The sequence below is a fragment of the Larus michahellis genome, chromosome 1, assembly GCF_964199755.1.
Source record: "Larus michahellis chromosome 1, bLarMic1.1, whole genome shotgun sequence".
NCBI lineage: Eukaryota > Metazoa > Chordata > Aves > Charadriiformes > Laridae > Larus > Larus michahellis.
The window spans coordinates 82,607,965-82,676,755 of NC_133896.1; the positions used below are offsets into that span (position 1 = coordinate 82,607,965).

Consider the following 68,791-nt stretch of genomic DNA (forward strand, 5'->3'; position numbering starts at 1 on the left):
ATGCCTTTTGCTCCTCAGTACAGTAAAGAGCAAGTCTTCCTAAACTCTCTGTCACTGCTTATGTAGAGTCAGCTCTGTTGGTAACCTGTTCTGTCTCAGACTCTCTCTCCTAGGCCAACAGCCTCTGTGACCAAATGCTTCTTGAGAGCCAGGCAGTACATCTTCATAGGTGGCAAGATCATCCAAATGGCTGTGAAGTGGATGGCTGGGAAGCAGCAGGACAAGCTGCTGTGCAGAAGCCGGGCAGCTCTTCCCCACGCTGCAGTGTTGCAGCCAGGAGGCCTGCCCTTGCTCACTAGTCTTTCTCCATGGCTGGTGTAAACTTTGGCGGAGGCCTGTGTTTGCTTATGTATCCATACTAAGAGAGAGAGAGTAATAAGTAGCAACGTGGTTTACCTCTTGATGAGTATTTCTCTGAACACCCTAATCCTGCTGTTCCATGTGACAAGCAGGGTATGAGAAGTGAGTGTATTCGCTCCTCTTCAGAAGCAAGTTCTGGAACCCTTTGGAAGAAAGACCTATAGAATCATTTAGGTTGGAAAAGACCCTTAAGATCATAGAGTCCAACTGTAAACCTAACACTGCCAAGTCTACTGCTAAACCATGTCCCTAAGCACCATGTCTTTTAAATACATCCAGGGATGGTGGCTCAGCCACTTCCCTGGACAGCCTGTTCCAGCACCTTGTCAATGAAGAATTTTTTCCTAATATACAATCTAAACCTTCCCTGGTGCACCCATGCTGTGGATGGGAACTCTGTGAGCCATGGCTTCACAGCAAGGGGAAGCTCAGCAGAAGACTGATGATGAACTCTTTAGGACTTTGTTATCTCTCCCACATCTCTACTTCTGGCTCTTCTAGAAGGAGAAGACAAGTGATCTGGAACCAACAGGCTCCAAGCAGCTGCCGGTTAGAGTGCCTGCAAACACAAGAACTGGGAGATCCCCTGCTTGGCTGCAGTACTGCCGTGTTACCCTCTGGATTCCTGGCTGGTGGAACCACAGCATGAGATAGACATTGCCTAGCTTTCTGCACGTATAGCCAGAATAATGTATGTTATGGTGTAAATCATCTCATTGCTTCCTATGGAATACAAATGTGCTTAATTGCTGTAGTGGTGCCCTACAGCTGTTTAAACAGCTGGGTGAGTACTCCACTTAGCTCAGCCCCATAACACTGTGTGGTGTAACACACCCTCAGACTGGGTACAGAGACAGACCTTTAGTGTCCCTGAAGTCTTCCTGGTATTTAGCAGATAGGCCCCTTGATAGCGACCACACCTTCCTTCAAATTATGCAGCATTTGAAGGAAAACTTTTATTGGGTCTGGGCGCGGGATGCAATAGCTGGTGTCTCTGCTGTAGGGAGCAAACATTTTCACTTTCTCTATGTGCAGTAACACAAGATATACCCACAGCAGAACTGTGGGGTGGGGGAATAATAAGCTCAGAGAGGAGAAAAGAGCTTTGTTACACAGAGACTGTCCCCCTCCGACTAAGCATGCCAGTATCCAGGAAGGGAACTACCCTGCCTGGCGAGCCATTTCCCTCCAAGTGCCCTGGGGCTATGGGTCTGGTCATCTGTGAGCTGGCCAGTGCTTACTGTGTCCTATCCTTTACAGCTTGGCAAAGGAAGGCTACCCAAATACAATAGCAGAGGAAAAAGAGGGAATATCTGTTTTACAATGAAGCTTCTTCCACACGCCTTTGTTCAGTAACTGTGGGCAGGTCTCTATCACTTGCTGCATGGTTCATCTCCAGTTGTATGCTCAGTCCCACGTTAAATGGAAAAGGCACAGTCACAAGATTTTTAGGAAATATCCTGACTTTGAGCGTAGCCTCCTGCCCACATCTAGCAGTGTTCAAGGTATTCCACAAAGATCAGCTATTCCAAGCTACTGCAATGTCTCAGGTCAGTTTACTAGAACTATTTCCATACAAAATGAGTTTTGTTTGGTCCTGTCACCATGGAGGAGCTCCTTGGGTGCAAAGTTAATTGAGAAAGTAAGTGGCTTTGCCAAAATTAAGAATCTCACATAACATCTGACAAATAGGTCCACAAATATATTACATGTAGTTGAAGCTTCACCACAGTTATTCTGGTGGAACTTGCTTTATCCAGGATCTCAAATTCTACCACTAGGTTCTGGTTTGGGTTTTGATTCTTTGTTAACAGTAGAGGTGATCCCTAAGCCACAGCATTCGGGTCTGGAAGTCTTTAGTAGTTTCTAAATCTTGAACCAGTTTACTGACTGGTAAAAGCTTTTCAACTTCCATAAGTGCTTATATACTTGATGGCTAGGTTTGAATTTACAAGTCAGGATGCTGTGAATCAGAGAGTTCATTGTGCCTGGAGTGGTGGTGAGACCTTCTCAGTTCAGTGGGGTGAGTGGGAGAGACCAGGTAAGAACCAGAGCTTTGGTATTGGGCCAAGAAGGTTCAGAAGACAATATGCTCTTTCAGTGGGTTGTGTGGATTTTTGGGGTGTTAGAAGTAAGCTGTGCTAGGTATTTGTGCCCTTTCATGAAAGGTATGTAAAGCTTCGGATTCACACCTGTTCTTTGGAGACAGATCCGGGGCTCACTCATGGTTTGTGAGCCTTCTTGTGAAGGTTTCCAAACTCCCTTGGGCATAGTTCCATAATTTTCCAAAGCTCATTCCAATTAACAAATTTCAAACCTACCATCCTAAAGGCTTACATGAGATTTCTGGGCAAAGATTTCAGAAGATTTGCAGTTCTTTAAATGATCGTGGTGTAGGAGCCAATCATTGAGAGATGTATAGAAGAGTTTACATTATGTTGCCTTCAGGCTTTCTGACCCAGTCAGTTCCTGCTCCTTCTGCTGTGTTTGTCCAGGTGTGTTCTCAGTTCCTTGCTTGGCTTTGAGGCAGTGGACAAATTCCGCTGTCAAGGCAACAGAAAGCGGGTGCGGTGCTCTACCTTGGCGTTATAGGGAGATTCTGTCGAGGAATTCCATTATGTTGTGTATGCTGGTCAGGTTGCAGAAACATGGCCTCAGTTTTTTTACCAACCCTGTATGGGCTGTGAGATATCCTTAATGCAAAAGTATAGTTCCCTATCAGAACACAACAATATCAAATCCTGTTGTCTTTGAAGATGCTACACAGGAGGTATAGATTACGTGTATGTGTGCGTAAGAGGCGAGCTGGAAATTAGGAGCGTGAAGTTTGTGGTTGAAAAGGAAAGAAGGCAACAATGGAGGAGGCCCTAGGCCTGTTTCAAGCTCGTGACAAGTGTCTAGAGGAGAATGAAGAATGATTCAGTTCCTTCGATGAATTATTCTGCACTACAGGCTTTCTAACAGATGCGATTCTTTAAAGAAAATGATGACTTCTCTCTGCAGTCAAAGTGCTCTGCAGGAATCAGTGTTTCCCCAATACTCCTCTCACAGAGAATCTTGGTACTATTGCCTTTTTGTTTTCTTCAAAGATATTAAAATGCTGGAGTGATTTCCAAGGTACCATTGCTCCTCGTCCTCTGAACCATGGAAAATGTCTTCCGTGATCACAGGTGTGACCTTTACTAAGTCTCCTCTTCTTCGTTTTCATTTTTGATTCAAGTTATCTGTGGAGAACAGGTATCCATCTGGTTTTGCATTGTCTGTATGTATTACGTTTTGCTCCAGTTGAATGGTGTGTTTTCGGGAGGGGTAGAGCCCTTCCTCCCCATGGGTCTCCTGGCTCAGCTTTTCTATCACAAGGGCCTTCTCTGAGTCAGTTTAGCGAAAGAAACTGCAAAACTAGAAACGGCGCACATCCTTGCTGTGTTCTCTCTATTTCAGCACCTTTGTTCAGGTCTATGACACCTGTGCACCTGTCAGTCACTGCTTTCAATGCAGGTCCTTCAAACATATGTTCCTGTGACCAAGAGCCAGGTTTGCCAAAGTCAAGCAAGGAACAGAGAACACACCTGGGCAAACACAGTAGGAGGAGCACGGTGGGACAGGGTCAGAGAGCTCTCCCCAGCGCTGGCCCCAGTGGTTGCAGCTCCTGTCAGAAGTCTGACAGCAGCTGGACCTCTCTGGCTACAGTTTATTGATTTATGACAGATCTGGCTGGTGCTTTCTGTAGGAAAATCTCTGGTTTTAGGTAAAAATTTATAAGTTTGCCCACCATTTTCAGTAACAAGACCTTCCTTCACAAAGAGACAAGAAGGGGGGAGCATGTGTCCATCAGTATTAAAAGTGTCCAGTTTTCCTTGCCTAGGAGCCTAGCACTGATTTAGACCAACTCAAAGCTGATTTCTGGAAACAGCTGGGATATCTGGCCTCTGGCCAGTTATCTCAATCAGTTGAGCAGTGAAATATTCACTTAAGACAAAGGCAATGCTAGTGCTAACAGCTGCCGTACATAGTGTAAAGCTCCCATGACGAATGGTTGTTCAAGTGCGGCCCGGTAATAGAGGTAAAACGGAGATCGGTCTTCCCAACCCTAGATGGAAAAAGAGTACGGAGAGCCTTGGGAACAGGGATCCCAAGTCAGCTGGAAATTTCTAGGCGTCCTGGAACCTGGTTTTATCAGACAGAAAGATCCCAACTGCCTGCTTGAGTAACACCGTGTTGGGACCCAGATATGGAAAGCTTAGGCTGCGTCAGCACTGTTAAAGAGTGCTGGGAAATATTTCTGGACACAGAACCATAGCGGTTTGTATTATTAGGACAGTCTCTGGTACATTTCAGCCTGGGCTAACTAATGCTGTCTCACACAAGTCTCAGATGTAGTTTGAGTTTAATGCAATCCATGTATCGCTCATGACAGGCAGTTTACGTGATAACCACGCTTTTCTGGAGGCCAGGCTGATTAAACAGCACAATTGTCCACCCTTCTGTACAGGTTGTCATCAGTGCTAGAAGAGGTCCCACACGTTTAATTTGTGAGTTTTAACCTGAGCCTCAGGTTCAAAAACAGAGCAAAAAGGCTGTCTGTGTCTGAAAAGTCTACAGTAGATACATGAACAATGAGGAACAGGAATTAGTTCCTGAGACCCCCTTCTTGCAAATGGTGCTATTGCTAAAGGGTGTTGCAGTGAGCTGGTGGAGACTTCTGTGGGCCATTATTTCCATATATTTCCGTTTCCCTCATTGTATACGGGGAAGGAAAAGGCAAAGTCATTAGCTCATTAGTGGTTGCTGGTGGTGGTAGTGTTGCTACAGTGCTTCCTTGTGCACATGCCAGGATTTGCTCCCATTCTCAAGCCAGACAGCCTAAGAAGATCCACATCCCCATAATCTGATGGGGATACTGAGCCTCTGTCCCGAATGACAACACTGCCTGCTGTGTGCTGGGGTGAGCTCTTGCTGCTGGCTGCACAGCAGCAATCCATTTCCAGCTGAAACAAAGAGACGCAAGTGACAAGTGATCAGGACCTGGCCTGGGTCACTGATCAGCAAAGTTCTCTCTGTTGTTGTTTTTTTTTGTTTGTTTGGTTTTTTTTCCCCCCTCCATGAAAAGTCCATCTGGTCAGATATCTCCATGGCAGCAGGAGGGGATGTTCTGAACTGGTGGATGGCAGCCAAAGCAGCTGCTATTGGCTAAGGAGCACTCGGCACCATAGGCCCATCCCTACTGCTGCATGCGTATAATCTTAGTAGAGAGGAAGAGGTGGGGAGAGGCTGGCTCCTCCCTGCATACCACCTCTTCATTTAGGCGGTGCTAGAAAGAAATTACCCCTCCAAAAACAGCCTCAGTGATTTCAGAGGAAGAGGGCCATTGGAGATTGGGCAGCAAGAGCCCCCAAGATGAGGATAGCTGTCCTCCTGAGCCTTCTGTTCCACATTGCAGCTGCTTTTCACCAACTGTGAGTGATGCTGAACTTCTTTTAGGTCTCTTTCATGAAGGCATCAGTCTGGGTAGATGGACGACATTCCATGCCATCAGCTCTCCTGCTTCCTGCTGTATCAGACCACCCCAGAGGGTAGCCGAGTCATTTACGTGGCCTACCACGCATTAGATCAACTCCTGTGAGTTAAAATACAAGCTACACTTTTGGTGGGCTTCCAAGTCAGATCTTCGGCCCAAGGATGTTTGCTTCTCCAGTTGCCATGCCAGATCAAATCACTGGTGTCTAGACTGCAAGGTTATGAGGCCACTTCTGAAGATTGCAAGGGATGGGTTTGGGGAGTTCAGAAGACAACCGGAGTAAAGGGTTTGAAATAGATTATAGGGCTGTACTTAAGATAATCAAGCAGAATCCATTTCTCAGGTTATCAGTGAAGCAATCACTTTGCTGGGTTCGCTGTTGCTTTTGAATATTGGCTGCAGCCATGGCACATTGTTGAGGAATTCTCCAGTAGTGGGCCACTGCAGGGAAGCGCTTTTGCATTTCTGAGCCCTCAACCTGATGCCACCTCTGATGTCTTCTTTCCCCTACCCCAGACATTACCTGGTGGTTATCCCTGCAGATCTCCGCTACCCATCCACCCAAGTTGCCTGCCTCCATATCACCTGTTATGAAACAAAACTCCAAGTGAATCTGGTCCTAGAGCGCTCTGCAGGACGTGAGCTTTTAGTGCAAGAAACCATCCAGAAGGAGAAGACTTTCATGTGCACTAAGTTCTGGGTGAGCCACACTAGGCAAATGCTATCACTGATTTTTCCTTCAGGAACTGTAAATCCCTTGTGTTACTCCCTAACCAGGGATGACACGGTCAGGGTCTACTTTGCCTTGGAGTGTGCCTGCTAGGAAGAGGAGTGGGTGGTGCCTAGGGATATGTAGCCCAGCGCAGTATCTGTTGATCAGAACTGAATTCCCTTTCTGAATCTAATTTTTAAATTGAACTTACATTTGTTATAATCTACCACACTTCTGGATACGTAAGAATAACCCACCTGTTTCCTTCTCTTCCATCCCAGACCAGGTGAAGCAGCTTTAGCTCTTCTCTGAAGGACTTCTGCAGCTCCATAGCTAAAGCTTGGGGAAATGGTTGTTTGCATGACATAATGCAGTTTCTGTAGGACCCAAAGTCAGGCAGCAGCTCAGCTCTTAGGAGCTACCGGAGAGCAGTTGGATGGAAATGGATGTGCTTGTTATTTTAAAACAGCATCTTAGAGCTGATTCATTGTTGGTGAGAATTTAACAAAGATGTAGGATAAGGCAGACATACCTAAACGGTATCCCTTCTATTATGCAGTATATTCTTTGCTGAGGCTGCTGGGGTCTTTGGCTCCTGGAGCTGGGAAGACCATTTGGTTGTCTTTTCTAATCTGGCTTTCTTGCTTGTATATGCTGGGTAGTTCTGAAGACCTAGCATTTGGGGGTCTGCTACAGCTCAGGCTCTCTCCTTTGAGTCTGTGCTACCATCTCCCACCTTTCTGGCATCTGCCCATCTTCCTGACTAAGTCAGAAGACCCAGAGGTGTCAGGCACCTGCTTGTCACCAGAGGCAAAATTCCTTAGCCAGCGTGTAAAAGGACAGATTCCGTGACATGCAGGGCCTCCTACTGTCATGTAGGACTGAGTGAGATCTGGATGTGATCTGTATCCAAATATTGGAGGGGATGTCCTGGGACAGGTGGAGGTGAACTGGTTAGTTCTTCCACTTTACTTTCAATTCCTGCTCAGGGCCCCCAAGAAGATTACCTGGGGTCTGCATGCTCTCCCCTCTGTCTGTACAGGTTGCATCTCCAGCTGATGGCACAGAGGAGATCGCCACTGTCAAACTGATCATCACGGGCGAAGGGGCCAGTATCGAGGAGGAGAAAAAGGTCCTGATCCGCAAAGCCAGCAGTGGCACCTTCATCCAAACAGACAAGCCCTCCTATCAACCAGGGCAGACAGGTGAGAGATGCAAATGGGACCAACCATGGCCTGTATTCACTCTGCCGGTAACACCATATAGAAAGGCTGTGATTGACTGAAATTTGCAGACAGCCCTAGCAGAAGGCTTTGAGATGATGTCTCTTGCTGATGAGATATTTTCGGTGGCTGTAATGTCCAGCTTGTGGTGACTGAAGTTGCAGGAGGCAACTTCAGTCATTGTCCATGGTATGTTATATGTGGGAATGCCCGTGTCAGATGTTGTCACAAATATGTATAGAATGGAGACAGGAGCTGGAGAAACACATAGAGTAGGGGTCTGTAGGGAAGAACTGAGATCTGATAAATATATTCCCCGATTTCCTTGCCTTCAGTGAAATTCCGTGTTGTGACTCTGGACGAGGACTTCATTGCACTCAACGATTCGGTAAGCCATCCCTCGAGGGCTGTGGAAAAAGCTGCCCTGTTCCATGCATGGATCCTACTTCCTTTCTACCTTGCTCATCTGCTAAAGCGGAAACTTTTCCACATTTGTCCCTGGGCCAGGCCTGAGGAGTGTCCAGAGGAGAATAGTAACTCAAGTAAAAGCTGGTAACTCAGGAAAATGGCAGAGGTTTACATGTCTCTTGCTCGTCTCGGTAAAATGGTCATGCAAGCACAGGCATAGGACATACTGATTCCTGATGTGATGGTGTCACGTGGGGAGTGAATAGTTTGAAAGTTGGGTTTTTCTGGACGTGTGGTGGGGAGGGTGGCTCAGTCTGGCTCCTACAAGTCAGAACATGGAAAATTCTGATTAGACATTAGGAAAAAATTTTTTGTTGCAACAATGATCAGATACTGAAACAGGTGCCCCAGAGAAGGCATTTTCATCCTTGGAGATGTTCAAAACTCATCTGGAGAAGGCTATGAGCAATCTGCTCTAAGAGGACATGCTTCAGCAGGGTGTTGGACTCTTGACCTCCAGAGGTTCCTTCCAAATTATGTGATCTTGTACCTCTATAACCCCCTTAAGACTACAGCTGAGCCACAGCTAGGTCTGTTTTGGTAGTGTTTTCCTGATGGAATACTCTGCTGGGAAGTCATTTGCTGGGTGACCTCCTGATTGGCTTTTGCTTTCCTTTTCTCCAGACCTTACTGTAATGGACCCACCCAGTATTTCTCCTTTTTGTTGACGTTTGTTTTACTTTATATTGTTGTCAGTGCTCTAAATTTCCAAGTCGTTAGTTGCATATCCTTAAGAGGAGGCTCTGCATCTGAAGTACCTCGTGTGTGTTGCTGGCATGTGTTTCTGTCTTCTAATGTTTTTGCCTTTTTCCCCCCCAGATTTCCCTGTTTCTCCAGGTGAGTGATGCTGAAATCTAGTGTTACAGTAATCTTGGTAGCAGCCATTTCACTGGGCTATTCATATGCAGTTCCTGATAGATTTTACAGACCTGTGAGTGGAATGGTAGAACTTCAAGATTTCTTAAGCTAACATACTCCCTATGGCTTCTGTTTTTTGCTCTTGAGGTTATGCTCCCAGTTACTTCAGGATAAATTTGAGTTGTTCTAGAGTTGCAAGAGTATAGACAGATCGATGTGGACCTTTGTAAAAAAGATTAGAACTGTGAAGGTGCTTTCCTTGAGATCAGAATTGAGAGATGTGTAGAAGGAGACTCAGGTGCTGTGAGCATTACATTGTCTTCAAAATTTCTTAACTAGCCTATACCAAATTTCATTCCTTAGATATAGAACCTGGTAGTTTGCAGCACTGAAATCCTGAAGCTTGATCTCTGTGGAGTGTGGATCAGTGAGGTGCTGGAACAACTGTTTCTTCCTCTCTTGTGGGTGTAGGATCCTAAGAACAACCGGATAGAGCAGTGGCTGAATGTGGTCCCCCAAGACGGCATTGCAGATCTGTCTTTCCAGCTAAGTGATGAGCCTCTGCTGGGGACATATGTCATCAATGTAACCAATGCAAACGCATATGGCAGCTTCTCCGTTGAGGAGTATGGTATGCACATGTGGGGGATATGTCTGAGCTGCAGAGAGGACCTCACACTCTTGATCAGGAAGCTGGGTGTTTATTCCATGATAACCATCCTGGGAGCAAATGGGAAAAGTAATAGCATGTCATAGAAAAGAGTCTGAGCTGAGGCTCAGAAGAGAGACCAATTTGGGACCTTGCATCAGTGTGTGGGAGGAAATGTTGTGCATGGCCCCAGATCTTTGACACAGCTGATTCCTGCAGATCTCTGCATCAGCCAAAACAAGGCCATTTAGGATGGGCTTCTCCAGAGAGTATGAAGTCCAGTGCCATCCCACTTCTCTTTCATCCCCTAATTAACTGTGTTGGGAGTCTAGTCTTCTCTCAGTTTCAATAGCTGTCAGAAGTGCAAGGACATGGACGTGTTTGGGTTTTAGTTTGGGAAGGAGCAATCAACCAGGGACTACAGACAAATCTGTTAAAGAAACAATGGAAATCTTCCCTTTCCCCTTCTTACCACCTTTCTTCTTCATTTCCTGGCATTTCCTTATTCCACCATAGTCTATCTTCATGTTGATTGTCTGGAAAGGCTGTCCCTGGCCAGTGTTGCTTATGGTTATCTGTTTTTTACCTTCCAGTGCCACCAAAATTTGCAGTGATCTTTGAGGCGCCAAATCAGATTTATGCGCTAGATAAAACCTTCCCGCTCCGGGTATGTGGCAGGTGAGGATTCTTCTTGGAGGGATGGCCTTGTGTTAAATTCTGGCCTGTTGAGCATAAGATGGCTAGGTAACCATGAGGAGCTCGGGGGAAATTTGTTACCCTTCAGTTACGGGAGGCCAGAATCTTCCATGGCAGTTGTTTGCACCCTGATGCAACACAAAAAATTCCTGTTAACTTTTCTTCTGGTACTCTAATGACCTTTTTCTGAAAGCACACCACAAGTCTCTACACACAAAATCTGGGGGAACAACCTACCCTTTGGCAAGCAGCCATTTGTGGGGCAGTACATAACAGATATTTGGTGTTCATCTCCCCGCGGAACAAACTTGTGGCAAACGAAGGGAAGCTTTTCCAGGTTATGCTCTGGAGGAAAGAGGCAAAAAGGAATTGCCCCAGCTACAGTCCAAGGACGACACTGGGGTTAACAGTCTCATGTAAAGGTGCTTTCTTAATGAAAAGCACTTTCTTAATCACCCATGCTTCTGCTCATAAGATGATGCATGCCGTCAGCATATCCTGGGGTTATTGCAGGTGATGCTGATATAAAGTGCAGAGCTCTATGCTGAGTCAGCACCTACAACATTCTGGTTTTCCAGAATAGATTAGTTTAGCACTAATTATATCACAGAGCCCTTGGCCTCCCATCACTGCAGTGCCCTAGCCTGACCCTGCTTACTGGCTCAGGACTCCTGGGCCTGCTGTGTGGCTGACGCTCTTGTGCTATACCGTGAATATCCATGAATAAGTGGTCTCTGGGGCGATGCAAAGCAAGCCCTGTGTTCCCTCCCTGTGTGTGACTCTCTCTTCCTTTCCCTGCTTCCCCAAACAGATACACCTATGGGAAAGGTGTCCAGGGGATGGTTCACGTGGGCCTTTGTCAGAAGATAGCCTCCTTCCTGCCCAATGCTTTAAAACCTCATCTCTGTCTGGAGTTCAACAACCAGGTGAGATGCCTATCAGGAGCTGGGCCATATTCAGAGACAGTTGTGCTTAGCCCCAGGGTAAGGCAAGGCTGCTGGAGGCTTTAGCCAAAACAACAGTGACGTTGCTCGGGGGTTTTGGCTGCTTGGCCAGTCGTCTATTGGTGCTGCCTCTTCGTAACTGTGCCTGGTGACTGGGTGTACATCATGTGCCTGCTCCAAATCCCGGACTGCTATGTCAAAAGGCAGGCTGCCTGAAAGCAGGGATTTTGAACTGCTGTTTCTGCCCCATTTGTGTAATTTCTAACCTAAGTGCCTTGCTCAGACCTTGTTTCCTCTCTTTGTACTTTCAGACAGATGAGATGGGTTGCTTCTTCACAAATGTGAGTCTGTCTTCCTTCAGTCGAGACTTTCGGTACTATCAGGACAGCATAGTTGCAGAGGCCTTGCTGGTGGAGGATGGTACAGGTAACTCTGGAAACATCTCTGGTGGCTGGGAAGAAGCATGTGGATATGCACTATTCATACCAAGAACACTGGAGACTTTCAGGCTAGGAAGGGCTCTGAGCTTTCTGAGCCTGCTGGGGCCTGCCATCTAACCTCACAGATACAGAGAGAGACACCAATTCCTTGTGGCATGACACACTCACTCGGAGTGCCTGTGGTCTCAGATGGTGAAGGTTAGGGACCTCTCTAAGGGCTGGAAGATACCCAGAGCCCTGGGAAAATCATCTCTCTGGTATAAAATGTGTGAGCAGCTGAACACCTTCCTTGCTCCCTCCCTTATGTTTCTGTCTTGCTGCTTTCATTCAGGGATACAGGTCAATGCTTCCCACAAATTACTCATCTCCAAGATTGTCGGGATGGCCTTGTTTGATGACGTGAATTCTTACTACCACACTGGAGAGATGTACAGGGGGAAGGTAATTCCCAGTTACAGTCCTTTGGAGGGGAGAGCGCGAGCAATGCCTTCACAGCAACTGTTACCTAGTGTCTCTTCCGCCTCACCTCCAGCCAGGGGCTTGGGAGGGCATGAATGACTCCCAGAGACAAAACTCTTGAATTGTCAAAAGTGAGAATAACACCCAAGACTGCCATTTGCCAAATAAGCCTTGAGTAGCAGCAGCTATGGGGATCCATATGTGGGGTGCAAACTCAAACACTTGGCATTTCAGCAGCCAGGAGGCCTTCAGCTGTAAAGGAGTAGAGAGCATGGGGGCGAACAAACACGGTAGTGCAAGTGACAACAGGAGTTCACCAGTAGCAGTTTTGATAATATTTTTTGTGACTGGAAGGGTGACCTTGCTGTCTTTGGAAATGCTGATCCTGACTTGGAGAAGCGGGAGATTCTGTCCGCTGATTAGACCCTTCTGCGCTTCTCTTGCTCACCACAATGTTCTCAGATTAAAGTCATCGACTACCAAGGCAAGGCACTGAAGCACAAAGAAGTCATCCTCGTGCTAAGCTGTGGTGAGCAGCAATTTAAGCAGAAGTACATCACTGGGGACTCTGGGACAGCTTCATTTAGCCTGAACACAACTGCTTGGAACAGCACCTTGGCCTCGCTAGAGGTAAGTGAGGAAGGGTCTGTCTTGTTGGCAGGGGTACGCGTGCATCTCAGAGCTATTTACTTCCCACAGACATCTCCCCTCTTCCTTCTTGAAGGACAGTAATTCAAACCCCAAACACCTCACCGTATTCTGGATGTTGACTCCCTCTGAGAGCTTACTCTCCGGATCCCGGTTGCGTTCTCCATGAACTCTCCACACAGAAACCTGTGCTATGGTATTGCTCAGACCCCATCTGAGCTTCTTACCAAGCTGCAGCTAGGGTGATTTGCAGCTGACTTGCTTAACTAGAGAAATTAACTGCAGTGGGTTTTTTTGTCTCACCAGGCAAGTGTCCTGCATCAAAATTTGGATGAAGAGCCTGGGACAGTTGATTTGAGTTACCAGCGAGCCTCTCATTCCATACGTCCATTCTACAGCACCAGCAGGAGTTTTCTCTCTATTGTCCGCGTGCTGGAAATGATGGCCTGTGGTAAAAAGCAGGCTGTCCAGGTGGACTTCAGAATTTACCAGGAGGACCTGGAACATGGGCCCAAACGCGTCATTTTCTCCTACTTTGTGAGTTTCTGGGGAAGTGCTACTGGGTGATGGCTCAAGGTACAAGTTCAGCATCTCCTGCAGATCAAACACCAGAAGGCTGGTATTTGATAGATTTGGCTCAGCCCAGGACAGGTAGCTCATCCAGCCATCGTGGGGCTGGATCCTGGTTTTGATTCTGGGGCTACAGTAATAGCAAGAAAGGCAGCACCTTTCTTTTGGGCTTTGCACAGATGCAGGGCAGGTATTGGCCTTACCTGTCCTCCCCAAGTGTCTTGATCCCCTGAGCTCTCCCTGCTACCTGAGAGTGAGTAAAGCTCATATCCCTCCTCCCACCCCCATTTAATCTCCAATTTCAGGGTTACTTTGATCTGCACAGTGCTCTCAAGGACTATGTGACTGGCATTCCCTTCCCTTTCTGTATTCTTCCCTAGGTCACAGGGAAAAGAGGGATAGTCCATGCAGGTCAGAAGACTGTTTGGGTTGGGCTGCCAAGAAGTAAGTGTACTTCCCTGTTTCATGGATAGCAAGCAAGTGGTCTGTGGCTTCCCATCTTATTTGGATATGTGGCGTACGCCTCTTTGCAATTTTCCACTTTTCTGTTGCATCAGAGCAGCGTGCCTTTCCAGTTTTCATGTTTCCTTTATCCTCCTGCTTGGTACTGAGAGAACAATACTCAGCATTTCCCAGCCCATAGGCTCATCCTCCACTTTCTTCATTTTGAAACAAGTCTTCTTTTGCTGCCCTTGCAAGCGGCATGAAGCTATAGCCTTACCCTCTATCAAAACTCTCCTACTTCAGTTCGCGATAGTGTCTACAAATAATCTTTGAGTAGTTAGGATGCCACAGCTTATAATTTGATGGGTGTTGACTCACTGTTGTCTACTTCTCCATATCTTTTTTTTTTTTTTTTAAACCTAAATTATAGGTACTTTGGGACAAAGGTCACCTCTTTGTTGGGAATGGGATGGGAGATGTTTGGTGATGGGAGGTTTGAAAGATGTCTGAAACTCTCACTCTGTGTAGCTAAGCTTGAACTCCAAAGAGCTGTTTCATCTCCTTGAGGCAATGAACAGAACCAGGAAGAGTCTTTTGCTGGTCTCGAATACCAGATCCAGAGATGTGCTGATGCTTTCAGTAGCCTCCAGAAATCTCCTTGGTCCTGAAAGACTCGAGGAAAGGAACGGAGCAGGCACATGCAGCATGGCAAAAGCTGATCAGAGTCCATTTCTGATAGCAAATCTACTTTCTCTTCTTCCCTCTCTCCTCCATCTAGTGATGAAAGGCGGCTTCTCCATCCCTCTTAACTTCAGTTCAATCTATGCCCCAGCTCCAAGACTTGTTGTTTATGTTATCTTCCCTAACGGAAAAATCATCGCCGATTCTGCCATCTTCAGTGTCTCCATGTGCTTCAGAAATAAGGTGGGATTTGTGCCTGAGGCCATGACTAAATGTGTGAGAGTGTATGCATCTGCTGCAATGAAAGACTGAGGAATACATAATATGCGTAGCCACGTATGGCTGATGCTGTGTGGGATGCTGTCGTGTGAACTGCAGTATATGAATGGTGAAGTGTGGTGTGGTGTGGGGAGCAAGTATGTGCTGAGCATTGTTGGGGCTGCTGCAATGTTTGGGAAAGGCAGAAAATGGGTATCTATCTCCATAGGCTTTTATAGCAACTGCAACCCTGTAGGATCACAGCCCAGCACAGGTCATTAGTGCGATTCCCAAGAGAGCGCAAGGCTGCTCTGCTGCTGCAGCAGACACTTCGACTTGTTAGTATGTAGTGTTGAGAAGACACCTTAAAGTGGCTGATGGAAATAGTGGATTTTACTGGCCATCGAGAAAAGGCTAAGCTCTTGTGATCATTGTGACATTCATGGGAATCTGCTTTTTTGGCTGCGTCTTGCACTCCAAGAGATGAACTTTTGAGGACTGGCATTACCCCTGCTCCACAGCTTTTTATCTGCCACAGACAGTCAGATTAGAGCAGGAACAGGAAACTGAGACCAACCACACAAAGAGCCTGGAAATAAGGACTAGGCTTATTTTTGGTCTGGGGCTCCAAAAGGAGCTGAAAGACAGCTCAGGGAGGCGTGTGATCATGGCTGGCTGGTTTGCTGGCTTAAGACAGTGCTGTGTTCTGACTCAGGAACGTCTCCAGCTGTGCACACTGATGGCTTCCCCTTTGTCATGTTTCCCATTGGAACCTCAACGTGATGTTTTTTTAAATACCTTCTGGGGGGTCTTTGGGAGATTCCACAGGTTTCCATCCAAGGCAAGTCCTTGGAAACTCTCTTCATGTAGGTCCCTTCCCTGTTCAGGAAATGACGGGGTGGCCTGCAGCAGAAATGTCACTCACCTATTGCTTGCATTCTTCCTATTCAGGTCGAGCTGGGCTTCTCAACGCCCAAGACCCTTCCTGATTCAGAGGTTGGTCTCCACCTGCTGGCATCTCCTGGGTCCACGTGTGCTGTCTGGACTGTGGATCAGAGCGACCTTTTGCTCAAGTCAGGAAAACAGCTTAGCAGCTCCTTGGTGAGTGAGCCTGCTCTGACTTCTTCCATTCCCTTGTACTGACAGGAAGAGGGAGGGAAGGAGACAGTCAGACCATTGCATCTGTGCAGAGCTAGTCTTCCAGGAAACTCAAAGCACTGCCCAGAGGGATCAGCAGCGCTCTCAGTGTGGCACAAGTAAGGGTTAAGGGGCATGCGTTAAGGAAGAGGTTGAACTTCACTCAGTGCGCTGGTGGTAAATCAGGTGCTGTTGTTCTGTCTTCGTGTTCAGCAGCTCGTGTTGGCTCCATCAGAGGAGAGCCAGGGAACAGTGACAGTGAGCCTGGGCTTTCTGGCATGCATTCATGCATGGTAGCCAGAAGCAATTGAAACAGGCCTTGGACGTAAGACAGGAAGGGAACGCCAAGTTTTATTTCTGCTGATTTTTTTTTTTATTTTTTTTGCTTTTTCTTGCTTTCCCAGATCTATGGGCTGTTCCCATCTGTTGATAACTCCAGGTATCCTCGCCAAGTGTCTGAAGATGATCATTCATGCGGGTTCCCAAATTCTGATGAGCCTGATGTGTTTACAGCATTCAGGGTAAAAATGGTTGATTTGGTGGGTTGGGATAATTCATGAATTGAGGGAAGTGTGGCCCCCTGACTTTACCAATATCCTAGGGAGGCCACTACAGACAGTACAGGGAACAGGTCCAGTTTAGGCCCTTGTAACTCATTTGTTATTTGAGTAAGTGACTTGAAATTGTTGACCGAGAAAAAATTTTTGTGTGGTTACGGTGCTTTGGTTGTGTGATCCAGCATGCCAAGGATGATTGGTTACTTTAATTTGATTTCGCATAGTTTGTTTAATCTCCGTAGCATGAGCAATTGGACTCTGCAGGTTGAGAAGGTACAGTACCTAAATGACAATGTGTTTGAAAAAGAATAAATTTGGCTGACTCAGGCCAGATGAATCAGCTCAGAAGACCTTGTTTGCCCATTGTTGAAGATCTGAATAATTTCCTCTTAAAATGAAGCACGAGAATACTTTGCCAAGCCAGAGGACAGCCAAGTCCCCACTGCATGAGGGGACAAGAAGGCACAGGGTAGAGAGCAGAGAGGAGAGGAGAAGCTTCTGGTGCATTAATTCTTTTTCTTTCTTACAGGAAATGGGGTTGAAAATTATGTCCAACACCAATATCAGGAAACCCACAGCGTGTCCAACCACTCCATCGACAACTATGCTGCAGGAAACAGCAATGTTTACTTCCAGGCCCATGTTGATGTTTGCCCAGCCCCATATAGCATATAACAGTAAGCATTTGTCAACTCTTTCTTCTTACATGGGATGCTCAGTCTTTCAGGTGAAAGCAATCCTGGGTTTGAGCTAAGAGGCGGTACTTGCTGTAATTACAAATGGAGGAGCGAGAGTGTTCCTTGGCGCTAAACCTGTTGTGCTATTGTAAGGCTGCCTGGGGCTCATGGCTTCTGGCTCTGAAATGTTAGTGAGCTGTCTGGGTCCCAAGTCTTATCTTTGAGGTGAGGGAATAGTTGCCCTTCCTACTGCCTACAAATGCAAGTAAGGCCCACAGCACCTCTATTGTTTGAAATGAGGCAGGAGAATTTAAAATTTGGGATAGCACCTTGTGTTCCAGTGCCACGCTTCCCAAGAGCTCACTTGATGACCTGCAGCCTGAGCTGGGCTGGAGCCCCTCTGCTTTAAACCAGGGCCTGAGGACCCTGTGGTGACAGGGTCTTTGTTATTTCCAGCAGAGCATCTGACAACATCTACCTATCAGCCCACTATGTTTTCACCTGTATCTTCAGATGAAGAGAAAGTACACAAGCATTTCCCCAAAACCTGGATATGGGATTTGTATTCTGTGGGGTGAGTAAAGCGAGCAGTGTGGGTCTAGTCTGGGTGGCTTAGCATGACTGGGAATGGCAGCAGATACAGCTGGGTTTAGGTCATAAGCTGCTGAGGAAGATATCTAAGGACATATGTCATGGGGCTCATACCTGTCAGGCCGTTTCTCCTCAGAGCTGATGTCTGCATCAAATGCATTTTCCAGTACCAGGTGATCATACAGAAGTATTGTCCATCTATGGGAGGTGGCTGGCATGGGAAGATAGGAAAGCAGGTGCGGTGCAGCAAACCAGCTTGGTTTACTGCTTGCACTCTACTTGTGGTAGCCCTGTGGGCCGGCATTTCACAAACTGTGCTCACAGGATGTATCCCGGGGTGCAGGGGAGACTGATTTCCACAGAAGTCCTTCACAGGACTGGGAACTGTGTCATGTGAGAGAGGCTCAGTGAATACACAGGGTCTGCTGAGGGAGCTTTTGGAGATTTTTTCATCTGTGACTTCAAGAATTTCTTGTCTGGTGTCTGGAGACTGGAGTCTGCTCAGGCCAGAGGCCCCCATGTCTGCCCTCTCCCACCTCCACCATCCTTACAGCTACATCCATCTCTTCACTCCCTAGCAGCAGATATCTCCTGTGTGATTTGTCCACCAGCCTGATCTGTGCAACCAAAAGTCTCTATGTTGCGTTGCCTTCCTGCATGTGCCTGCCAAAAGTGAATGTCTCCAATTATTGGAGTTAAATAATATTATTAGCTTTAGCTAGGGCTGTTTTGTAGCAGCCACAGTCTGCTGCTCTCAGAAGTTGGGATGTGGGCACAAGCCAAGTCTCTGCCCTGTCTTCTTGTTGGACTTTAAGCTGTCAGTGTCTCACAGGAAAGTGAATGGCTGGATCTGTCTCCTGCTAAGTCCTACTGATGTTGAGCCAGTCTTGTTGTTCTTCTGGTGCCTGGTTCTCCAGCCCCAGACCAAGACGAATAAAACTGCTGACATCTGTAAAGCATTTTTAGCTGTGCAAAGGGCAAGCGCTGTCTGAGAAAAGCACCGAGTGTGATTGATGGCATCTTGCAAGCGTGTAACCTGCTGTCAAAAATGTTCTGTTGATATAAGCATCTGAGGCAGGGGTCCCTACTTCTGCAAGGACCTACTCGTAACCCTACAAGGGCTACATGTTCAGCAGAGGTTAGGGGTTAGACTGAGGTTAGAGGATGTGGTGCACTGGAGAGAATGGCGCAGACCAGGTCACCTGGTGCTGCGTACAGCAAGATTCAGTTAAATGCATCTGTTGCTGTCTACTTCTCCGCAGTCCCAGTGGAAACAAGAATGTCACTGTCACTGTGCCTAACACCATCACAGAGTGGAAAGCAGAGATGTTCTGCACAGGACGTAATGGCTTTGGACTTGCTCCAGCCTCCAGTCTGCTTGTTTTCAAGCCCTTTCTTGTGGAGCTCACACTGCCATCTTCTGTGATTCAGGGTGAGACCTTCATCTTGAAGGCCACAGTCTTCAACTACCTGCAGCGATGCATGAAGGTAGGTGAGCCCTGATAGGCTCTGCAGGAAAAGCAGGGTATGGGTAGGTAGGAGATGGCTGAAATCTATGGCCCGTGATGTTTATCTTGTTACCGTCTGCCATCCCTGCTGCCCCTTCAGATCCAAGTGACCCTGGAGGAGTTTGCACACTTCCAGCTGAAGCCATGTGATGGCTGTGTCTACAGCAGCTGCTTATGTGCCAGTGAAGCCAGGACCTTTCAGTGGAGTGTCACAGCTGAGCAACTGGGTGAGAGGGACAGGGAGGTGCTGTGGTGGAATTGGGAAAGGGTGGGACCAAGGTGGGGATGTTTTGTAGGAGCTGACATGGAGTGAGACGTTGTTTACCCTGTTAACCAGAGGGTGCTCATTTGCATTCATCATTGAGGTCATGATTGCTATTGAATTCATGCTCGGAGATACAGAATCATATAGAGCTCTGATCCAATTTTTTGTTGTCAACAGGTGACTTCTCCGGAAGCATTTCCCATTAATACAATAGAAGATGTTTAACTGACCTAAATATGTGTTATTTTCAGGGCTCATGAACATCACCCTCAGCACAGAGGCTGTGGCCACCCAAGAGCTCTGTGACAAAGAGATACCATTTGTTCCAAACCAAGGACAGAAAGACACGATCACCAAACTCCTCCTAGTCCGGGTCAGACAAGCTCTTTTGTTACACAGGAATAAAAGTGGGCTTTGTGCCATTCCCAGATCTTGTGCAGGTTAATTTGGGGAGTTACCCCTTGCTATTCAAGATGTGTAACCAGAATATCAGGGCCTGAGCTGGGCCCAGCTGTGAGGGCTGATGGATGTGGAATGTAGAGGGATATCCTCCACTTCATACCATGGAAAACTTTAAATACGTACACTCTTTTATGTCCTCGCTCCTGAGGTCTCTGATGAATCTTACAGCATCAGTTTCACAGGCATTAAAAAGTTATGATATTCTGAAAATGCATGTTGTTTTCTTATCTGAAATGAAAATGATTGACAATAATTTACATTTTTGTGTGATAATGATGTTACTCCAGCTGACTCTCCAGCCTGAACCAGGATTTTGTCCATATCTATTTCTAATCCGCTTGTAATCCTGTTTGTCTCCTGTGTGCTCATTATAATGCTACTTTTATGTGCTTCCACAGCCAGAGGGAGTGTTGGTAGAAAAGGCTCACAGCTCCATCCTGTGTCCCAAAAAAGGTAGAGATACTGTTTTCTTCCTTCATCCTGCTCATCTGCCCCTTCCTGCCTAACCACCTCCTGCGTCTTTCCACTTGTTGAAATATTTGCTCTGTGAACATGAGAAGCATATTGTGATTGTGGTGCCAGCTAGAGCCTCCCCTGGGTAAGGATGTGGGGAGGTCCAATCTTTTAGCATCAACATCCCTGATACTAATGTGACAGCTTGAGGCCTTTTTCACCTGTGGTAATAAAACAAGACTACAGAACAGGGTGAAGCTGGAGGTTATGACTTAAGATTGCTGCTCCGATCTTGAATTTTATGGTATATGATGGGGCCATTAGCAAATTTTGAGAGCATGAGGCCCATTGAGAAGACATGCCCGCAACTGAAATCTGAAATGAAATGAGATGGAGTAACTTATGTAGAGAAAAGCAGGTGACTTCCAGGACAAGATCCTGTCAACCTCTTTAGAAGAAAGGCTGTTAGAATAGCGCAGTCGTGATGAGGGGGATGGAAGGAGCTGAGGGTGGAATGAGACAGGGTTTTTGAAGGGATCTGCAACCTCTGTGACAGGAAAATGGGATGTTAGCACAGAACAGTCTCGAACAGTTCCTGGGGATTTTGAAGGCTGTTTTCATCAGAATCTCTTTCTTTTTGTCCTCCTTGCACATCTTACCCTGCTGGTGTCAGGGAATCCAGCACAGGAGTCTGTGTCTCTGATGTTGCCTCCAAATGTGGTTGAAGGTTCGGTCAGAGCCTCCGTCTCGGTCACCGGTAAGGAATTCAGTTATGATAATACCTTTCCAAATCCCATATCTCTGCGTTTAGCCCTAGGAAAGCTCTAACTCAGAATCCCCCATACCCTTTCCGAAATTTCTGAGGCTCCGCTGCCTTGTTCTTCCCATGCGCATGGCTGCACTTCCTGGTTCCAGGTAAGTAAAGCACTCAGCAAGGGAGAGGGTGTTCTGTTTACAGGCTTCCCCTGCCAGGATGGGAATGTGTACAGCCTGTACGGAGGGCACAGTGGGACTGATAAGCTTGCGGGACAGAGGTGCCCTCCCGCTGCTGTGCTGGGGCTACCTTGCCCGGCACACTGCTGGGAGCTGGTCACAGGTAGGAGGAGGTGAATCCCCAAACCTCCTGCCCAGGAGGTGGTAAGGGTGCCTGTGCTCTGTTCCAGGTGACCTCATGGGGACGGCACTACAGAACCTGGACCACCTGGTGCAGATGCCCCACGGCTGTGGGGAGCAGAACATGGTGCTGTTTGCCCCAATTGTCTATGTGCTGCAGTACTTGGAGAAGACGAGGCAGCTGACCCCTGAGATCAAGGAGAGGGCAACAGGATTCCTGCGCAATGGCAAGTACCGCAGACCCACCTTGCTCCTCTGCCTTCCCCTGTGTTCAACCTATCAACGGTTGCCTACTCCCCTTCCCTCCAGAGCACTCAACCACTTACAATGTTGACATCACTCCATTCCCTGCCCAGTGATTTCACTGTAAATACCATTCTGAGCACTAATGTCCTATCCGGCTTCCCAGGGTACCAGATACAGTTGCAGTATCAACACCCTGATGGTTCCTACAGTGAATTTGGTACTAAGGATGGGTACGGTAATACTTGGTAAGCCCTGGGCTCTCTCCCTGCTGTCTACCTGCTGTCTAAAAGCCTAGAGGTGGGCAGCTTTCTGCTTCCAACATTGAATCCTTTCTGTCCTATTGAACACAAAGTGTTCCAGATGCTTTGCAGGCTAGGGCACCCCAGGGGTATGCAGCTGTCCTTGGGATGAGCTATCCTTGGACTAGCAAACAAGGAATAGCAGAACAATAGGTGAGGAGAGACCCACCAGTTTCAAACTCCCACTTTTTCTCTTTTTCCTCAACTTCTACTTAGATTCTTTCTTTCTGCTCATTCTTCCCTCTCTCTCATTCACTCTGTCTCTTTTTGCTTTGCTCTTTTCCCTCTCTCATGTCTCTTTTCTGTTCTCCTCCCAACCAGGCTGACTGCATTTGTGGTTAAATGCTTTGTCCAAGCCAAGCCATACATTTTTCTGGACAACAGGACAATCCAAGCCGCTCTCACCTGGCTGGAGTCCCACCAGCTTCCCAATGGTTGCTTCAGAAATGTGGGCCAACTTTTTCACACGGCCATGAAGGTAGGAGCCAGAGCACCTTGAAGGACAACTCAAAGCAGTTCTTGCCAAATCTACTGGTAATTGTTTTAGTTCACTTTCCTGTGTTGTTCTGCTTTCTTGTGTGGGAGGAAGCAAGGGATAGGTGGGACCTTTACTGCAAAGCTTCAGGTCTTTGTGTGTTAACTTTCCCAGCTTTTTGGATGTTTATACTTTTTGTAGGGAGGTGTGGATGGGGAAGTCCTCTTGGCTGCCTACATCACTGCTGCATACTTGGAGGCAGGAGAGACACCAGAGGTAAATATTGGGATTCTTTGCCATGGTCTTCCCTTAAGATCTGAATCTTGAAGAGCTTAGTGGTGTCACTGAGGCAGGCAACAGAGCGTCTGGGAGAAACTTGTGGAGAAAGTAATAGGATGGGAGAGGAAGAACTTATCACTTCTCAGGGAAAAGTCTCAAGTATCCCTTGAGGAGGACATCGCTGGCAGGGGAGAAGGTGAGGTTAGACTACAGGGAGCCATTGGAGCTCATGGCTAGATACTATGCCCATTTCCCAGGCTTTGGCTGCTCATTCCCGCTCCTCATTCGCCTCCCACCCCATCCTCCCCCCACTCCTAGTGACCTTTTGTACTATACACAGCTGAGAGCCAGTGGTGAGTAGTTGGGGAGAAGAGGTTGGTGTAGCTGCTCTCACAGTCAATTAAATAGCCATAATGACATTTTCGATATGCGTTAGCTTCCCAGACCGTGGAAGTTTGAGAAAGGAGTGCTGTAGGGGACACATGTTGTGAATCAGGGCAGTTGGAATTGCGCATCTAAGTAATAACAAGAGGGCATTCTTATAAGTGCTAAAGATCATAACTAATTACTCTGTAGTACTGGCAGTTAAAAAAAATGTAGTCAACTTGATGGAGAAATGCTATTGCAATAGACTTTGAGAAGCAAAATTCTCTGGAAATAAGAAAAACAAGTGAAAGAGCAGTACTTTTCATTGCAACTGAAAGCAATGGCTTTAGGGAAAAAAGCAAGACAGATGTACATTAACCGTCTTTCTGGTAACAGATATCCTTTAGGTGACCTTTTTTCGCCATGAGGACAATTAAGTGTTGGAACAGGTTGCCTAGAGAGGTTTAGTTTTCTCCATCATCGGAAGTTTTCAAGACCGGACTGGATAAAACCCTGAGCAACCTGGTCTGATCTCATAGCTAACCCTGCTTTGAACAGGAGGTTGGATTAGAGACCTTCTGAGGTCCCTTCCAATCTGAGTTATTCTATCATTTAGTAATTCTATGAACTGTCTGAGTTTTGGCTGACTTTTGTGGAGGAGGCTTTTCACAAAACTGGATGACAAATATTTGACACCTACTGTGCTCTGCAGCAGAAGGAAACAAAAGGACAAGGACCTTCATCCTGGTAGAAAATGAACCAAGAGTTTGTTGTAGGTCTTAAGAACCAGTTTTGTCATTTGGGAAGGAAAGCAGAGAGACCAAAGTGTGCACCAAATCCATGAGTAAAATCCTGAAAGGGAGATAAACAAGACCTCAAAGCAATTTGCATGATGAGCTAGTAGAAGCCACTCTGTCCTGAATAAATCCACAGAGGATGACTTAGTGCTCTGACAGTGGTGAGAAAATCTAGGTTACCACAAGTTAGGAGACTTCGTAAATTCCTCATGCTCCAGAGAAGATGACAACAGTGCTGTTAGCTCAGAAAGGATTGTCCGTGGAGTGAGGAATGCTTCATTGCATCACTAGATTTGTTGATGTGAAAGTAACCAGACAGTTATTCAATTGGACACGCATGCATAAACCATTGTTTTTAAATAAAATGGTCATGACAATGGGAGACACTCACAAGTAACAACAAATACGTAAAAATATAAGTCTCACAGGACTTATCCTAGCTGCAGTGAAGGAATTTGCTGAGTAGGTCTGTGGGCATATGAAGTGGGAAACACAAAACTTGTCATAGCACCCAGAAGAGTATATAATCCTTGAGTGGGTTATAAATTATTTTACAAAGAATACGCAATCATGGGAGGTCAAAATCCTGAGAAAGAGTTTGAGGATGTCCTGCAAGGGCTAACGCACTCAAGATGTTCAGAACAGATCCTGCTTTCCCTTACAAGCATACCTAAAAGGCCCGTGAAAGTCATTAGGGGTTAAAATGCAGAGAAAAGGTTGGAGATATTTTACAGTGTTCTGAATGAACTCATATTAAAGCATGGTTTGTATGACAAAAAGTCTAGGCAGAGACAAACAGCCCTCTACCCCGACTCTGTGTTGGAAATGGGTCTCTTGAAACAGAACAGATCATTTATGTTGACTGCAGAAACAAATGGCGCGTTGTAGAGGAGCAGTTTCTTAGCTGGCACGTGACTGCTCCCAGGGAAGCAAAATACTTCTGTACAGCATGCACTTAGAACTGCTGTTGTCAACAGTGGGGTGAGCACGCTAAGTGTGAAAACACTTCCAGCAGAGTGGCACTCTCAGTTCTTGTCTTCACCAGAAGACAGCCACATGGGTTACGATACACGTCTGACTGTTCCTAGACAAGGTACGAAGATGGATGATAACAGTCAGCACGTCACAGGTAGTAAGTGTTTTCACTTGAACTTTGGAAGTTGTACAAACACTAGTGATGCTACCTCCATTATAACTGTCTGGGAGAGTGAGAGATTTAAGAAACAAAAGGAATAATAAAGGATCCTCTGAACAAATTCACAAATGAGATATAATTCCTACTTATGTCTATTCAGGTACAGAATACAAAGGTTACTGTGCTGCTTGCAGTTACATTTAAGGGCAAATAGAAAAGTAGGACTTCTGAAATGATGGAAGCTTAGCTTACTGCTTCTGCTGGGCTTTAACAAGAGAGAACAACCAAAAAACATCATCTGGATCCTGGGAACATTTGATACTCCATGAGCAGATACTATGAGCGTTTCTGAGAATTGGTGGCTGCATCTACCAATACTGCTACACCACCTAGAGAGCACAAGATGACACAGATGTTACCTTTTCTCTTTCATAGAAGGGAAAGAGGTGAGGAGAATGTTGCGTGTCAGAATAAATCTTAAATGTAGCCCTTGTGGGATCCTTGCTTTACTTAACCAAGAGGCCACTGGAAGAGGGGAAAACATGAAGTGCTGTAGTTGCACACGTATGGGACAGGCAACCACTGCGAGCCTTTGGCTCATGTTTGGAATAGCATAGCTGAATGCTGGAATACAATGCTGCTGAGACCCAGTGGGTTTGCTGTTCCCTGCCGACAACAGTACTGGTGTTCCAGGGGAAACTGGAAATCCCGGTGACCTTGTAAGGCACCTTGGAGGGGAACTGAACACAGTGATCTCGGTCAGTAGGCTGGGTGTAAGCATTTGCAATTGTGTGTTGTTGCTCTTGTCATGTTTGGACTTGGAAAGTATGACACGGGGGTGTTATTGCAGCAGTAAAGGTGTTCGTTTCACTGAGAGAGCACTGATGAAACCCATGACTAGCTCAGGGGGGTGCCTATGAAGCACCTTGCACCAAGGAGACCCTGCTTACTGGTGCTGCACTGGTACAGACAGAAGAGCTGAGGCTCAAGCACGGAGACACCTTGGTGTGGGGTACTTTTCGCGCTGGCGTATGCTAATGCATCCTTCTGCTTGTGTACCTCAGCGTTTGCCTGCCTCACGTGTGCCTGTGTGTGACCAACATCTGTGCAACTCTTCTCTGCAGAGTACGGTGGTGCGCAAGGCTCTGGGCTGCATCGCTCCTTCTGTTCCCACAGCTGCCAGCACTTACACCCAAGCCCTGCTGGCCTACACCTTTGCCCTGGCTAAGGACTCTCAACGCACACAAGAGCTACTTGATAAGCTTGATCGAAAGGCGATCAGAGCAGGTACGGGAATCTCAGTGCCAGGTGAACGTCAGAGAAGGGACGAGCAACCTTTCCGAGCCTTTGGTTACATGCAACCTAGAAGGACTATGGTCCTTACCCTTTAGGTCTTAAATCCTGTCCTTCACCAAAGAGACTTTTTAGACATCCAGTCTATGAAATCAAGGTATGTGCTGGCCATACTGTAGTGTGGGTGCTGATTTCCTTCAAACCTCTCATACTTTTCTAATACCTGCAGTAGAGGTTGGGCTCCGAGAGAAGCGGGCTTTTTTAGGCAGGACTGCAAAGTGCCAGAGAGGGAAGCAAGCTGGCAAGCTGCCCCACTTCTTGTTAGTCCCTGGCCCCCAGGACTGGCTAGTGGGTAGCTAGCTAGTATCAGATAATTAGTGGACCTGGCAAACAGGGCGATGGAGAAGTTGGACATCTGGGAGGTAATATGTATGCAGATTACTGGCATATTAGTTTTTGCGTATCACCTCGGCAAATGGGTCTTCAAATGCATAAATATGGAGTGTTGGGTATTGCAAAATACATGGGATTGCAGTTCACCCAGTGACGTGATGACCCAGCCATGAGGTATTTACTCAATGGTCTTTGCATACACAAGCCACTGTGACTCCTAGGCCTTCAGGATTTCTTTCCTGACATCCCTCAATGTCATCTACTCTTTTCCTTTCCCAGGTGGGCAGATCCACTGGAGTCAGACCCCATCCAAGCCGAGGCCCAGCACCAGCCCTTTGTCGGAGACACAGTCTGTGGATGTGGAGCTGACAGCCTATGTCCTCCTGGCCCTGCTCTCCAAGTCCAATAGCACAGGGTCTGATCTCACCACAGCGTCTGGCATCGTGGCCTGGCTCACAAGGCAGCAGAATGCCTATGGAGGGTTTGCCTCAACACAGGTAACTCACAGACAGGGAAGGCATTGTGGCTTGAGAAAAAGAACCTCTGCGCAATATATGCAAGTGTGAAAATAACAGCATGAAGGCTTTGAGGAGAGGAGCCCTAGTATACGGAGGTCCTCACAATGGCGAGGACCCAAGTGTCTTTGGGTCTCGGAGCCGCAAAGGAAATGCGCAAATATAATTGTTTCTTCCTTTTCAGGACACAGTAGTCGCTTTGCAGGCCTTGGCTAAGTACGCAGCACTGACACACAGCACACAAGGGGCTGCAGAAGTGAGGGTGAAGTCCCAGAGAGGCTTTGAGAGGAAGTTCCAAGTCTCCTACCAGAACCGGCTGTTGGTGCGGGAGGCGGCACTGACAGAAGTCCCGGGGAAGTTCTTGGTGGAGGCCCACGGCAGCTGTTGTGTCTTTACCCAAGTAGGTAGCCCCCTTCCCACAGACCCTGCTGTGGCAACCCTTTGCTCATCATCTTATCAAAGCCAAAAGTCTCCGTTGCTGCTCTATGCAAAGAAATGTGCATTAACTAGGTTTTAATCGCAGCCTGTTGCCAATGCAATGAACCTGTGTGCCGAAGGAGACTCAAGAGACATAACATGTCCAAATGTGAGGACAATGGTGCTTCCACGGTTCTCAGGGCATTGGAGGATGGAAGTCTGCACAGTGATCCCACTACTGTGGGCCTAACTCTCACAGTCTCGAGGGGAAGGGCGAGGAGAAGGAGCCCCAGCTGGAAGGATCATGGAAGGTTTCCAATCTGAGTGATGAGTGTGCTCACTGTGTATGGTTTATCCAGTCACTGTCTGGAGTCCATATCTTGAAGATTAGTCTAGTCAGTGAAAAAAAAAGGTGTGATGATGATATTGAACTAATTATCCATGTCTTATTCTGTCGTCTTCTCTCTCCCTGCAGATGGTGCTGAGGTACAACGTGCCCTCCCCACAGGTCTCCACATCCTTTGCTGTGCGAGTGAAAACTGAGCCAGTCAATTGCACGGAAGATGATACACACTCCGTTACTGTCTATGTCAATGTCAGGTGACTATAAGGACACAGCTCCACTTGGGAAGGAAAGTCAGGCATGGCTGGAGAGATGAGGGGTGCTTCTTGGCTGCAATGGAGACACCGGGCAGTTTCAGCAGAAGGTCCAGATGGCAGATGGAGAAGGAAGGGTACAAGTGTCTTTGGGGATGGGGAAATGTTTCCAAGGGCTTTGGTTCTTGCTAGGGAGAGGAGTGTACGTAGTCACCTCAGGTTGGGGATACTCAGAGCAGCGCAGCCATCATCTGCCTCCTGCGAGAGGGACCAGTGACTGCTTCAGCCCTGGTCCTGGCTGGGCTGGGAGAGACTGTCTTTTTGGCCTTTTCCCCCAGGTACACTGGGAAGAGATCCACTTCCAACATGGTGATCGTGGAGATATCCCTACTGTCTGGATTCGTCCTGGCTCCAGGATCCGGGATGCCTGTAAGAAGCCTGGAATTAGGGTGATGATGTGGTGTCAGCGGGACCATCCATGCCCAAGGAGAGGGGGAGGTTGCATAGGAAGGTGTTGCCTGTCTCTCGAGCAATCTCACCATCCCTTCCCCTCTGCCACACAACAAACATGAACACTTACTCTCTCTTTGTGCCTTGAGGATGGTGATCCTTCCGGCTCAATTAACTCAGCATATCCTTGACAGCTAAGTAGCCTAGGTTCCTGTCCTTGGGTTTTGCAGGAGCTGAGTAGTCCTGCGGGGAGATCAGCTTGAAGGGCTAAGAGCACAAAATAAGTTTGGAAGTGAGTGAATGAGAATCTGCCCACTCACGCTTAGATGAACCTTGTTGGGATGACTCACACTTGGTTTTCAAAAGACCCAACTAAGTTGCTTCTTCTGCTGTCCCGTCCTAGCTGCAGCATTGGCACCCTGTGAGAAGAACTGAGAAAACACAAGGAGGTGTTGCCCTCTACTTGGACAAGGTATGTGCGTGTTGTACTAGAGACGCTGCAGGAGCGGAGGACAGTGGCAGAGCTGTGTGGGGAGTCAAGGACTGGGCTAGCAGAGCAGGATATTAAAGATTCATCTTGAAGTCCTGCCTTTGACTCAACAGAGCTGTTATTGTCTGTCAGTAGGATCAAATTTAGATGAGGAATAAAAAGAAGAGCTCGTAAGTGAGCTGTTATTTGCTTTTCTTCCCCAGCTGAGCCATAAGTCCGAGACATGTGTTCTGCATCTGGAGCGGGAGGTTGGGGTGACCAACCTGAAGCCAGGCCATGTCAGGGTCTATGACTACTACCATCCAGGTGAGTGTGGAACCATGGGGTGCCAAGTCTGTCTGGGTGTTTGCGCTTGGTTCTGTGCAAGGATAACTTAGGTCTCTCATGTCCTGTTGCAGAGGAGCAGGCCCTGGCTGATTATAATGTCTTCTGCATCTGAGGTAGGTGTGAGTCCCTTCCTCAGCCCCAGTACAGACCTGGCAGCCTGGTGACGTTTCCTCTGCAACCCACCCACCTCTTTCTTGTCCCAGAGGAGCCCTGTGTATCTCTGATACAGCATGCTCCCTTCGTCTAGGACTACGTCTAGAATTCCCTAGGCCTCCGGGGACTTTAGTCTCTTCCTTCTGTTTACCGTTTAATGTAGTCTTTGCTGTATTGCTCTGTAGGCAGGACATGAAGTGATTAACAGGGACACTCTGCAGGGCTATCTGGGCTGGTATAGTGCCTGGCTCTTCCTGTCAGCTGAATGACAGTGCTCATAGATGGTTTGCACTGTTCCAGAAGAACTTCCAAGCAGAATTCACGGTGCTAGTTTCAGCTTACCCTGTTTGGGTATGGAGAGTCCCACCTCTTCCTGGGGAGGGGCTGTAAAACAAGGGCATTAGATCAAACCAGAGAAACACTTTAGAGCCCTTCGTGGGAGTGTGGGATCCCTAGCTGTTAGCATCTCAGAGTTAGTAATTTGGGTCATGTTATTTTCTCTCTGGGTTACTCCCTCTTCCTGCTTTCATTTCTCCAAGGACTTGATCTGCTCCTTTACTGTCCACTGTTTCAGCCCACAGGGATCCCACTAGTGCGCGATGCCGTAGGACAGCAGGGCAGCTGCATTATTGCTTCTGATATGATGGGGCATGTGTCACCTGGAAAGTCGTATCTCAATGTGCTTGGGATATTGGTGCTGAGGCAGATCTGAAGTTGGATTTCAGGACTAAACCCAGCCCAAGAAATTCTGGTCATCCTGACAGCCATTTCCTGGTGAATTCTTTGGGGTATCTGATTAATTCTGATTGTTTTAATCCAGGGATTTTCTTGCTTGTAAAGGAATGAAAATAAAATATTAGTCACAAATCTGGGTACTGTGGTGGTGTCGTGGTTTTGGCCGGATTGGCCGATCAGAACGACAGATGGCCCCTCCCCCCGCCCCTCCAAAGGGAGGAGAGGAAGAGATAAGGAGATTTACGAGTTTAGAAAAAGAACTAAACTACTTTAATGAAAATAATACTCAATAATGAAATAATAAATAATAATAAAATAAAATTAAAAAAAAAGTATACAATGTATACAAAACCGTATCCAGCTCCCAGCATGACGATCGTGTCACCAGCAGACACAGGGAAAGTCCCAGACTGGAGTCAGCAACGGACAGGAGCTGGATTCCGGATCTGGAGTCAGGAATGCTTGGATGGGGATCAAAGGCAGAGGAACAGACAGGGTCCTCCTCGGACATTGGCCATTGAAGAAAGAGAACTGACCCTTTGATCCCTCAGCTTTTATACCAAGCATGGGGCAGATGGGATGGAATACCCTGTTGGTCAGTTTTGGGTCACCTGTCCCGTCTGCTCCTCCCTGCAGGTGGGACCCCTCTACACTTTTCCGCTTCTGACCCTCTGGCGGGGCAAACAGCGAAGTTAGCTGACCTTCGTTGTTATAACAATAAGTATAAGCAAGAGCCTCTGTGCGTACCATGCCTTGGTATAATCAGGTCTTATCACTCTGAGAGCGAACAGTTTCTGAACTGTTAATAATAAGCTGTTAATTTCAGACTTTAGTCAGTTAAACGAGGCCCAGCTAAAAAGTAAAATTACAAATCAGAAAGTTGGTTCTGTTTTACCTCAAACCAGGACAGGTGTGTGTTTGGACTCCATGACAGAGGATTACCTTGGAGGAGAGTGCTGTTATAGAAAGGAGTGTAGCTGAACTGTGCACCTGCTCTTCGTTTCTTCCAGCACCGGATTCCATTCCAGCAGCGTCCTGCAGCCATCAGTATGGGGCGAGGACTCCTTGCCCTGCGTGGAGACTGATGCTGCTGAGCATCACCTACTGCACACAGATGTAGCTGAGCAATAGGGCCTTGGCTGATTCTGCACTTTACGTGGATACAAACTAAAGCTACTCTGCTGTGTGTCTCACAGATTAGCTTCCATCATCCTACCATAGGAAGAGGGAGGGGAGTAATTTTAGTTTCTGTACCTCCTGTGAAGCTGGATCTTGCACAGGACAATCCAAACATGAATTGTCAGGCAAGGATGGTGCACCGGGGCTGAACGTTCCCCACTAATGAGCTACTGGAGAGTGAGTAGGGTCTTTGTCACATGACAAGGAGATGCAGGGGCAATTCAACAGCCAAAGGGTATGTGGAAATTAAACAAAATGACTGCTTTTTAAAATCAAACCTCATGATTTAAGGATCTCCAGCTCGTGATCTGGGATCCTCAAGCGAGGCAGTGCTGAGTCCCTGTATAGACAGGTAGGTCTCCACAAACTGGCTAGCGCCGGCTGTGGGAGCATGATGGCTAAGCACAATGTCAGGTTTAGGAGTAGGAAGATCTGGGAGGGGTGTGGGGATTGAAGGCCTGGATTTGGCCACAGTCCTGAAAGTTCTCCCGACCACCATGCCCTGCAGCAAGGCTGGGATTTGCGGTTGTTTAAAGGGAGGGATTTGGAAAGTGCGTTTAAATCTCAACTTCGAAGTTCCAGAGTAACCCTGAAGCCTGGGCAAGTTCCCTCTGTGAGGCAAAGACACAAGCATTGCACGTTCTTTTGGTTGAGAGCGAGCTCTCTCCATAACGCGCCGAGGAGATGCGCCAGCGAGGCAGGCTGCTGAAAGCCTGCTCCACGCTTCACGTGCAGCTTAATAGGACCGGAATGAACGCATAAATTCAGCGCAGCAGTTAGCATTACCAGTGCTCAGTGCAGTGACAGAAGTGGCTGCGCTGAGGTTGGCTTCATTCCAGGAGTCACTTTCTCCCTCTTTCTGCATCTTTGTTTCAACAGGTGCTTTGTCCTTCTCTTTGTTCAGTTTCCTCAGCAGCCCAGGAGCAATGCAGAGCCCAACTCTGCAGAACGGGATTTTTGCCAGAATACAGCTTTCTCTGAAACTTTTTTTTAAAACAGCCTTGCAGATGCTGCAGCTTTCTTTGCAAATGTCTCTTCTCCCCCTTGTCCTTACCTCTGGCAGTGTCTGTCCTTGTTGATACAAAAAAAGCAGAGTTGGAGACAATCAGTCTGCACCTGGTGTTGGTACTTAGAGAGCACCACTGGCTAGAGCTTCAGCTCTCCTGGAGAGGGAAAGACCTCACTTATCACTGCCGATGCCACCGTGTTCTTATCATCTGTTTTCCAATGCTTAGCAAAGCACAGACAACAGGTTCGGTAGAAGTCCCTGGAACAGAGGTTTATTGGGAAAGCAACTGCTGCAGTGGTCACACACCCCCACGTGGATTCTACCTACTACTTACTGACCCCCGGAGGCGGTAGCTCCTGCCTGAGCCCAGTGTTGCAGGAGGAGCTCACACAGAAAAATAAAAAAACTCACTCATATGAATATGCGTACATGTAATGACATTTTTGACTCAGTATCCAGTGCAGTGTCTCTGACGACTTACTTAACACCCCTTCTGGGTCCTTCAAAATGTTCTTTCTTGGACTTAAATTGTAGTACCTGTGGCGTCTGGCTACTAGAGAGCATTTGGAGAGGTGGCTGGCTTCCAGGAGAATTTAAAGGCAGGGGAAAAAAACCACTTTTGTGCAAAACACATTGACTTTTCTGTGGCCTAAGCTTCCCCTTCTCTGCTTAGACCACTGCTTAGACACTTAGAAAGTGCCAAACATCACACTCATCTGCTTATCCTTCAAAAAATTAAGCGGTTGAGATGATTCAACCGGGAGCCTTGGTGGTATCCATGCTTCATCTAGCTTGTGACCAGATCTGCTGCTTGAGGACTGAGGACCGCCTACTTCCAGGGACGCAGATACAGCCTCAACTGCTTGTGTGTCTCTTGCCTGTCTCTGGGCCAAGTGATCAGTGGGTCTGTGGGCTGAGGAAGCTTCTCAGCCACAAGACAGCAGCCAGATACTGCATGCCCTGCCATACGCTTCAGTGGGTGCAGAGCCCTAAGAGGTGCTTGCTTCCCAAGTGCCTCCTGGCCTCCAGCAGCTGGTCATTGTGCCAGTAATGGGAGAGGGAGATAGGGCTGAGCTGCATGAATCATGCACACCAAGCCCGCGACTTTGTTTTTGCTGCTCCAACATCTATTTCACTCTGCGTCAGCATCTGGGAGTTGGATTAGGTTGATGGCTGAGGATGTACGTTTCCAATCAGTGCTAAGTCCAGAACTTCAGAGGTGTCTAGTGTCCACTCTCACAAAAGGGCTGCTGGAGTCAGTACTCTGAATACCTTTGCCATTGGGAGCCCCTGTGCTGTTATGAGGGATCTGTCTGTCTCTTGGAACTGCTGTGCATCTACTGTGAACAAACAAACGTCAGCTGGGATTGTTCAGCAGGCACTGCCCGTACTTTGTGAGACCCATGGAAAGGAACGAAGTGCAATTTAGTGTCAGAGTGATTCGCGTTCTTGCTTGGTTCCCCTTCACTTGTTTATCCAGGTGCACTTACATCTTTTTCTCAGCTGTTGGCACCAACATCTCTGAACTGAACAAAGCCCAGGGGGAAAAAAAAAGGAGAGAGAGAATTTGTATCTGCCCACTATGGGGAGGGTTGGGGGTGAGGAGGGTGGATGTGTGTGTGTTAAAAAAAAAAAAAAAAAAAAAGAGCTGCAAACCCTAGTTTCCTTGTTATGCATCAGTCTTTCCTAAAGAAAAGGAGAATATTACTAAGCCCTACATATTTAAGAGCTCAGTTTGGTACTGGAGGATAAATCAGTGGTGTATTTTGATATGAAATGGCCATTTACACTAAAAGAGAAGAACTTCCTTATCTTAAGAATAAGTAGTTTCAACAACCAGTTTTTCTTTTCAGTTATGGTAAGATACTCAGGGAAAATTTTGGTATAATCAGTAGACTAACAGGTATAAAATCAGTATGCGGAAAGAAGCTCCCGAACTAGGTAGCTCCCGCACGTAGGGCTAGAGCCACAGCCTCTTAGTAGCTGGAGAAAACCCTGTAGAACTCAAGCCGCACGGTTTTTGACCTGCCTGACTGATGCTCAGCCCTCATTTCCACGGGTGAGTGTGTGTGCGTAAGCTGACCCTGAACCGGACCACGCAGGACTGTGTGATATAGCTGCAGCGAACTGCAACTGTGGGATTTCCCCTTCAAACTGGAAATACCCCTCGGGCAAAGATGAGGTGAGGACTCCAGCCTCTGCCTGCTCCCTGTGCTCTCCTGCTGGGGAAGGCAGCACTCCGCAGAAGAGCAGACCGCTGTGAATATATACTTACGTTGTATAAAGCCTGGTCTTCGGTTCAAGACTGAGGCTCGCCTTTGGAGCTACAGACTCAGAAACCTTGGGGACAGTATGACCACAAGAGTTCACGGTGAGCTCCAGCTGAGTGGACATGGCAAGGGGACGTGGGACAATCCCGCTGGAAGCGAAACAATGGGACTGGGGCCGCAACTGGCACAGGGAGCAGGGTCAGCGCAGTGAACAGGAAACAGGCTGTTGCTTAGCGAAACAAAAAGCAAATTTGTCTGAATGATGCTGGTCGGTCCCTCCACAGGGGAGTAGGAGAGCAGAGAGGCTGGAGTCCAAAAAGACTTCGATTGGCTGGGGAACATCCTGAATGGTACAACCCTGTGCCTGCACCGCTATAAACACGGGAATGAAGCAGAAGGAAGGAAACTTTGGGGTTTCTTGTCTGCTTCCTGGGAGAAACAGCAACAACAGCAGTTGGCCTGGGGACCTTGGAAGGGGAGAAGCTGCACCCTACCTTCTCTCCTGACCAGCCGTCCAGAGGAATCCACCTCTCTGGGGGTCTCCTATGAAAATGTGGACTCTCTTCCTCCTGAGTTGCCTGCTCTACACCCTGCGGATAGTGGCACAACCGTAAGTGCCATTTAAAAATCTCATGAGCTATAGTTGTGATGCTGAGGAAGGGGCCAGGATAGCAGGGAGAGTGCGTGGGACTCTGCAAGTCATCTGGATGGGATAGGCATGGAGTGGTGCACAGTATTCCACAAGCCTTGTTATGAAGACAGGATTCTACTGAAGGTAGGATCCTCTCACATGGATCTTGCCGCATACGAGAACTAGGTGAGGACTGGTAGTGGGAACGAGAGGAGTGAGGGACTGCAGCTTGAAGGGAAAGGTGTAGGATTCCTGTGAAGGGCAAATGAAAAGGGTTACAGGGGTGGGGATGATTAAGTAGAAACCAGTCTGCTGCCAAGGTAGTTGAGGAGCTGTCTCAAAGCAAGAAGGGTGAAGTGAATCCTTTTCTATTGAGGGGCTGGAGTAAAGCTGCAGAGAGTACTGACCTTATGATGTGGGACCAAAATGGACCTAGAGCCTCAGAGAGTTTTGGGATCAGAACTGCACAGGCGCAGCCTCAGGTCTGAATGAGCACAGACATGTGGCAGGTTTGGATTCGGACCCTAGCCTGAACTTTGCAGCTTGCTCCATTTCTTAGTCCCATAGTGCAGTTGCCTTTTCCATGTGTACTGGGAACACCTGAGAATGCTTCCCTCTGCAGAAGCAGAGATGGTCTCTACCGTATATGTTTCTCTGTGCTACTGTAGCATCCTCCAAAACCATGTACACACCAGTGTGACCTGAGGCCACCTGAAAGCATTTCTCTTATATTTTTCTGATGTTAACTATATACCTTGAGAGAGGTTCACGCTCTCATTGTTAATCTGTCCCTCTCAGTCCAGCAGAGCAGCACCTCCTGTCCCCAGAGAGGTGGTAAACCCTCCTGCTTCTTCAGACCATAGAGTATTAGTGTCAAGAGTGCGTGAGACTACTCCCAGGATGTGATGTCTTGTTTCCCCCCTGCAGGAGGTACCTGGTCATCGTTCCAGCTGCACTGCCTTACCCTTCTTCCCAGAGGGTGTGCTTAGACCTCCGTGGGGTGGAGAAGCCTATTCGCGTGGCCTTAACTCTTGTCCATCCATCTGGCAACTTCAGCCTCTACCGCAAGGTTGTCCGCAACAACTGGACCTTCGAGTGCTCCAAATTTCAGGTCAGGATCATTTTTGGCAGGGCCCTCTGGCTGGCAGCTCCCAGCATGCTCTTTTGGCTCATGACTCCTCTCAACCAGAGAAAGAGAGAATGAGGATAACGGGAGGAGAAAGGGCATGGAAAGGAGCGAATTCAGAGTCAGGGAGAGTCTTTAGTGGGAGCCTAGTGCCTCTGCTCCCTGCCTTTGTCTGTCTGCAGAATACTGTTCCTGCTGTGTATCTCACAGTCCACCCTGGTGGCACAACCGAGGGAAGGCTGCCTGGCCAGGCACCAAAGGACTGAGGACAATGGAAGAGCTTAGAAGCGACCAAATGGCGGCCACGTAACTCATTTTCTCCCCTGAGAAGGAAGCACTGTCACAGGGTGTTGTTTGTGACTCTTAGTGCAGGAGGAGCCAGACTTTTTGTCTCAGTCTCTCATCACATCTGCTTCTCTCCAAGCTTCTCTTTACGGGCTGGAAAATGTGCTGTGGGAATAAGAAAGATGTGGGAGGTTATGCACACAAGCTCAGCACAAGGCTTTCTGGTCTGCCAAACCCATGAACCTCATTTTCTTGGTTTGCCCTGATGAATAAGGGTGGATTTCAGCCTGCATGACCCCCACAGGCCAGGAAACACGTTCCTTATCAACATAGACCTTTTCTTCCCTTGGTTTGAGTCTTCTCCATCTTGCTCCATGCAGGCTGTAACAGTGGATCTGTGAAGAGGGCAGTCACAATTTCTGTGCCAGAACAGGCTTCCTTTTCCTCTTGTCCAAATGCAAAGGCCTTATCTCCTGTGCTTCCATAGACATAGCCCTCAGCCATTGAGGGGACATCCTGTGCAGGCCTTCAGAGTAAGACAGGGAAAAGGTTGGCCTGATAATGCAGCAGGAATGAGGACAAGAGCACTGCTGCTCTGATGCCATCTTGTCCTTTCTGGCTGCCTGCTAAGCTGGTGGCTCCTCTTTTGTGTCCTAGGTCCCCCAACCTGCAGGCAGCCAAGAGGTGGGCACTGTCCACCTGCACATCTCCAATGGCCACTACTTCAGTGCAAAGGAACAGAAGCAAGTCCTGATCCACAGGGCTGGTACAGGCACCTTCATCCAGATGGAGAAACCCATCTATAACCCAGGGCAGACAGGTGAGCACTCTGCACGGAGCGCCCCAACAGCTCCCCTGCCTTGATCTGCCTGCGCTTTGATCCCCACTTCCCTTGAGTGGCATGCCAAGTACTTTGTGCCGTGCAACCTCCATGGGGACAGAGGGGGAAGATATCTGCTGCCTTCTGATGTATCCATGCACTGCGTTTTAGGGGTGGGAGGGGACTGCAAGGGTGAGTCTCACATGCTTTAGGAGCAGAGCTGTCTCGAAAGAAGGAGCAGACCTGAACATGGTCTTCTCAGGCAGGCCCAGGTAGGACTGGTCTGCTCCCGCTGCGGATGAGGAAACGTAAGGGTTACTCCAGGCATAGCCTGTGGAAAAGCCCCTAAAATGGGAGGCTGGCTGCTGTGCTGCTGCCGCAGGTGGGGAGGGAAGGGGCGGTGAGCAGGGCTGGGCAAGGGGCAAGAGGGGCTGCGGGGCAGGTGTGGGGCTGCCGGCAGGGCTGCGTGGGGAGCCGTGGTTTCGAGGTGAGGCAAGTGCAGGGCAGCTCCGTTCCCAAACACCCTCACTCTCTATAATGTGCCCTTCTCCATTTTCTCCCTTCAGTGAAATTTCGGATTGTGACGTTGACCGAAGGTTTTGCTCCCGTTAACAGAAAGGTAAAGCCCATCTAAGTGGAGGCGAAGGAGCCTCTGGGGTGCCTCTGCCAGTTTTGCCTCCTCTGCCAGCCACACGCCTGTGGGGGGCTGAGACAGTCCCAGTGTCTGCAGCACCCAGGGCAGCCAGTGCCAACCCGTCACTACACTAAACTGAATTGGAAGAGCAGCGTCTGTTTGCTGACGGCCGTGCCGTGGCTCTCCCAGGACGGCTGCTGGCCGGTGGGAGGGTTGGCGCGGCTGATGGTCTGTGGGGAGTGTGCCAGCGCTCCCTGCTCGCTGAGTTACTACAGGAGGGTCTGAAAGCAAGCTGCGACGCATCTGCGAAATTTTAAGGAAAAGTAATTGATATGGGGAGGGGTACGCATGAACTGATCATAAAAAGAGAAAAGAGAGAAAACAGTATTACCAAATTATAGTGGCTCGCTGCTGGCAGCAGCCCATTCTCCCCATGTCAAGGGAGTGAGAAGTTGCCAGAGACTTGCGTATGTGCTAGCCAGGAAACAGCAAGACTAGCATCTTTCTACGGTAAGCAATTATACCTGCAGCCAGCAGCTATAGCTACTTCACATTCCTCTTTCCTGAAGCAATTTAAAGGAGAGCCAACAGGAATTCATGCCATGACAGATAAATACTGAAGGGCATACGTGAGCAGAATTGGATCAAATCCCTCTACACTGAAATAAAGGGAGAGATCCTTCCGGCGTCTTTATTGCTGACTTCATTTCGTCTTTTTCAGGCTGCTCATGAGGGTCTAGAATCATGCATTCCTTTCTCCCCGCAACAGAGAAGTCATATCTCTTATACTAGATAATAGAGCAAACAGCAGGTTTGCTTCCATGCCTACAATTTGTTCATGAAGACATTTGACAGTAAACGTTCGATGTCTATGTGTGAATATAAGTAAATTAGCATTATAACTGTTACTAAGGCTCTGATGAAAATTCAAAAGAGGTCATGTTTAACCAAAGCGGTTATGAGGCTTGAGTGCAATGCAGCATTAAAGCTATTCTATACAGTTGGTAAATTAGGTGGGTTTGAGATAACACGGGTGCTGTTCACCAGCACGTTTTGCTTTAGCATTGGCGTTAGATTCAAATTATGAAAATAGTTAACCTGCACTCTTTTTTGTTGTTGTTTCAGTGAAAACAGAGCTGCCTATGATAACTTGCATGAAAGCTTAGAAGGATGAATAGTGAGAATTAAAGGTGGCCTTCTGTTTACAGACCGGTTACTCGCCCAAGCCCCTGCTCCTGCCTCCTTATGCCCCACACTCCTAAATCACATGTCCTTCAACACTACTGCCTCCTGGCTGACAGTTGCAGTGATATAAGAAGAAACAGAGAATTAATAGGCCTAGAAAGACTGAAGTATTTTCTTCTTTGTCCCTCCCTGTTACTGTCAGCCGCAGTCAGCAGTAATTTGTATCTCCAAGCCTTACCTCCTAGGCTAGGGATTTTACAGGAAAATGTGGGGTGTATTCTTCCTGTAGCTGACGCAGTTTTGCTAATTCTTGGGATTTATGTTACAAATCTGATGCCTTTGATATTTATGAACTTGGAATAATGGTATTTGTGAGTCTCCACTTTTCTCCTTTTTTATAGTAAATTCTAGCTTTCACAGTTGCGGAGTAGCTATCAAAGTGCATCTTAAAAATCAGGTATCAAAAAGCAAATCCAAAGAATGGCACGGATTTTTATGTAACATATTTTCCTTACTATTTCAAAGCCATTCTCCTGGTTTCGGTAGGATCGAGCTCCTTGTGTGGTAATGTTTGGGGCTGGAGGTGCTGTCACAGCACACGGGCTAGGTGGGTAAAGATAAGTTTATATGCAGGTTGCTACGTCGTGCCAGTTTCTGACTTTGCTATCTGTTTGCTTTGCAGTACCCCATGGTGGAAGTCCAGGTGGGTGTTTCAGACTCCTCAGGTGTTATGAGGAAAGGTGCTTCTGTATGGATAATACCTAGGCTGTTGTCTTACTGACTCAAGTCACTTTTCTTAGGGTCTGTGTATACACATGCATGCGCATACTCTGTCCGCGTACTTCTTGTTAGCAAGCATTGACAATCCAAATTGTTCAGCTTCCATCCATTTCAAAGTTCAGGAGCACCATCCAGGCTTTAGCTAACTCTTACAGTTCATCTTTATGTAAGACTGGAGAGTCTAAATGTCAGGACCTGTCATACCTTCTTTTCGATGGCAGTACAGAGTTGAGTAACCCTGGGTGGGTTGGGTTCACCTCTGTTGGTGCTCCAGCCCTCGGGTCACTTCAGCACCGTCTGGGGAAAAACCAGCAGGAACCTGTGAAAGCCTCTGAAATCTCTGAAACTGCTTTGAATCCAGTGTGCTCCGGATAGAGCATAGCAGGTGTTGCTGATGACTGCATCTTCTTTCCTTTCCTTCCCTCGGATTGCAGGACCCAAACCAAAACCGCATTGTCCAGTGGATGGATGTGAAACCAAAACAGGGCATTGCAGACCTCTCTTTCCAGTTAGCTCCTGAACTCTCTCTGGGGACTTACACCGTCAGTGTGGCGAACCGGAAAGCATCCAGTACCTTTAAGGTGGAGGAACGTGGTAAGATGGAGCACGGAGAACGAAGAATGGGATGGAAAAAGTTGGTTGTTTCTGTCTGTGTAACAATATATAGCCAAACATTGTAAACTAAGATTTACTGTCTGAGAGCTGGGATTAAACACAATTGTATAGAGTGGGCAACAGCAGAAATGAACATAAGTGAGATTGCGATGGAGATTCCTGGAGAAGGTGCCTGCTAACCATTAGGCTGCCAGAGTCAGAATACACTAAAGACCTCTGTGAGGCTGTTTGTACGTTGGGGGAAAAAAAGGGGCTTCCCTCTTTGGTTTCCCTGTTTTTAATTAGTCCTTACTTTTACCCCATGAACATGTTCCCTCATGGGACTCCTGCCTTGCACAAACACACTCTTCCCTTTTGTGATCCCATGTTTAGGTAGTATGTTGCCTTTGATGGAGTAATGCTGTAGTTTTTTTTTCCAGCGTTGCAAACATTTGACGTTTTCTTCGAGGGACCAGCTCAGATTTATGCTTCGGATAAAACTTTCCTACTGCATGTGTGTGGCAGGTAGGGAGAATGTTCAGGGGAAAGGAAAGAGATCATCAAAACTGTGTCTTTCTCTTTCTGTGTCTCCTATCTCCTGAATCCATTGAGGAGAAGTGACTCAAGAAGGGCCAAATTCAAAGAATCCAAATAGTGCAAGGGTCAAACTGATGGGTTCTTCCGTGGGGAAGAGGTACATGAGCCACACATCCAGCTATAGGGAGACTTGTCCTAGGCAGGTGATACCCTGCTCTGGAGGCTGTGTACGTTCAGCCTTGAAAGACCTTATGTGGGGAAAAATGCATATCTGATATGGGACTGATTTGCTGAGGTAAAGGAGCAGGAACTGGTGTTTCTTTAGAAGGCTATACTGCTTCTTCTCACTTACAAGCTGCTGAACTTACTACCTTCTTAGAAGCAGCAGGTGGGTTTCTTTAGTTACGGAGTCATTGGCAAAAACTGAGCAGATGAGGGTGTGAAGGAAGGCATGACCCCAGATGGTATAAGCACAAAGGAGGAAGGAGAATGACCTGGAAAGCACTTTGTACACAGATAAAGGGGGTGAGCTCATTTTTATTTGGGGCTGAGTCGTTTGGAGACTTTTGGTGTCTCTTTGCTGCTGGTCTGACACCATTTCTCATTAATTTGGATGTTTAAAACTAGACCATATGAAGCTCTCGTAGAAAACAGTACAGCACTCCGCATCCCCAGGATGGGTCATAGATGTCTTCCTGTTACTGATATCGTTGGTAACGTTTCTTATCGTTTGTTTCTGTCTCTGCTGGATACAGGATTGTGCTATTGCACTCCCCAAGTACACAATGTACTGTATTGTCACTTGTGCCTGCCAGCTTACCGGCTGCATTAACGCCATCATCAGGCATGCCACCACCTGTGTGGAGCAATGTGCTCAGCAAAACGCTCAGTGCCTCTGATCGGCAGCTCCTCTGGTCCTCTCCCTGCAGGTACAGCTATGGGAAAGCCGTGCAAGGGATCATGCGGGTGACTTTGTGCCAGAAGGCAAGGAGGCGTCCTCAAAATGCCAGCAAGGACATCTGTAGGGAATACAGCGGTCCGGTGAGTAAAATCCTGGAAGGCAGATGGGTAGTGAGGAGCACCACACAGGACAATGTGTCAAGGGCTGAGTGAACAGAATGAACTGCTATGTAGGGGAGGTTTGCCAACTTCTGTAATATATATGTAGACTAATAAGTAATTGGTTTTATTCAATTAATGCAATTATTGTTGCCCAGACCCACTGAGAAGCCTTGACCCCCAGAAGTTCTTCTGTGCAACTTTGCTTATTAGTGATAGGGAATAGAAAAGAGGAATTTCATAGAAAGACTGAGAGTTCTGTTCTTCTCTGGAAAGAAGCATAACTAGCCAGGAACTGATGCAGTGTAGAAAACAACAATTAATAGAGCTTTCTCAGGTGCAAAAATACCTCGTTAAGGTGAACCTCTCCTGGAGCTGCACAAGGACACTAACATATGGTGGTTAATTCCACAGCCAAATCACACACCGGCTTTTATTCTTTATCTTTTTATATATTTATATATTGCATATTTTTATATTATTTCCCTTATCTTTCCATTCCTAACATAGTATTTCATAGCTGGTCTCTTATACATATGGTTGAAAACTTTTCATGCTTACTGACTTGTCATTATGACTTGTTACAGCAGTTGTAATCTTCCAGCCCTGGAAAAGACTCATTACTTTGAATTTTCACTTGATTCTGCAGTTCTTCTAGCTAGTTCTCTTAAAATACTCATAGATTTGCTCAGTGATCCAGTTAGTGCACTCTTCAGTTTTTTACTAAAACCGGAAAGTTGCCAACATTGTAACTTTGATAAAACTGTGAAGCGTGATTTGTTTTATATTCCTACAATATGAATTACACATATCCATGACTATAAAATAGAAAATACAGAATTTAAAGCGCGAACCATACCTATCTATAGATGAGTCTGCGTTATTACTTGTTGCAATCAACAGTTATGACAGGATGCCCGACACCTTGTACTTCTAACTCCTTTCCTTCTCCCCAGCTCCAAATAATATCTACCACTTCCTATTGCAGACCATGAGCAGGGGGTGCTTCACTCCCTCTGTAAGCACGTCAGTCTTCAACCTGGCTCCCAGTGAGGAAGACAGCAAGCTCTATGCAGAAGCCTCCCTTCTGGAGTTGGGCACAGGTACCCGTGGGATCTGCTTACAACCAGGTGCAGCAGAGAAGGTGCAAGGGCGAGAGGGACCATTCTGAGGGTTGTGAGGGTCAGAGCGGGCGTGCCTCCTCCTTTCCTCTGCCCGGTGCTGGTCCCATCACAGGACGCAGGGAGAGGTCCTGCCTGAGGAACTCCCTGTGCCCACAGAGAGCTACTCTGCCAAAAGCAGGTGGATGAGGTGGGACCGGGAGCGTGGTCCGTGAGGCCACAAAGGGACTTGGAAACGTCTTAACTAAAGAAGGAGCTGCCACAGGAACAGCCTCCAGATCTTGAAGGGTGCTGCTGTTGGGAAGGAAGTTTGAGACACTCTGATTAGAGGGGCTGTGAATAACAAAGTGAGATTTAACTAGGGTGCGGTAGTCACCTCTGATACTGGTCCTGCTTCCCTTGCACTCTGCATTCCGACAGGGGTGCAGATCAACACCTCCAGCCAAATCCTCATCTCCAGGACAGTTGCAAGGGCAGTGTTTGAGACACCAAATGCTTACTACATCCCTGGAGTACCCTACAGGGGGAAGGTAATTTTTTCCTTTGTTTCTTCCCTCCCCATGGTTTGCTGAGGAATTTAGTGTCTGGTAAATTTTGCTGACCCAAACTGTTTTCTGTTCCCCAGGCAGAGTACTTTACCTTGCACTGTGTCACATTACTTGACCATGCAACTCCATTTTCTGCATTTCAGATTCCCTGATGTCATTACACCTCCAGCTTCTGCTGAGAGCAATGAGCGATGTCTCAGCAGGGATGCTGGGATGTAAGGATGTCTCAGCAGTTGGCTAGGAGATGAGCTCCTCATGCTCTAGCCACACACGCCTTTTGGAGTGAACAGGTTTTAGTTGTTCTCAGCTTAGCTTAGCTTTAGAGATGAGGGAGTTTTATAGATCTGTCTTCTTGGGGACAGACTCAAGCTAAGGCCATCTACACAGCAGGCTCTATGTTTGTCAGAGGGAGGAAGGCTTTGGGTACAACGCTGGAAGGAACATCTGATTTTGGCTTTTCTGCCTCACCCTGTTATCACCAGATTAAGCTTCAGGATCACTATGGAAATGGTATGAAAAACAGAAAAGTTTATCTCGTGATAAAGTTCATGAGACGCCGGTTCATCAAAACATACATCACAGATGGCAGTGGAATAGCGTCATTCAACCTGGACACAACTGCCTGGAACAGCTCGTCAGTCTCCTTGGAGGTAAATCCCATCTCTGCACAGAGGAAAGCAAGAATCCTTGAGCTCTGCCAGTGCTCCCCACTCCTGCCCTGCATCCCTCCTGCCAGCTCAGTCCTGGGCTCCCCACACAGCTGTGCCTGTGCAGAGCCATGAGGAAGGCACCAAGCAACAGCCTTTCCCAAACCAAGCTGATGACATCCTAACAAAGCACTGAAGCATAAAACTATTGATTTCTGTATGTCTCCGGTCTCCTCTCAGGGAAGGTTCGCACTGGAGGATCTCAGGCACGCACCTCGGAAAACGGACTTCAGTTATGCAAATGCTTATCATCACCTGCATCCCTTCCATGTCACAACCAAGAGCTTCCTGGACGTACACCCACTCGCAGGAACACTGCCCTGTGGGCTGAAGCAGAATGTCCAGGTGACCTTCACACTCAGTCGGGATGACCTGGGAGAAGACACCAGCCGCATAGGATTTGCATATTATGTGAGTAACTGGACGGGGAATCACTTTTTCACTCTGGTTACCAAACAGCTGCTTAGTGGGAATAGCTTTTGGTCCAGCCTGGAGACCTGCCCACTAGAGGGGAAATACCTAATCTGTCTCTCACTTATCTCCAGTGAACCCACTACTCATCCATTGTTTGAACCGGACAGCCCAGACCCGAATCTCACATGTTAAAGTTTCGCCTCCCACGCTGTCATGTCTGCAAATCTGCTGGGTCCAAGGTGTGGGGTTGTATTGGACCATCAGTTTATTTCTGAGGTTGCTTAGGAGAGCAAGATGCATATGGGCAAGTGTGACTGTGCGCTGGTGGCAACAGCAGTCTGGTCATCCCGTGTCCCTCCTCCTTCAGGTCACTGGGAAGGCTGGAATTGTTGTCAGGGGCCAAAGGACTGTCCAGGTCGGGAAGCTGAACAGTAAGTCTCTGGTGGCTGGGCAACAGGAAGCAGCTGGGTTCCTAGGTCAGACAGTGAGAGTTGCCAGAGTTTCTCCCAAATTCCCTGAAACTACAGGTTCTGAGCAGTCAGTGAAGAGGACAGAGCGAGGCTGGTGAAGCATTTGTGTCAGCTAGGAGAGGCTGAAAAGACAGAGGGAAACAATGAACGGAAGAGAGACTGGGAGGACCTGTGGGAAGATGGAGCACATGGGGTCCAAATATGGAGGGAGGGGGCAGACAAAGCAGCAGCAGGAATTGGTTTGACATTGTGAAACTATAAAGAAAAAATAAGGAGGCCAAAAGGAGATCTTGGTGGGGCTGTGATGAAAACACTTTGCCTTTCCTTCCTCAGTGTTGAAGGGCTCCTTCTCCATCCCTTTGACCTTCACTGCTGACTTCACCCCATCACCTTCCTTAGTGGTGTACACCATCTTCCCCAGTGGAGGTGTGACAGCTGACAGCATCCGGTTTGATGTAGCCTTGTGCTTCAAAAACCAGGTGAGACTCCTTCCTGCTTCTGGGGGAGGCCTTACAAGCAGGCCTGTGGAAAGGAGACCCTCAGATCCTTCAAAGAGAGAACTGGGGAGAAGAGAGGAAGGGGATGTCTGCAGTGCAGTGCCCAGGGACCAGGAGAGTTTCAGCAGTGACTTCTGTTCATAGCAGTGGCTGAGCAGGGAAGACTCCATTTGGTCTCCCTCTTTCTGTCTGTGGCACTTGTCTGTTGGCCTCCTCACCTCTTTTTCTCTCTTTTTCGTATTTCTTTTCCTGGTGTGTTGCTCAAGGTCAAGGTAGGATTCCCAGCTAAAGAAGCCCACCTCGGGTCCACAGTGCAGTTCCAACTGCAGGCTGCCCCTGGTTCCCTGTGTGCAGTACAGGCAGTGGATGGAAACCTGTTCCTGGCGAGACCAGAGAGCGAGCTGACAAGTGAAATGGTGAGTGTCTGTGCAACTAGGCGAAAAAACGGGAGTGATGGATGAGCTGGGAGAGGCGGGCAGGGTCTGTGGCAGGGGGAGCCAGAGACTAATGGACTAGAGGAGGTCTTTGTGTGGAGGAGAAAGAGGGGTCTGCCTAGGGAGATGGTCAGGAACAGGTATGTGTACTATGGGAGGGTGGAGCGAAGCATCTGGAGGTATCTGCGCCTTGCCCAATTATTCCCCGTGTGTGAGTTTCCCTAGATCTACAGTTTGTTCCCTGCTGCCTATCGACATGGATACCCTGTCCAAGTAGAAGAACATTCAGATCACTGTGTTCAGCCCCAGTCCATGTCACCTCTGCAACGAGGGAAGCCACAGAATTCCTTTCAGCCTGACATCTTTAACCTCTTCCAGGTAATCACCTCTGATTTTTCCCAGAGCTGTTGAAATTGTGAAAATCTGAGATATCTTTCTCCTCAGGCAGTCTGAGAAGCCCTTGCCTTCTCCAGAGAACTGTCTGTCCTGATCTAGCTGTGCTGTCTTAAGAGACGTACAATTCCATTATGAGTATGAAGACCTGTATTCCTCTCCACAGATGCAGAAAGCAAGATGGTGATGTCCTGGACCAGCAGAACCCAGCTTTTTGGGCTTGGGAATGAGGTCCTATGTACTATGAGCTATGTACTATTTGTCTATTAGAGAAAAGAGAGACAAGGAGTGATTCCAAGCATTAGACCACAGATCATTGATGTGCCTTAGTTGTTAGACTGGTCTCTGTTACCGTTTTAGACTCTTTCCAGGCAGATCTGTTGGTGTCTTTAAGACAGATCTCTAGAAAGGACAAGCCTTAAGCAGTGTGGACACAAGACAGGCAGTGTCATTTGGCCGTGGACCTGGGGATCAGACCCTGTCCTCTTTTATTTAGCAATAGAGACACATCCTAGGAGGCTCTTTCACAGCAAAGGGACATCACTTGTGTTTGTGGACAGGCTGGTGTCACAGCCCCAGGGGCTGAAAGTGGGGTTTGCTCCCTGATACCTCTGTATGACTTCTGAGGGCAGATTCCATCCAGCTATCCCCTCCAACATGCATGAGGGGATGGGGCAGGACACTGACACCTCTCTTGTGTGTCCTTGCTACTGGAAATGCATTGAGAGGAGCAAGACATCCCAGTGTCCCCCGGAAGAGAGGCAGTTTTTTAGTGACCTCCTGAGAAAGAAGGAATGGGGGAGACTGTGCCATGCCTCCCTCAGCACTCTGTCTGCTTGGGCCAGAGCTACTCTGGGCCACCTGGGAACAGGGCTGTTCTGGCCTCAATACTTTTCAGGGTCATTTTGAAGAGCAGTGGCTGCTTTTCCCCGTTCACAGATGTTTTTCAGCTTCCCCTCCCCTCCTTCTTTCCCTAACAGAACATGGGGCTGAAAATCTTCTCCAACCTTGTAATCAAGAAGCCGTCTCAGTGCTTTCATCGGGCGGACAGGAAGCTGACCATGGGTGAGCTGCACTTTCAGCCTACTTGGGACGTTAGGTCACTCAGATGGAAGAACCCTCTGAACTCTGGGGTTTGCCAGTGGTGGGTATTGGCTCTCTGAGGAGTAATGGTAGCTGCTGCCACAGCCTAGCTGCCTGGTCCACCAGCCTCAGCAGGAATGACCCAGCCTCTACAAAAAGGGCTCTGAAGAATGTCGCTACCTGCGCGTTCCCTGACATGAAAGGATGGCATTCCCTTTCCTGGCACAGGCAAACACAAGCATGGGCCAGGATCTGTTTCCCAGTGACTGCCGCGCAGGCTGTGCTGAGGCCTGGCTTCTGTCCCCTCCTGCGGCTGCAGGGACAGTAACTTCCTTCCTCTGTGTCTCAGCTTGGACTAGATAATCATCTAGTGCAGCGTGCACGAACCATTGCAAGCTGATTCTCCTGTTACCACTCTCTTTTCCCTTCCTATTTTCCCACTACTACCAAATCAGCCCATTCCCTTGTGTTTTCCTCTGCCAGACTTTTCCCATGTCTCGGTTACTGTTTGCTTTGCCTCTTGCCCCAGTGCTAGGCTAGCTATCATTGGCAGGGTTCACCTCTCCCACTCTGGTGGGAGTCATTGTACTTTCTTTCAGGGGGGCCTTCTACAGAAGGCCAAAGAATCCCTAAGGATCAACCACAGTTTACAACCCACGGAAGACTTCGCCATTATTTCCCTGAAACTTGGATCTGGAATCTGTTCTCTGTTGGGTAAGCGATGCCAGACTTTACAAATGGACAGAAGGATGATCCCTTTGTTATTGACTTTTGGCTAATTTGCATTTGTGCAGAAGTCCAGTCATAGGTGTAAAGAGAGGTGTGAATTTTGTGCTTTTTCCCTGCATTTGTAGTGCCTCAAACTGAAGGACTAGTAGACTTTGAGGTACAGAACTGAAGTCTACACAGGTTTAGACAAGAGTAATACACTTCAAGAACAAATCACCAAGTATCTTCTCTTCACACACTGGGGTGCTCTCTACTAACTTCTTAATTTGGTGGGTGCACCAGCTAGATTTGTAGCCCTTGTTGCTACAGTGCTTAGATTAAAACTGATGAATCAGCACTCAGGAGGATATGATGATGCTGCTTTCCAGGATATCATCCTGCTGATTGACATCATACTGTTGACTGAGTGTACAGAGCTGGAATGCTGGGGCAGTCTCTTGCTCAGGAGAAGGGTACAGCGTCATTACTGATGGCATTTAAGCAGGGATTATGGCTCTAGGGAATAAATTGCTGAGACCTGTATTGCCGTGATCACTGGAGCAGGAGTTGGTGGTGGTAGAGCAGAGGCTGATCTGAGCCTGAGGACCTGCATAGCCTCCCTTCCCAGGGGCATGAGTCCTCACCATTGCAGCAGAGAGGGCTGAATTTCTTCACACAAGTTCTCTTTTCCTCTCAGCTCCAATGGCAGCAGGAATGTCCCAGTCGCAGTGCCTGCGGCTGCCACGGACTGGAAAGTCAAGACGTTCTGCTTGGCTGGGAGGGGATTTGGCCTTGCCCCAACCATGAGCCTCAGAATGGTCCAGCCCTTCTTTGTGGATGTGACATTGCCATATTCCGTCAAACGAGGAGAGACCTTTGTGCTGAAGGCTACTATCTTCAACTACCTGCAGCAGTGCATACAGGTGTGTACTTGTGCCATAGGTAACACTGTATGTGGCAGACCTGCCATGCCCTCCAGTTTTAGACTGTGTTGTGCCAAGCTACCTCTTCTGAGTTGCCCAGTCACTCGCCTGCATCTGTCATTCCCTCAGGTCCACATGGCCCTGGCTAAATCCTCAGACTTCCAGGTGGAGCTGTGCCGGACCTGCAGGGACAAGGAGTGTCTGTGTGCGGAGGAGTCCAAGACTTTCACATGGAATGTGACAGCAGTCCAGCTGGGTACAGCAACAAAAACGGGAGTGGTGATGGAGAACCCTAAAACTGAAGTGAGAGGGAGTGGGAGGTCAGAGAAGCTGGCAGAGCGTTGCCTCCTCTGGATCCTTAAGTTTGCTTTTAGTGGTTCAAGCATGCGATCTGTTGTGTTTGCTTTCTTTCTCTCTTCTTAGACAGGCCCATCGGAGAGGGCAGGATCTGGATGGGTGGCATGGAGACCTCTTGAAGAGAGAGCTGTGGGACCAGGGGAGGAGGGGTCTGCACGGATGTGGGTGGGGGAACCTCATATTGCTGGTGATGGGCTTCATACGCGATGGGAAGGAGACACTGGGGTCCAAGGGGCTGCTAAACCTTTTCTTGTTACAGTCATATATAGTGCAATGAAGTCACTGTTGGTGAAGCATTACCTAGTTCCCTCATATTAGGGTGTCTGAACAAGCCATCAATACTGACTGGCTCACCTTTACTTGCCAAACTGCTGAGGCTATGAAGAACTAGCTACCTGAAGCATCTCAGGTCACTATCAGTTAAAACAAGCGGACTCCATTTGGCCACAGGCATAAGAAACAGGCTCTGTTCAATTTATTTGCTAGGGACCATGAATATCACAGTGAGGACAGAGGTACTGGACACCACGTCACGTTGTGGGAGCAGGAAGCCCTTGCCAGCTACCATGAGGCGGAGGCACATGCTGGTCAAACACTTGCTGGTCCAGGTCAGCATGAGAACAGGCTCACTTCTCTCTCTTTGAGTATCCCTGCTGCTGGGGGAAGGGAGGCTGAGCTGGGCTAAATGGTTTCCTCTCCTCATTTTTTTGGCCTGAATTAGCATACCAAGGCTGTTGGCTCAGTTTGCTTTGTCCCTCCCAGGACCTAGCCAAGCCTATTGCCTTCTTGCAATATTCTTTCTTGAGCTGCATTCATACACCGTGTCTGTGTTTCTTCCTGTACCATTCCCTGCTCAGTCACCCATTGTATATGAGCTTTTGTGTATGCTCGCTGACCAGAGAGCCCTGTCCCTCAGACTTGCTCTTGCTCTCTTGAGCAGTGAAGCAGGCAGCTTCAGTGCAGCCCTGCCAAAGGTGAGGAGAATGGAGTACCTGGCAGCCTGGGGGCTAGCCACTGAATTCAGACCTGAAGCTGCTCTGAAGTTTTCCTGCTGTGTGGAAATTTTGTGTGTAATCTCGTTTCTCCTGTCCCATATTCATGCTCCTGCCTTGACAGCCAGAAGGTGTGTTAGTGGAGAAGACTTACAGCTCCCTTCTGTGCCCAAGAGGAGGTACGTGGACAGCCTGAATGGATCCTGCAGCCTGAAATATCTAGATGTGAGAGTAGAACTAAGCTGCAGGAGGTCTGATGAAAGAATGTTTTCAAACGATTTTTCATATAGGAAATGTCACTTCCTATTAGACAGGAAAGAACAAGAAATATTTCTTCCACAGTTGTTGTCCTACTGAATCCGCCACTGAGTATAGGTGGCAAAAATCTTGCCCTGTAGTCTCCTTCCCACACTGCAGCCCCCAGGTGTTGCTGGGGCTTGGTAGTCACCAGTGAGAACTACTCCTACCCTCCCACCCTGTCCCTGCAGCATTGCAAGTCTCTCCAGGATGTCCCCCTGCCGAGTGATGACCAGCTGTGGTTCTTGTGGGGCTTGTGAAGAGTAGTGAATTGAGTTGTGAAGCTTGGTGAGCCCTCAGCCTGGCCCGCAGCTCTCTCTTAATCTGAAAAGTTTCCAGGCAATGGAGCTTGGCGTGATGCCTGGGACAGACTGCAGGGAGCAGCCTGTGTGAGTGGGATGTAGGCAGTGTCCCATTTATCTGTGCCAGTCTTTTCCCTCTGGTTAGTTGCATTTGCCTTGATTTTTCATGCCACACCTTTATCCTGTTGTTATCAGGAAACGTGGCTGAAGAACCTGTGTCCCTTCGCCTACCTGACAAAGTAGTGAAGGGATCTGCCAGGGCTTCCATTTCCATCTCAGGTAGGTGATTTCTATTGTAGGGTCACTGACTGCTGTTACAGGTGGGCAAGGCTTAACATGGTGACGATGTCGGGGGATCTGTTTGACATAAGACTGCTTAAAAGAGAGGATGTTGTGTTTCTATTCTCTGCAAGGTTTGCCAACACCAGGCTTTCAGATTTTTGGATTAGCATTTAGGCTTTCCTGGGAAAAGTGATCTGCGGAGGAGAATAATCCTTATCTTTCTAACTAGGGCTTTGGAGCAGAGACCCTAGGCCATTATTTTTACTGTGACTTTGGGACCTTGGCAAGTTCTCTGTAGATGCAATCAGCAAAGCTCATAGCCGTCTTGTGTCCTGTTAAGTTTGCTGCTACAAACAGAAGCTCCTGAAGAGAAGAAATCCTTCTCAGCATTACTAAGTTGCAAAAGCACACTTTGGAGAGGCTACTGGGACCAGACATACCTACAGTTCAATACACTTATTCGCGTTGGGCTCATTTGCCCGTATACCAGAATTGGTATGAAGGCATAAGTGGCCATGGCTATTATGCAACAGAGCCCCAAAGGTGGAAACCGAATACAAGGCTTTTCTGGCTGGCTGGGGGACACGTGGACACCCTCACACCATCTGACTAGCACCCACCCCTGCTGGCTTACTGACATTTTTGATGCTTGACGTATGGTCAGGTAATATCAGAAATATATAACCAGAAATATCTCAGCCTTTCCCTAAGTGCTTTTATATTTGTCTGCCTGTATGACACACAGCAAGCAACTGCAGCTCTGCTCAGAGCCTTTTACAAATAGTACTTGTTATGGTTGGAGACCTTCAGACTGAAAAAGCCGATGCAGGAAAGTTCCTTGCGGAGTCCATAGTGTGTTCACCCTGCATCATGATGGCCAGACTGGGAAGAGTCAGAACAGTCACCACTCTCTGTCCTGCCCTCTGTTGTTTTCTCCTCTTTCCTCGTCTCTCTAGTGTTTTCCTCCTGTGCTGAGAAAAAGCACCATTATCCAGTCCCTGGCTGAGAAGCACCTCAGATCATACTTACAATTGCTTTGTTTCTTACACCCTTGCCTAGGTGATCTCATGGGGGTGGCACTGCAGAACCTGGACCACCTGGTGCAGATGCCCCACGGCTGTGGGGAGCAGAACATGGTGCTGTTTGCACCCATTGTGTACATGCTGCAGTACCTGGAGAAGACGAGGCAGCTGACCCCTGAGATCAAGGAGAGGGCAACAGGATTCCTGCGCAATGGCAAGTACCGCAGACCCACCTTGCTCCTCTGCCTTCCCCTGGGTCCAACCTACCAGTAGCTCTTGCCCTTGCACTCAGTCTGTCAGTGTTGTCCCCTCTGTGTTACTGTGCTGTATTAATTGCTGTTCCCATCTCCCCAGGGTACCAGACGCAGCTTCTTTATAGGCATAGAGATGGGTCCTACAGTGTCTTTGGGCAGCAGGATGGGGAAGGGAACACTTGGTAAGCACTGGGAATGTCCCTTGCTCCTGATTTGTCATGTCCGTGCCAGAGCAGCTAATGTGCCTGGGAAAGCCAATTGATAGAATGTGTGTTCCTTCTTTTGGATGGAGACCTGATGAGCTCTCTGACAGCGAGACAGATTGAGGCCCTTGAACCACTTGAAAAAGCAGCGAGGTAGGGCAGCAGAGTTTCTGGGAAAGTGGAACAACAAAGATGTGGTCCCATGGGGTGGGAGGTCCCTTTTTTTGTCTCTATGGTCCTGCTACTGCCCCACAGATAACACTGGGTACTACCAGTAGTATCCTAAGAAGGATACATGCTGCCTGGAAATAGATCAGGGAAGAGCAATAAAAAATCATCTCCCCAGGCAGGGCATTGCTTGTGAGAGTTTAAAAGAGCTACACTGGCCCAGCTTGGCCCTGTGGTGCCTGGGCTGGGAGAAATGGAGAAAGGAAGGGAGGAAGGAAACAGGGAATTCAAGATTGTCTCTAGGTATTTGCGGGAGATGAAGTGCAACGGGTAAAAGTAGAAGGGGTAAGAGGTTTTTCACCTGTGAAGTGACTGGGTAAAGCAGTAATATATGAGTAGAACATTTGTGGAGGGGGCTGAGGGAGAGGAGCCCCTTGGGTGCTGTGAACCGTTTCTACTTTTAGCTTGACTCTTTGCATGAAAATGACTCATTTTTGGGCACCCCACTATATCAGTGTTAACTTCAGGGACAAGCACCAGGTGGCCTCTGACTTTCTGTGTGCCTTTTTTGCATTTTTCTTTCTCTTACGACTCATCCTCTTCCTAGGCTGACAGCTTTTGTAGTCAAGAGTTTTGGCCAAGCCAGAAAATACATCTATGTGGATGACAAGAACATCCAAGATGCCCTACGCTGGCTAGAGCAAAACCAGCTCCCCAGTGGCTGCTTTGCACCCAAAGGGAGTCTCTTTCACTCCTCCCTAAAGGTAAATGAGGGCCAAGGCAGGCAGCACAGCTGGGGAATAGCTGGACAAGTGTTGTGACAGCGAAAGATTGTGGGATCCCAAAGGATCCTGGAAAGTCAGTCCTGCAACCCGTGCAGCCAGCCATAATGAGAGCAGGGTATGGGGTGGGGAATGCGTAAGGAATGCTTTTCCTTCTGGGGACTTGCTGCCTGCGCCCTCCAAACACCGCTTAGAGAGTGAAAGGTGCATTCCCTTCACAGAGTGGCGTGGATGATGAAATTTCCCTGGGGGCGTACGTCGCTGCAGCACTGCTGGAGCTGGGTCAGCCGCTGAAGGTGAGCTTGCTCCCGCTCCCTCCTGCTCCCCTGTATGCTCCCACGCCTGGGTACCGCTACGGGGATACGGCAGCTGGTAATGCTGTCATTCTCTGGGCCAGAAACGGGTAGGGAGCTGCTGTGAGGGAGCCAATATTTGGTCAAACTGTGAAGTCATTCTTCAAAAGAGACCGTGCTGTAACACTGGCGTGGTGCAACAGTGTTTGATGGCTATGGCTCCCGGTGCACTGTTTTCTCAAGAGAGTGTGTAATTTAGTGGGTTTCGCTGGAGCTACATCAGGAAGACATAGTCTGGCTCTCTGGAACAAGCCCCCTGTCCCCTGCTTTGCCCCTGTCAGAGTTTGGCATGGGTTTCTTCTCCCAACACAGGGCAAACTGATGCAGACTACCCTCCGCTGCCTGCAGGAGGCGGTTCACAACATCACCAACACCTACACAGAAGCCGTGCTGGCCTATGCCTTTGCCCTGGCTGGGGATTATGAGACAACCCAGGAGCTGTTGTACAAACTGGAGGAACAGGCCATCAAGTCAGGTGCTGGCTGCTAGTTGGGGTAATGCTCCTTGTCCACCTGCTGGGATCCAGACTAATGTATGCCCAGCTAGTGTGATTAAAAATGACATATGTACTTGTACATATTCCTTGTATATGTGCAGTAACTGCATGGTGTGACTGAGAATACAGTAAGTTATTCCACAAGTTGTAAGGGTGACTTATCAGAAAGATTTTCCTCAGCCTGGAGGATTTCAAGATCTTCTTGAGGGAGGAGGTAGAAATCTGTGAGCTAAGACCTGGAGAATAAACTGAGTACAGGGAATGAGCCCTGAAAGCACTCTGGGTTTTGTTTCCTGTGGACCCCCAGTTACATCCTCACCAGATAGCCTGCATGTTCCTTTTCCTTCTGCAGGAGGACAAATCCACTGGAGCTCCAAACCAAGCTCTCTGGATTCCACAGATGTCTGGCCTGATACTCAGTCAGTGGACATAGAGTTGACAGCCTATGTGCTCCTGGCGTACCTCTCTAAGCCACGGGTGCATGTGGGTGACATGACAACTGCAGCTGGCATTGTGGCATGGCTGACCCAGCAGCAGAACGCCTATGGGGGCTTTGCCTCCACCCAGGTAAGAAGTAGCTCCCTGTGGATTGATATACTTTTGAACCCGACGTTGGCAGGGAGAGTCCTCTTTGAGGTCTTCCTGCTCCAAGTTGGCTTCACTAGAGCTGATGCTTTCAGAGGGGTGACTGTCTCTCCCTCTCTAGGACACAGTTGTTGCCTTGCAAGCCTTAGCAAAATACGCAGCAAAGACGTTCAGCACATCAGGCCAGGTGCTTGTGAGGGTGAAGTCCCAGAGGGGCTTTGAGAAGGCTTTTGAAGTCACCCGGCAGAAGCGTCTGCTTGCGCAGCAGGCAGCGCTGACAGAGGTCCCGGGGCAGTTCCTGGTCCAGGCCCATGGCAGCAGCTGCATCTTTGCTCAGGTGAGATGGTGGGATGACCATGGGAGAGAGGAGAGTTGGAGGAGTCTGCCTCTTCTACCTGCATGAGATTATGCCTGGCCTGTCTTTTCCCCTCCTGGCCCTCACCCTGCAGACAGTGCTGAGGTACCACGAGCCTGCCCCACGGGCTGCTGTAACCTTCACTCTGCGTGTCAACACAGAGCTGACCAACTGTAGCCAGGCCAATGCACGTGTCCTCACCATCCGCATCCTTGCCAGGTGACCCCAAGGGTTGTTTCCTCCTCCAGCAAGACCCACTGTGCTCGGGGACAACAGCTGGGAAAGCCTCAGGGCTGCACTGAAGGGACCTGGCACTTGGGGCAGACAGGAGAGAGGGTGAATTTGGTAGGTGGAAGGGGTGGAGAAGGAAGGTGCTGTCTACCTCCCATGAGAGGGAGCAGTGGCTGATGTGTCCCCAGTCCCAGATGGGCTGCCTGGTGCAGGGTCCTGCACGCAGGGTATGGTGGTGGAGGGAAGAGGGGGTGGGAGGGCAGTATTTTCACAGAGGCAGACCCTCTGACTCTTTCTTCTTCTTCTTCAGCTACATCGGGAGCAGAGTCACATCCAACATGGTGATCGTGGAGGTCTCCCTGCTGTCTGGATTCATCCTGGCTCCTGGATCCAGGATGTTGGTAAGGACTCTGGAATCAGAAAAAAGATGGCTGTGGTGAATGGGTCCCACCTGCTTGCTCCTGTTGGGAACTGTTCATCTCAGGCCATGAAATTAGCTATTGATATTGAACCGAAACCTCTCATTTCCACAAAGGTTGGCTACAGGAGACCAGAGGTGGTTCAGCTTCTCACACTGACACTCTTCTGCCTTGGGCCAGAAACAAAATGTGCTGCTGGGTGTGCTAAACACCAAGATCTGTTTGCCAGAAGTTTATTAGAGAGACAAAATTTCTTAGAGAAACTCTAGTTGTATCAAAAAAGATTATTTTTTCCAATTAAGCCATAAAACTGAATGATGAATTATTTGCAGAGTCCCCAGGCAGGTCTTTAAGAGCAGTCTAGCAGTTAGTGAGATGAGATAACAAGGATCTCTATTGGTGCCTGCACCGATTTGCTGACCAATGCATCAGTCCTGTGTACTATCCGATGGCCTTTTGTCCTCAGAATAGGAGATTTCTCTAATTGAGCTCATCCCCGAGATGCTCACAAGGGATGCCAAGGAGGGACTACCAGAGATATAACCACTAAAATCATTATATGTGAGAAAGACATGGTTCCACACAGAGTCTAGCTCCACACCATCCCTTCAATACAATAGCGAGTCCCTCAGGTCAGTAAGCCCTAAGGAAAGTGCTCACAAATTTCCATCTGTTACTGTTTCCTATCCCAGCTGGAACGCAAAATCATCGTTAAGAAAACAGAAGTGAAAGCTGATGTGGTCTACATTTATTTGGAGAAGGTAAGTGGGAACCAAAGCCTTTAGTTTGGTACAGTGAGAGCAAGAGGCCACAGGACAAGAAGCTGTGTGAGAAGCCCAGGGCTGGTAGTACTGTGGGCAGAGGAAGCCTGCCCAATTTCATTGTCATGGGGTTAGCATTTGCTATTCCTCATGTATACTCCATTTCTAAATTCCATAATCTTTAATGGATTAGAGAGATTTAGCGCAGGAAAACATTCAAGCTAGGGAAGATGAAGATGCAATGACTTCTTTCTCCCATTCCTTGCTAATTTCTTTCCACCTCCACAAGCTCAATGATGAATCTCAGACTTTCATTCTGCAATTGGAACAAGTAATTCAGATGAAGAACCTGAAACCAGCCATCATCAAAGTCTACGATTACTACCAGCCAGGTAGGTTGCAGATTCCCTCCTACACTGGGGTTGGGAGCTGGGTTCCTAGTTCTCTGGCTGGGAAAAGCTGTTGTGCGCTCTTCCCTGTGTGCGTGTGTAAGTGTGTAATTGTCTTCCTCATTTCCTTTTGCAGAGGAGCGAGCCTTGGCTGACTACAGTGCTGTCTGTAGTTGAGGTAGGCAGCAAGTCCCTGTGTGACACAAACCGTTGCATCAGGAAATGATGGGTCTTGAGTGGGAGGGAGGGAATGTAAGCAATCAAAGACAGGAAGGAAGATGGGGAGCGTACATCCAGCTAGAAAGAGGAACTGGCAATGACCTGTGTCTGGGCGTGTGGAGTTAGGCTGGGGGCTTTTTTGCAGCCAGGGAGGCAGTTGGAAGGCTCCGGTGGAAGGTGGAGACAGGGACAGCGTGTCTCAAAATGAGAGTGGGGAGGGAAGGGCTGGTCATCGTGTGGAGTGAGAATGCAGAGCTATAGCAGCCTGTGCTAACAAGGGGCCTCAGATCTGGACACGGCTCCATCCCCTCCACTCTCCCCCTCGGCCCCCTTTGTTCAGTGCAGGGTATGAAAAGGGGATTCAGGGAGCCAAAGGAGCAAGCTGAAGCTGTGAAGATGTAATATTTTGTCTTGTGGGGTGGCATACCCAGCTGCCAGAAGTGGGGTGGCTTACCAGTAGCAGCCAGAAGCCAAGACAGGTCTAGAGAAGTCCCTTTTGGAAGGGTAAGACAGAATCTTGACATGGTCCATGCTGCATCCTGACACCATCCCTAAGAGAGAGCACTGCCTTGGGACCTGCCTAGAGAGCAACCCCCACTACTATCCAAGACAAGGCACCTTTCCACAGCCTGCTGATAGCCATGGAGGGACTGGATCATGCCTTCCTTGTTTGTCTTACCTTCTGTCCTCATAATTGCACACATGGTTCCTCAGAAACGGGTGGAGAAGCTCCCAAATTTGTGATAAACGAAAGGAGAGGAACTACCACACCACAACTCCTGCCTTTGCCCAATATTTCAGGTTGGACACTGAATGGAAGGAAGTGCTCCATCTGGGACACAGCCCACATTAAAGTTGAGTCCATATGGTCCTGCGCCTGAGTGGGTGGACTGAGAAATCCCAACAGTCCAGCGGTTATGCCCGCACTGTGAGGGCCTGGGTTGGGGCAGAGTGTGTGTCTGTCACATATCTGGTACACACCTGGTAAGAAGAATTAAAGTAAGCATAACCCCTGACCTTGCCACCATTGTGCCAGTTGTTGATGAACTACAGGCTCAGCCCATGAAGATACCATTTCTGCCATTGCCAGTGTACAAACCTCATAGCTCCTCTATTGCTCTCTCCTCATGCTTCCCATGGTTTCTTCTAATATTTCCTGCAGTATGACTTGGGCAGCTTTGGAGTACAAGATGCAACTGAGCATGCTGTGACAGCTGTATCTCCTGTGCCCTTCCTGCAAGCTCCTGTGCCATCAGCTCTGCTTTGAAGCAGTCTACAGACAGTAATGCAGTGCATTGAGACTCTAGCCCCTCACCCCCCCTCAACAGTACCTCCTTGCCAGTTCCTCATAGTAAAGGTTGCAACCGTTGGACAAAAGAACTGTTGAACATATCCCATCCCTCCCTTGCTTTTGCTTGTGTAATGGTCACTTCTCCCAAGTACTATCTCTGCCTTGGTCCATGCTCTACCATCTCCTGTGAAAGTCTGCTACTAGAGGGGCAGAATTTTGCGTGTGTACATATACATGCCCACACAGAACAGAGGGGAAGAAGTTATTTTTCCCAGGTGCTCTTAAATGCAATATTCCTGGTTTGGGAGAAAAAAAGTAGATCTGAAAAATCACTCAATCTGACAGTTCCAGTCTCCTGACTTTTAATAAGATGCCAGGCACAGTCTGAACTTTTTAAGAAACTAACTGCTCAGCAGGGAATTTCAAGTATTTTCTCTTTGCTTCTCATCTTCATGTGGAGGCTGTTGGCAAGGGTGACAAAGGATTGATGGACAGAGACTGCAGAGGATGGGTCTGTCCCTGTTCCTGTGAAGACAACAAAGGACAAAAAAATCTGTATTCATGAAGTATTAAAACTAACCACCCAGGGCAACTCGGGGGCTTTTTTGCACCTTGTGACCTAACAGGGCTGCTAAGCCATTAAGGACAGGGCTCTCTCTGATTCTACCCATACAAAGCCTACAGCAGAACTAAGAGCGTGGGGCTTGTGGCAGGTATCCCTGGGCAGGACTGTGTGCCTCCCACAGGTGTTTTTCTCCATCTGGGCCGCAGGCAAGGAAGCATGCAGATGCAAACAAGGTTTAGAACAGGAGCAGGCACTGGTCAAGTTCAAGCTTTGCCTTTGCCCAGCCTGGAAAGAGGAGGGGCAGGTGCCCATTCCTTAGCATGGATCAGAAGCCAGGCTGAGACTGTGAAAGGCTTGGCACTGAAAGGAGTCAGGCCCTGCAGTAAAGGTGAATGTGGCGTGTTGTGTGCACAGGGCTGGAGGGCTGTGGAACTGCAGGGAAAGTGCCAAGAAAAAGAACTGTGTTGACTTGAGGAGAGTATATTTGATGCAAAAGGCCAGGACTGGTGGTAGGACTCAGGGCAGGCAGCCCTTGTTTTCTGTAACATATCTCCAACTCTGTCATGAGCTGGGCACCTCAAACCTTCCACTTCGATTCTGCCTTTACCTCAGTTTAACCACTGGGATGCAGGAACTCACCCTTACTTAGCATTGCCAATCGCTTCCTACCCTGAACCTGAAGCCTGGCAAGTTTCTTGACCAAGGGCCCTTGCCTGCACCTCCCTCCCTCTCCATAGTCTTCGGGACCATGCCTGTGATGACAAAAGAGGTATTGGGCCCTCACCTCACTCGCAAGGGGCACGGTAGCTCATCACTGTAGTTTCTTCTGGAAGTCAAGAAAAAAAGCGCTGGTGAGATACACTTGCCAAAAACTCAGTAAAGCAACCCAGCATAGCGCCTCTCTTTCTAGAAGAGGCGTTCCCTCGGCTTACAGGACATGACTCCCCTTTGCTGTGACACATGAAATCACTGGTATGTGTCAAAGACTCTGTGCGCAGCTATTCCAGATTCACCCAAGTCTTGGGGCCTGGGATCTTTTGAAGCCATAAGTCCCAAACAACTCCATTACAATTATGGATTTCTCACTTTCTGAAGCAATTAGCCGTCCCTGACACATTTCTAGCTTTTCCTCCCACTAGGGACCCTAGAGAACAGAGGACAAGTTGTTTTCAGTGTCATTCTTCTAAGGGGACCCTCACTCTTCTAAAGCCACCCCCTTACTATGGTCTCTCTGCCTTTGTTCCCTCCCACAAAATGAGTGTAGAAAAGCACAGCTCTGAGCTCCTTGCTCCCGCCTTCTTGGAAGAGTTAGGCCCTAAGTGGATCCACATGCCAACTTCAAGTTTGCAAGTTCTGGGGCCAGAGAAAGAAGAATCTACCATTTTGAAAACCAAGCGGTAAGTCCATCACTAGAGAACTTCTAAGGGGCAATTAGATAAAAACATCAGGGACGGTATTGCCTTAGACGTGACAATTTCAGAAAATTCCTTCCCATGGTACATTTGGGTGGTTTCTGCAGTACAGCATCTGAGCTCACCTGGCATGTAGTAATCATAGACCTTGATATTAGCTGGCTTACGATCCTTCACTTGCATGTCCTGCTGCACCAGCAAAGTGTAGGCGTGAGGCTGTCTAGTCAGCTAAGACCAAGAGATGCAAGGATTACAGTCAGAAGCAAAGTCCTGTAAGACAATCCCTTCCTGCCCTCTCTCAGGCTCCTGTGGAAACCTCAGCACTGTGACAGGTCTTTTCTGCTTTCCAGTCCATCTCAGAAATATCTTTTACTTCACATTCTGTGGCCATTTCCCATTTTCAGTCACCTAATTTAACTCGACTCATGAGTGACTTTGAACCCAGAGAGTCAATGCACATTAGCTATCTAAGTATAGCACTAGTGTTTCCAACCAATCCCACGTTCCCATCCAGCTCTGCTTTGAGCTCCTTTGCGCATCTTGCCTGAGTGGCTACTTTCTCATACACAGCTCTTATTCTCCAGTTTCACACAACCCTCATCATTAAGCAGAAAAATGCAAGGTGTGGATGAACAACTGCTGGGTGGTAGTGGTTACATGACCTGCTGTTGATTTGCTTCTACCTTGTCCTACCTAGCAGCCTGACCTGAAATCTTTCTCTGTGAGGCCTTCCTGCTCTATGCTGTAGGTGTAATGGAAGCAGCATGTCTGCAAGTCTTATGCATCTACACAACGATTATGAGGCTAGCTTAGCTCAGCTCATTGACAAATAGGGATGGAGAATCACAGAAATGTAGAAGTGCTCCTTGGAAATCCATAAGTTTTAAAATTCATGCCAGGTCTCGTTTCTGGTGTTGTTCAGGTATGCATGTAGCTAGAGAAAGGCTGGAGTGGTTGTTAATCTGTTGACTAATGAGGCTGTCGAGCGAGCACTGTTGCTTTCACAGCCATCTGGTCTAATTTTGACTAATTTTGGCAAACTTCATGAGCAATCTTGGGTGCTCCCGACTGCATTCAGGCTGCTTAAGGGCTTTCTAAGAGTTTAGGCTTGCTTGAATTTACTAGATAGATCCTACTACTACTCCCCAGTCCTAATCAGACACTGTATGTGGACTTTCAACACTCTCTGAACAGTGCCAACAGATGTAGGCTTAACATCAGAGTTAGCCTCATTTCACTCAAGTTAAGGCTCTACAACTGAACTACTACACATTTCCCCAGGTCAGCAAACGTGACTGGTACGCAGGAACAACAGCTCTGGATACTTAAAATACTAATGGAACCAAGATACAAGAGTAAGCTAAAAGCTATCTGCCAGTCCATTGTCCTTTTAACGATGACATTAGCCTAAAATCCACTCACTTCATTCAGGTAGAGAATGACTCGGTCAGCTTCGCTTTCAACTTTCTTCACTAAAGGCATTTTCTTTAGCTGAAAATAGGGGAAAAAAATGTCAGAAAGGCTCTAACAGAAAGCAGAAATATTCAGGGATATTTGTCCTTGTGAAAGCGTGGGCAAAATGTTCACGTGGGCAAAATGTTCACATGGGCAAAATGGCAAGGTGTGGCCTGGAAGAGACTTTGGGTATAAAGATTTCTTGGGAAGAAAAGAACTATGTTTCTCTGCCCACAGGAATGATCACAGTCCTGCATACAATCCTGCATGATGGACATCGATCACCGTTCCCACCCCAGCTGGACACAGACTCTCAGTCTCACCTCTTCCAGTGAATCTGCCACAGGGCTGTATCCAGATAGCAGCTCCACTTGGATCAGGACCATGTTGGTTGACACACGGTTCCCTGTGTAGCTGCAGCAGGAACCCAGAAGACAGCACTAATGTTACTTTCTCAGGCATGATCTACAGATACTCCAGCCCAGCTTTGGTACTCAAGTGGAGGAATCTGCCTTTCCTTCCAGTGTTTCTCCTGTAAGCATACCTGTTCCTGTACTGTAATAAGTCTTTGTGCTTCTCCTGATCTCTCTTTTAATTTTGCCGAGCCAATGAATTCCTCAGAAGGCTTCTGGAGTTACCTTCCCTAGGCATGGCAGGGAATATCACATCCTCTGCCCGCTCTCTTGGCGGTTCTGTCCCAAGTCAGGTAGGGGTACAGGAGAGGAGAGTGGTGTGGCGGTCAATCAAGAGCAGAGGTGGGAAGACTTAGGAATAAGTGTCAGCAGTCAGTCCCACAGGACCTTCACATTACTAGTGGTTTGAGAGCTAATCATAGAAGGGAGTGAGACCCATAGACCTTGGGAGAACTTGTGGTGACTGGCATGATAACGAGATAGCCTAAACTGTCCCTCTGGGGCCTTGTACCTTTCACCCAGCTGAGGAGAGCATAGTTAAATGAACATCTTAGCACTTGGACATCATGAGTGAAGGGCAATCCTGCCCGTCAAAAGACTGATGTGGTGCCAGAAGCCTCTTAGCACAAGGGGAGGCAAGGGGCAATTGAGTGTCTCCTACCGAGCATGAATGGTGACAGGGAACTGGGTGGCATTGGGTGCGGTGCACTCTGTCTGCACAGACACAGCAAAGGTGACTTCACTCTTCGGTGGAGGAATGTGGTACCGCAGAATGGCCTGTCAGGACAGAAAGAAGCTAGTTGGCAGAGAATAGCAGGGCTTTTTTTTTGCTGGTAAGTATCCTTGCCAAGCGTTTGGCTGCTGTTTGCTGTCTTGCACTGGTGTAAGAGAAAACTATGTGGTGTAAGTGGGGGTTCTGCTAGTGCACTGTGCCTGGTTGTGTTCACTGGACTTCTTGGAGGGGAGCTGCAGCTCTGACTGCGTGGAAATGACATGGACTTCATTTGGGGAACTGCTATTCCCTTCCTGTTTCATCCCAGCTCCTCTTACCAGCCTCGAAGCTCAGATTGTTGCAAATCACTGCAGCAGTTTGTTTTCAGTCTTGGCTAAGAAGCTAGGTGGTCTTAGGCTAGGTCCCCTGGCTTTCAAGGCTTTTCTCCACACAGATGTTTTCTCCCTGGCTGGGCTTACCTGCAGGAAGAGGCACCCATGGCCCTGCACGTGCACAGTATAATCTCGGGGAATGGCTGGCAGCTCCACTGTCTGCAGTAGGAGGCAATTGGTGTTGTCTACTCGGATGTTTTGGTTGAAACCCTCAGAGGAGAGAGAAGCCTGAAGATCAGGGCCATCCTTGCTGAAGGTCTTGGTTGCATACAGGGCTAGGGCTTCCAGAGCAACCACTGTGTCCTGAGGAAAGAGACACACATTGGGCAAAATAGAATCCCTGCTTCCTCTGCATGACCAGTCCTTAGCCTTTCCCTCCCTCATGCTGCACCTAGAGCACAATAAGTGTTGAGCTTTCCCCCTGGACTTTTAGCATGGGATTAGCTCAGAGGAATACAAATACTCACCCTTTCCCAAGTCCCAGGAGCTGTAAATCCAGAATTAAGTTTTTTTTCCCCTCTTTTTTTTTTTTTTTTTTTTTTGTTTTCTTTTATACCACGGGCTGTGCTAGAACCCATTGCCCTCACAAACCATAGCTGATGGCAGGTTCTCTGCTAATGATGGCTCGAGGGGATTACCTGGGTTGAAGCAAAGCCTCCATAAGGGTTTTGCTGTTTGGTGAGCCAAGACACAATCTGGGATGCCTTTCTGATTTCATCTGAAGACAAACTTGACTTTGAAAGGTGAGCCATGAGGATAATAGATGTCAATTCCACATCAACAGATGGAGCCCGATACCAATATAGGGAGTCTTCTTCCTGTTTGGACTGTTGACTCCAGAATATTTGGTCATCTAGAGGTGGAGTGGGAACACTTATGGAGTGTGTAGCTGTATCTAATGACCTTGGAGTCCTACTCATCTCCTCTGCCTAGGTACTTAGTGAACATGTACATTGGGACAAGATATGAGTGCGTATCTTCCTATTTCCCCCCCACACCCTGCTTTTTCCAGTAAAAACCTAGGCCTTCAGGCTGGGAAGGCACTTTACAACATCCATGAAGCTCCCCTGGTTTGGGTGACTGGGAGACCAGGACTATGAGATCATCCATAGAGCAAGTCTGTCTCACAGTATGGATATAGCCTGTGACAGCTTGGCAAACAGAGGCCATGCAAGCCTTCGTCTCCCCACAGACCTCTGCCAGTGCCCCCCACTGCTGCCCTGCATTTCTTTGGTCATTCTGCCCTGGGATCTCCACACAGTTCTGCCCATGACCCTCTCTCCTGCCCCGCGGTCTTTCGTACCTGATATTATGGCCGCCTTATCCAGTCTTTTGAGGATTTTCTGCCTGAGGGCCTTATCACCTGCTACTGCAAATGCATTTGCAGCTAGTGCCAGGCTGTAGAGGTTGTAAGTGCCAGTATCAGCGTTGACCAAGTCCCTTATACATTTCAGAGCTTTCCACACAACTGGGTCCTGGGATACAAATGAAAGCGCATCAGTTGCTGGCAGGGTGTATGGGGAAGGAGTGCAGCCTTGATGTGTGCAGAGAGGATGGAAATAGGTACAGAACACAAGGAGAGAAAACTGGTAGCGTAGCCCTGTGTGGACGAAGGCAGAGCACCAGTGCACTGCTGCGTGCTGCACACACTGCCCGTCCCTGCTGATGATACTCACAGACCGTGGCATCCCTGAGTGTATGAGAGCGGTGATGATCGCAGAGCTCATCCCCAGTCCTTCCTCCACTGCACCCTGCAGCCACCACAAAACAGAGAAGAGGAGGGCTGCCGTAAGAAGGGAGAGGGAGAAGTTTTCCAGTGCCTTCTGCTCCCTGAGAAAAATCCAAGCCAGCGCAGGCAACAGTGCTGGTCCTATTCCTCTGCTAAGGAAATGCCAGGGCTAGTATCTGCTCTTGCAGGTCCTGCTCGCTGGAGCACTTCCCAGCCATGGTGCCCCAAGCTCCTCCGGGTAGTTGATTCCCTCCCTCTGCTGAATACATTCTCCTTTCCCCGCCCCTGCAAAAGATTTTCAGTAGCAGATTTCACTGCCAGGGGAAAGGGACGTTCCCACAACCCCACTGCAAGGTGGCACCCCAGTTGAGGGCCAGGACAGTGGCAAGGGCATGGAGGAACAAAAGAAAAGGTAGCTTTTGCAAGAGGCAGTTTGATTATCTGAGGCCCTGTCTACCGAACTGCTGGTGTCTCTGCTTTGATGGTACCCTGCGTGTGTCTGTGCATGCAAAAGTGCTGTGTTTCTGAGTGTGTGTGGAACTTCCCTGGCAAGGTGAATTTCACATGAGCGGCTGCCATCAATCTCCATTCACTCCATTTCTGGCTCCCTGTACAGGAGGGAACTCAGACTGAAGGAAGAAATGGCAGCTCAATAATGTGAAAGAAAGCTAAAGGAGTTTACCAAAGGTATAACACAGAGCTTGAGATGGGGCTAGGGCAGGGCACTGATTCAGGAGGTATCATCAAATGTAAACCTCCATCATTCATAACCTGAAAAAGTGTTACCGTAACTAAGCACAACGCTGAGTGTCACCCAAGGGTGACCTTGGGCACATCAAAGCCACCCTCCTGAAGCAGGTTTCATTTGTTCTTGGCATCCAAATTGGGCCAGAAAATAAAGGAGCTCTGAGGTACCTAATGAACAGCCAGGATATGTCATACCATCAAACCGTTGTTGAAGAGCTTCCCCACACTCTTGAAGCAGCCAGATGGAGTCTGACTTTTAATCAGGGCGCTGGCAGCATCCTTTATATTCTGCTCATCTATGTGGATGAAGTCCTGGGCTTGGCTGAAGGTCTTGAGGACAAGGGCAGTAAGCCTAGAGCCAAGGAAGGGAGAAGAAAAATCGGTCTGAAACAGTTACTGATGCCCACCCCCCAGTAGGAGACAGGAGCCTCTGTGTCTTCCACTATCTCATCCCTGGAGAAATATCAAAAAGCCAGAGCCTCTGTGCAGATGTAGAATTGGAAGCAACACACATGACACAGATGCTCTTGAAGCTTGAGCTCAGATCCATTTGCAGCAAGAGATAAAAAATTCGCTGACAGTTCAGTGTTTCCCCTGGACCCCGGACAATTGCACCAGGGTAGACTTATGTGATTTAAAGCCAGGAGGGTTGGTATTTAGTGAGATCACACAGTCCCTTTCCCAATCCTGTTTTGGCACAAAGCACTCTGGAAAACCTGGGAAGAAGAAAGCTTTGCAGCCAAGTTTTCAGAATCAGACTCAGTTAGGGTGCCCAAGCACAACAATCAAACAGGGGTACCTCAAGTCACTTCATTGGCATGGTTCTCTTCCTGTTCAAAACTCCACACCTCTAGACTCCTTCAATTTCCCCAGACCAAAATCCAAGCTAGCTTGACCCTGACGAGGTCAAGCTGTTGTTCCTCAAGTGTGTCTGGATATCTCTGCTTACCATGTGTTCCCTGGCTCACTTCCTTCCCCAAAGGCACTGTAGGAGCCGTCTGTGTGCTTGTACAGGAGTTGCCGCTGGTATCCTGTGGGAAGAGGTTGGGTTAGTGAAGATGTTATGTTACTATCATGTTCTTAAGGTGACAAACTGCCCTGCCAATCCTGCTGATCATTACAGAGAACATCGCCTCCGAGGAATTCAGCAAAGGGCTTTCAGAGGGGTGCCGTGCACCCATTGCTCAGCTGAGACACAGCAGCCTGATTTACACTGCTGTAATTCCCATGATGTCAGGCAAGTGATGCTGCACAGATCCTGTTCAGCACCAAGCCTCTGCTGAGATCCTCACTGCGCAACTTATTGTAGCGGACATCACCAGCTTAATAACCCAACATGGACCAAAATCCACTCACCGCTTTCCAGATAGCCAATTGCCTTCTGTTTGATTTCTGGAGTCAGTTGTCCTGTTTCTTCAAGGTACCGTGTGATAAAGACATTGGGGGCAAAATGAACCATGTTCTGCTCACCACAGCCACTGGACATCTGGAGGAGCTCATCTACGTTGTCCAGTGCTGTCCCCAAAATGTCACCTGTAGGACA

General features: G+C 48.2%; 3 protein-coding genes across 5 annotated transcripts in view; 2 read left to right on the forward strand and 1 right to left on the reverse strand.

Moving 5' to 3' along the window:
- The first annotated feature begins 5,757 nt into the window (after positions 1–5,757).
- Positions 5,758–29,882, forward strand: LOC141743845 (alpha-2-macroglobulin-like protein 1). The gene is made up of 35 exons (XM_074588845.1): positions 5,758–5,816; positions 6,395–6,578; positions 7,633–7,795; positions 8,149–8,201; positions 9,101–9,118; positions 9,611–9,770; positions 10,382–10,466; positions 11,296–11,410; positions 11,740–11,854; positions 12,200–12,309; positions 12,790–12,957; positions 13,282–13,512; positions 13,926–13,989; positions 14,768–14,913; positions 15,880–16,029; positions 16,470–16,586; positions 17,152–17,299; positions 17,756–17,873; positions 19,153–19,378; positions 19,499–19,625; positions 19,915–20,036; positions 20,524–20,578; positions 21,252–21,335; positions 21,742–21,918; positions 22,101–22,182; positions 22,558–22,714; positions 22,913–22,987; positions 26,413–26,575; positions 27,254–27,471; positions 27,674–27,889; positions 28,382–28,506; positions 28,842–28,932; positions 29,357–29,425; positions 29,647–29,749; positions 29,821–29,882. The coding sequence occupies exons 1-35, from the start codon at positions 5,758–5,760 to the stop codon at positions 29,880–29,882; spliced, it is 4,356 nt and encodes a 1,451-aa protein (XP_074444946.1).
- Positions 29,883–35,661: 5,779 nt separating this feature from the next.
- On the forward strand, positions 35,662–58,499 carry LOC141743846 (alpha-2-macroglobulin-like protein 1). The gene is made up of 35 exons (XM_074588846.1): positions 35,662–35,726; positions 36,675–36,858; positions 37,816–37,978; positions 38,545–38,597; positions 40,480–40,500; positions 41,012–41,171; positions 41,612–41,696; positions 42,638–42,749; positions 43,756–43,870; positions 44,309–44,418; positions 44,919–45,086; positions 45,324–45,554; positions 45,925–45,988; positions 46,361–46,506; positions 46,791–46,940; positions 47,184–47,336; positions 48,332–48,416; positions 49,034–49,148; positions 49,840–50,065; positions 50,195–50,321; positions 50,909–51,030; positions 51,539–51,593; positions 52,209–52,292; positions 53,355–53,531; positions 53,672–53,753; positions 54,550–54,706; positions 54,946–55,020; positions 55,390–55,552; positions 55,926–56,140; positions 56,280–56,495; positions 56,608–56,732; positions 57,055–57,145; positions 57,856–57,924; positions 58,214–58,316; positions 58,450–58,499. Exons 1-35 carry the CDS (start codon positions 35,662–35,664, stop codon positions 58,488–58,490), a joined length of 4,308 nt encoding a protein of 1,435 aa, XP_074444947.1. The 3' UTR covers positions 58,491–58,499.
- LOC141743836 (alpha-2-macroglobulin-like protein 1) overlaps positions 57,890–68,791 on the reverse strand; it is a 30,072-nt gene continuing 19,170 nt past the window's right edge. The window contains exons 20-34 of one of the 3 annotated variants that reach the window (XR_012587218.1): positions 68,605–68,781; positions 68,198–68,279; positions 67,444–67,600; positions 66,449–66,523; positions 66,076–66,247; positions 65,411–65,625; positions 64,860–65,075; positions 64,330–64,445; positions 63,579–63,669; positions 63,223–63,291; positions 61,926–62,028; positions 61,173–61,214; positions 59,212–60,348; positions 58,987–59,083; positions 57,890–58,240 (exon numbers count right to left, since the gene is read on the reverse strand). Coding sequence is in view for 1 of the 3 variants with exons in the window: in XM_074588843.1 (XP_074444944.1) it covers positions 61,174–61,214; positions 61,926–62,028; positions 63,223–63,291; positions 63,579–63,669; positions 64,330–64,445; positions 64,860–65,075; positions 65,411–65,625; positions 66,076–66,247; positions 66,449–66,523; positions 67,444–67,600; positions 68,198–68,279; positions 68,605–68,781 (1,514 nt within the window). In the remaining 2 variants the exon portion in view is untranslated. Of the gene's footprint in view, positions 58,241–58,986; positions 60,349–61,172; positions 61,215–61,925; positions 62,029–63,222; positions 63,292–63,578; positions 63,670–64,329; positions 64,446–64,859; positions 65,076–65,410; positions 65,626–66,075; positions 66,248–66,448; positions 66,524–67,443; positions 67,601–68,197; positions 68,280–68,604; positions 68,782–68,791 lie in introns of those variants that run through there. The other 2 variants (XR_012587217.1, XM_074588843.1) reach the window with 2 other exon arrangements.

What these genes read in the sequence shown, in the direction of transcription:
- LOC141743845 (XM_074588845.1), top strand. Translation starts at nt 5,758, where the DNA reads ATGAGGATAGCTGTCCTCCTGAGCCTTCTGTTCCACATTGCAGCTGCT. An exon ending in CTATCAACCAGGGCAGACAG is followed by an intron (nt 7,796 to 8,148) that starts GTGAGAGATGCA and finishes CCTTGCCTTCAG; the next exon opens with TGAAATTCCGTGTTGTGACT. An exon ending in CTCCAGGATCCGGGATGCCT is followed by an intron (nt 28,933 to 29,356) that starts GTAAGAAGCCTG and finishes GTCCCGTCCTAG; the next exon opens with CTGCAGCATTGGCACCCTGT.
- LOC141743846 (XM_074588846.1), top strand. Translation starts at nt 35,662, where the DNA reads ATGAAAATGTGGACTCTCTTCCTCCTGAGTTGCCTGCTCTACACCCTG. An exon ending in CCAGGTCGGGAAGCTGAACA is followed by an intron (nt 45,989 to 46,360) that starts GTAAGTCTCTGG and finishes TTCCTTCCTCAG; the next exon opens with TGTTGAAGGGCTCCTTCTCC. An exon ending in TGTGACAGCAGTCCAGCTGG is followed by an intron (nt 50,322 to 50,908) that starts GTACAGCAACAA and finishes TTTATTTGCTAG; the next exon opens with GGACCATGAATATCACAGTG.